Source organism: Pelodiscus sinensis, chromosome 8, assembly GCF_049634645.1.
Source record: "Pelodiscus sinensis isolate JC-2024 chromosome 8, ASM4963464v1, whole genome shotgun sequence".
Taxonomy (NCBI): Eukaryota; Metazoa; Chordata; order Testudines; family Trionychidae; genus Pelodiscus; species Pelodiscus sinensis.
In genome coordinates this window covers 39,475,282-39,547,370 of record NC_134718.1, presented here as the reverse complement: position 1 = coordinate 39,547,370, position 72,089 = coordinate 39,475,282, and the positions used below count along the sequence as shown (strand labels likewise).

At 47.2% G+C, this 72,089-nt stretch overlaps 1 long non-coding RNA gene across 1 annotated transcript; it reads left to right on the top strand.

Annotated features, from left to right (window-relative positions):
- Positions 1-23,954: 23,954 nt before the first annotated feature.
- LOC142830502 (uncharacterized) lies at positions 23,955-71,197 on the top strand. Its single transcript, XR_012905799.1, has 3 exons — positions 23,955-24,260; positions 69,853-70,030; positions 71,048-71,197. It is a non-coding gene; the product is annotated as an uncharacterized LOC142830502 (long non-coding RNA).
- The last annotated feature ends 892 nt before the right edge of the window (positions 71,198-72,089 follow it).

Here is a 72,089-nt window from a genome sequence, read left to right as displayed (position 1 = left end):
TAGGGGGGGGTGCCAGGCTGGGATGCAGGGGGGAGGAAGGGGAGGTGCAGATCTCAGACCTCAGTTTGGCTGAAGAAGGAGGGAGGTGCTGGGAACCAGGGCTAGACTCAAGGGGAGGGAGGGGCAGGAAATCAGAGCTGGCCTCAGCAGTTTTGCAGGGTTTGAGGGAAGGTGCAGGGAAATGGGGCTCAGCTGTGCTGTGGGGGAGGCATGCAGGGAACCAATGCGGGGCTCAGCTGGGCTGAGGTGAATGGAGGAAGGCATAGGGAACAGAAGGACAGCTCAGCTAGGCTGTGAGGGGCTGCCGGGAACTGGTGCTGCAGTCCCTTGGATTGTGGGGCATGGTTTTGGGGGAGGTGCAGGGAACCAGCGGGGTGGGCTGCTCAGCTGGGTTGCAGGGGAGGGAAGTGCAAAGATGCCTAATGGGGATGGGGAGAAACAGGAGCCCTGAAATGACCTCCACTGATCCAAAAAATCCCTCATCTGGGACCAGTCAGGTCTAGAGGGTGCTATTCAAGGAAGGTCCAACTCATTCTGAAGTCCCCTCCTTGCACCCTCCCTCCTAGCCAGATACCCTACCCACAATCTGCTCCTGCTCCCACTTCGCGGAATGCCCATGTGGCACCGGGTCGCCCAAGCTCTGGCCCGGGCTGGGCGGAGGATGCAGCCGGGTGAAACACTGAAAATGTATTCATTTTTCATTCTTTTTTTTATATGCATTTATATTTTTGGGCTGCAAAAACTGTACTAAAAAAAATTAGTTCCAAAGTAAAAAGTTTGGAAAACCCTGGTCTAGCCAGCTTTCTATCCATCTTACAGTCCATTATCCAATCCATATTCCCTTAACTTGCTGGCAAGAATATTGTGGGTGTCCATATCAAAAGCTTTTCTAAAGCTGGCACTGGGGGCTTTGGGAGGACCAGAAACAACTTATTTGCATATTCATAATTTGCTTAATGAATATGAAAATATGCAAATGAATGTACAGGTCTTCCAAAAGCTCATGAATGGATTTACTGGTCCCCGTGTCAAAAAGTTTGGGAACCCCTGCCAGAGATCATGGATACTTTTTAAAGACACCATAATAGAGGCCCAACTTAAATGTATACCCCAAATTAAAAAACATAGCACGAGACCTAAAAAAGAGTCACCGTGGCTTAACCACCATGTAAAAGAAGCAGTGAGGGACAAAAAGGCATCTTTTAAGAAGTGGAAGTCCAGTCCTAGTGAGATAAATAGAAAGAAACATAAACACTGTCAAATTAAGTGTAAAACTGTAATAGGAAAAGCAGAAAAAGATTTTGAGGAACAGCTAGCCAAACACTCAAAAAGAAATAACAAAATGTTTTTTAAGTACATTAGAAGCAGGCCGCCTGCTTAAAACCTGTGGGTCCCCTAGATGATCGAGATATAAAAGGAGCAATCAAGGATAAAGCCATTGCGGATAAACTAAATTACTTCTTTGCTTCAGTCTTCACGGCTGAGGACGTTGGGGAGATTCCCAAATCTGCACCGTCCTTTGTGGGTGATGAATCTGAGGAACTGTCCCGGATTGAAGGGTCATTAGAGGAGGTTTTGGAACCTTCATCCAAGGGTTCTAAAAGAACTCAAATGGGAAATTACTGAACTATTATCTGTGGTTTGTAACCTATCCTTTAAATCGGCTTCCGTACCTAATGACTGGAAGGTAGCCAACATGACACCAATATTTAAAAAGGTATCTAGAGGTGATCCTGGCAATTACAGACCGGTAAGTCTCACTTCAGAACCGGGCAAAGTAGTCGAAACAATAGTAAAGAATAAAATTGTGAGGCATGTAGAAGAACGTAATTTGTTGGACAAAAGTCAACATGGTTTCTGTAAAGGGAAATCATGTCTTATTAATCTATTAGAGTTCTTTGAAGGGGTTAACAAACATGCGGACAAGGGGGATCCAGTAGATATAGTATACTTAGATTTTCAGAAAGCCTTTGACGAGGTCCCTCACCAAAGGCTCTTGTGTAAATTACATTGCCATGGGATAAAAGAGAAGGACCTTTCTTGGATTGAGAACTGGTTAAAAGACAGGAAACAAAGGGTAGGAATAAATGGTAAATTTTCAGAATAGAGAGGGGTAACTAGTGGTGTCCCCCAATGGTCAGTCCTGGGACCAATCCTTTTCAACTTAATCATAAATGATCTGGAGAAAGGGGTTAGCAGTGACGTGGTAAAGTTTGCAGATGATACAAAACTGTTTAGGATAGACAAGACAGAAGCAGACTGTGAAGGACTCCAAGAAGATCTCACCAAACTGAGTGATTGGGCAACAAAATGGCAAATGAAATGTAATGTGGATAAGTGTAAAGTAATGCACATTGGGAAAAATAACCCCAACTATACGTACAGTATGATGGGGGCTAATTTGGCTATGACAAATCAGGAAAGAGATCTTGGAGTTATCGTGGACAGTTCTCTGAAAACTTCCACACAGTGTGCAGCGGCGATCAAAAAGGCAAATAGGATGCTAGGAATTATTAAGAAAGGGATAGAAAATAAGACACAGAATATTTTACTGCTCCTGTATAAAACTATGGTACGCCCACATCTTGAATACTGTGTACACATGTGGTCTCCTCACCTCAAAAAAGATATTTTGGCCTTGGAAAGGGTTCAGAAAAGGGCAACTAAAATGATTAGAGGTTTGGAGCGGGTCCCATATGAAGAGAGGTTAAAGCAAGTTTAGAAAAGAGGAAACTGAGGGGGGATATGATAGAGGTATATAAAATCATGAGTGATGTGGAGAGGGCAGATAAAGAAAAGTTATTTATTAGTTCCCATAATAGAAGAACTAGAGGACACCAAATGAAATTAATGAGTAGCAGGTTTAGAACTAATAAAAGAAAGTTCTTCTTCACATAGCGTGTAGTTAACCTATGGAACTCCTTGCCAGAGAAGGCTGTGAAGGCTAGGACTATAACAGAGTTTAAAGAGAAGCTAGATAATTTCATGGAGGTTAGGTCCATAAAAGGCTATTAGCCAGGGGATAGAAATGGTGTCCCTGGCCTCTGTTTGTCAGAGGCTGGAGAAGGATGGCAGGAGACAAATCGCTGATCATTGTCTTCAGTCTACCCTCTCTTGGCCACTGTCGGCAGACAGGCTACTGGGCTAGATGGACCTTTGATCTGACTCAGTATGGCCGTTCTTATGTTCTTATACTGTGGCAGACTGAGAGCAGGGGGCTGCCGAGGCCTGATGGAAGGCAGATACGTGGGGAGCTGGGTATGTGGTTTTATGTTCCCTGTGTAGGCTGCCAAAGACCTTAGCCCAGCCAGCCACACATGAAGTTCATCTGGCATCAGCCTGAAGAGAAGGCTAACTGGAACCCCTGCGGCCAGTTAAGGTGGATGAGCACACTATAAAAACCCTCCCTCATGCAAGGCTAGGGGGGAAGGAGAAAAGGGATGGACTAGAGGAGACGTGAAGGAGAAGAGAGCAGCCCAGTGCAAGGGAACAGACCCAAGACAGCTGATGTCAAGGCTTGCTTCGTGGCATCAGGGAGGAGGTACCACAGGAAGGGTTGGGGAAGTGGCCCAGGAAGTGGCTGCTGTTCCTCAGAGGGGCAAGGACCAAGCTTCACAGCCCACTCAAAGCTGCCCCCACCCACAGGGCCCTGGGCTGGAAGCTGGAGCAAGTGGGTGGGACCGGCCTCCCCACAACCCTCCCCCTGGCTGGAAGGGCTGGTAGGGAATGGAAAAGGGACCCTGGACTGGGCAATGATGAAAAGGGCTCTGGTATTGGGTACCCTCGCCTTCTTGGCAGCATTAGAGACACTGTGAGCCCCTGAGGTGCACAGAAAAGACCTGCCAGGAAGCACAGGACCTATGGGGCTTAGCCCAGACTTGCCATGATTCCATTTGCTGAGAAGGGATTTCCCTAGCTGTGGTGGGGTGACAGATGGAATGCACATCCCCCTCTTTGCAAGGACTACAGAAACCACAAGGAGTATGTCTCAATGGAGCTGCAGGTGCGAAACCACAAGGATCGTTTCACTGACATTAATGTGGGATGGTCAGGAAAAGTGCATGATGCATGCATGTGCAGGAACTCCTGTCTCTTCAGAAAGATGTACTGGAACTTGTTTCCCAGACTGGACAATTAGAACTGGAGGGGTGGAAATGCCACTAAGATCTCTGGTGGCCCAGTCTAACCCTTGCTCTCATGAAGCTAGACACATGCAGTCAGGGCTGGTCTGAGGCATTCTGGTGCCCTGGGCACAGGCACGCAGCGCCGCCCCCGGGGTGCATGGCACATGCGTGGGCCTGCCCCCCTAGGATGCGCAGGCCTGCCCCCGGGGTGCATGGTGCAAGTGTGGCCCAGTCTGGCCCGTCAGTTGCCGCTCGTGCGCGCACTGGGCCGTGTAGGGTGAAGGGCGTTGCTGGCCGGTGTCGCGGGGATGCAGGCGGGCCGGCACTGCAGGAACTGGGAGCGCGGCGCCTGATGGCAGCTATTAGGGACATTGCACACCCCTTACAGCTGCCATCAGGCGCCCCCCATCAGTTGGTGCCCTGGGCAGCTGCCCGGCTTGCCCATGCCAGTCTGGCCCTGCATGCAGTCTGGACCACAGTAAGGCTAAGAAAGTGCAGAGAGGTGGTGGAATGTGCTTTTGGGTGTTTAAAGGGAAGGTTTAGGAGTCTACTGACTAGGATAGACCTCTGCGAATGCAACATCCCCTTTGTAGTGGAGCCTGCTGTGTACCCCATAATATTTGTGAAAGCAAGTGAGAAAGTTATCTGACAATGTGGGAAACTGAGGCAGAGTGCCTAGCCTGAGATTTTGAGCAGCCAGTCATCAGGGCGATAAGGAGAGCCCAGCATGGGGCAGTGCAAATCAGAGAGGCTTTGAAAGGAAGTTTTATGAAGTTTTGAGTCATACATGTTGCTTTCTACAAGGTGCCCCTACATTCAATGTGTTTGCCTGTAATCCCCCATCCTACTCCTGTAATACAAGAAATATAGAGACTGTTGTTTAGAGATCATGCTGTTTTATTTATGGAAGACAGCAGGGACAGAAAAGAATCCAGGGTGGGGCCCAAAGGGGATGGGCTCAGAAACATGAAATGGACAACCTTTTGTCTCCCATGGCCCTGGAGGTGGAATGTGAGCTCCACCCTTCTTCCCTGCCCCATGTCCTGGGGTCCCTGGTGATGGAGGCTAGGGAACTGGTGAGGAGGGAAAGTTGTGCTGCACAGGATGGGAGGCAAGTATCAGAGGGGTAGCCGTGTTAGTCTGAATCTGCAAAAGCGACGAGGAGTCCTGTGGCACCTTATAGACTAACTGAAGTGTAGGAGCATAAGCTTTCGTGGGCAAAGACCCACTTCGTCAGATGCACAGGATGGGAGGGTTCTTGTCCGGGCTCACTTCCAGGTGCTCCATCACAACTGTCAAGGACGAAAAGACTTTCTCCTGTTGCTTCACTTGCAGTTTCCTACATGCTTTCTTGTGCAGCCTCTCTGCTATCCTCTCCTGCCTCTCCTCCCACATCTCCTCCAGGAACATATTCCATGACTCCATTCGCTCCTTAAACATATCTTCCCTAGTCTGTTTTCACCTGCAGATTTGTGTGAACCAGAGAGCTGCTCTAGCTGGGGGAGTACATAGCAAGCTCCCTGCTGTTCACAGGAGATACATTGTGAAGCCTACAAAATAATCTGTTAGGGTATGTCTACATAGCAAAGTTATTTTGAAATGACAGCCTTTATTTCGAAATAACTTTCCTAGGCCATGTCCAGACTCAGGGGTTTTTTCGGGAAAAGTAGCCTTTTCCCGAAAAAACTTCCCCTGCGTCCAGACTCAAGCCGCGTTCTTTCGATGGCGGTAAACCTCGTTTCACGAGGAAGAACGCCTTCCTTCGAAAGTTCCTCTTTCGAAGGAAGGCGTTCTTCAATGTAAAGAGGCCGTCTTCGAAAGAGAGCATCCAGACTCGTTGGGTTCTCTCTTTCGAAAAAGCGGATTTCCTCTATCGAAAGATCCGCCTGCTGTCTAGACGCGATCTTTCGAAAGAGGCTCTTTCGAAAGAAGCCTGCAGTCTAGACATAGCCCTAGTGTCTACACAGCCAAACCTCTATTTCGAAATTAAATTGAAATAGCGGAGAGCTTATTTCGAATTTGGTAAACCTCATTCCACGAGGAATAACGCCAAATTCAAAATGGCTAAATTGAAATAAGCACTGTATAGATGCTTATTTTGAAATAGGGGGCCTCCAGCCCTTCCTAGAGTGCCCTGGAAAACTCTTCTGCTCTTCCCCCCCCCCCCCGCACCTCTGGAGCCCTTAAAGGGGTAGACTCTGCCACAGTGCCCGTGCCAGCTGCAAGCCTGCCAGCCTAGAGCCAGCAGTCTGTGCACCTTGCCCAGCATGAGCCAGCAACTCTGTGGCACCCAGCTCTCCACCACTCCCCAGAAGCAGGCTGGCAGCTCCCAGGAGCCTGCCAGGGGCCGCAAAAGGCAGGCGCCTGCCTGGTCTAGTGTGGAGATCGTAGGCCTCATTGACGTTTGGGGGGAGGCCTCCAATGTCCACAATCTCCGCACTAGAAACAGGAACACGGACATCTATAGGCGGATGGCTGACAGCCTGGCCATCAAAGGCCACATATGCACCCAGGAGCAAGTGCGCATGAAAAGCACCGGGGCACACCTATGCCAGGCTTCAGGGGGCAGCTCCCAACCAGGGGCTGATCCAGACTCCTGCCCTTATTATGATGCCCTGGACCGCATCCTGGGGGGGCAGATGATCCGTGTGCCCCAGGTGGACATCGACCCTGGGCAGAGGGCCCTGTCCATGACACCGAGGAGGAGGAGGAGGGTCAGGAGCCGCAGGAGCCTGGAGGGAGTATGTCCCGCACCCAGGATCCCCGAGCCGTCCCAGCAAGCCTGTCGCTGGTGTCATCCAAGGCCGGGGAGGCCTTGACATGTGAGTGCCATAACTGTCCCCTTATGCAGGGCAGAGGGAGAGGGAACCCAGGGACTGCGCATGTGGGCCTTGATGACCACGGAGCATGCAGCAACCTGTGCATGTGCCATGCCACCCTGGGCATGTGGCCCTGGCTGGCTGCCACACAGGGGCCCTGGCCTGTTACCCACACACATGTATGTATGAAGGCACATGACATGCTCCGTACCCCAGGGTGGGACACTGCATGATGCCCTTCCTCCTCAAGCCCCCTCTACGCAGAGGCAGGGCACATCTCCCCTTTTCCTCCCCTTACTCCTCCACACACTATATACAGCACAGGGGCCAGCTCACAATCCGGGGATAGCAGGACATGATGGTGCGGAGACCTGCCGTCCTCGCCTTGAAGAGAAGGGCTGGACTTCACCCACTGTGTCCCCAGGGATAACTGACCATTTCTCTTGTTTCTCCACAGCCGCAGCAGCTGCGAGTGCAGGGAGCACCACCCCACCCAGGACATTCTCCCACACGTGGGCCAGCAGGCTCACTGGGACCAGGAGGGATGCCAGCAGCAGCACTTGGGGTTATTGCGAAGGCAGGTCCATAGCCAGGAGCACTGGGTGCATGAAGACCTGCAGCTGTGGTGGGAGAGCTTGCGGGAGCTGCTTGACCAGGGCCGTGCCATCCACGACCACCTGCAGACCCTGGTGCAGAGATTGCTGCCTGCTACCGCTCCAGTCCCTGCGGCTGCCCCAGCTGTCACTCCTCCTCTCACTCCTGCTCCTCCTCCCGCTTCTTCTCCCCACACCAAACTGATTTGCCATGGATTGGTAGCTATCTGGAGTGGAGAGCTTCCAGAGAGCAATGGCCACACGCTTCTAGAGGGGAATGGTGGGCCTCATGTGCGTGTCCCATCACTGCAGAGCAGGGGTGAGCCACTCACAGGGCTCCAGGAAGGTGTCCTTCTTCATCCTGAAGTTCTGGATACTTTGTTGGTCTCCCCAGCGCTCCAGGACTATGTGGTCCCACCAGTTGCTGCTGGTGTCCAGATGCCAGATGCAGAAGGGCACGCTGGCATCCGGACGCTGCTGCTGCTCTTCCCCAACCCCCCCAGGGGAGGTCTGGAAGAGGGCCTGGGTGTTGGGCTGCAGCAGATGCTGCCAGGCAGTCTCCAGCAATTGCAGCCAGACTTGCAGCAAGACATTCAAAATAAGCACCAGAGTGCCCAGGGGCAGCTCTGGCTCCATGATGCCGAGTGCTGTGGTATCCCGATTCAGGGAAACCAAAGCAAGCAGAGACAAAAATGCTTTGCTGTCCCTCAGCAAGGTAGGCAAGCAAGCAGGGAAAGCTGAGAACTGGCTGTCCAGGGGAGGTCTTTTAAGCACAAGCCTCAGATAACCTCAGGCAGCAGCCACACAAAGCAACTACTGACCTGATGCCTTTCTGGAACTGATTTCAGCTGGCCTTAAATGCGATTCAGTATCCAATCAGCGTGGACGCACTACTTCAAAACTGCAAAACATTATATCGAATGAATTTTGTGTGTAGACACGTTATTTTGAAATAACTTATTTTGAATTAACTATTTTGAAATAACGCTGTATTGTAGACATACCCTTACATACTGCAAAGATCTTTCTAAAGACAATGGAGATGTGTTCTGTGCAAGGCCAAAGCTATGCTTTAAAGCAGCCACAGTACAGCAGGTGCACAACACAGTTCAAGGGAGCATCTGACTCATGCTGTTTGGAGGCAAGCATAAGGGAACTTTCGGAAGGATAAGGGAACTTTCGGAAAAGGCTTTATTTTCTGCAAGATCAGTGTCTAGACTGGCACTTTTTTCTGGCAAAGCTCCGTGCCGAAAAAAGTGGCAGCCATTTTTATGCTAATGAAGCGGGGGAGATTTAAATCTCCGCTTCATTAGCAATTGCGATACGTCTAATTTACATCCCTTTTACGAAAAAGGGATGTAGTCTAGACGTTGCCCTTGTGGAGTGGGGTATTTTCATGAAAGTTTGGATCCTGCTGGTTCTGGTAAAACTGGCAGCTCTGCCACAGACAGAACATAGGGTGAGCATCTATAGTACTATAGAGGAAAGATAACAATAAATGTGGGCTCTTTTCATGTTATGATTTTGTATCATAGCCATTTGTTTCCGTCATGCTCTGTTGTCTCAAGTTGAATTTCTATTCTTTACATTCTAGAACATTTTTAATGCAAGATGTGCAGTTAACCCATCATTGTTCAAGTACAGGGCTGTAGCCTCTTCACTGTGACTTTGGAGATGTTTGTGGAGTCAATAATTTTGTATTCAACAGGTGTAATGCCATGGCAACTTTTCTCTCTGGTAATATTTTAAATTGATTTCTCTGCGTATGTGTCAAACACGAAGTGCACTTTGTCATACTATTTTCTTTGTAGCCTCATTGTGAAGTGTTCAGCCAGGCTTTAATGGTTTCTGTTTGAGAGCTTGGTATGGTTGTGTAAGCATGGTCTGAATCAATGCATCCAATGCAGCCAGCTGTAATGGGAAAGAAATCCTGGTGTGGTTATCCTCACTCAGTTATTTAGCCCTGTAAGGTATTCAACTGTTGTTATGTAAATACAGTTCATGCTGGAATGGAAAAGAAATCCTGGGTGTGGTTATGTAAATACAGTTCAGTCAGTGCTATAGGTCTGACAGATATTCAGTTGTTAGAATGGTATTTTGCCTATTGTAACCAATTTGACTGTTGTGGGGTCACAAATAATGTTAACCCTAAATGTAGGAATTGTAAAATGTGACCACAAGTGCTTGCAGGAGAGACCCTGTCATTGTAAAGAATCTCAGATTGATAAGGCTTCCTCTTCCAGACTTGGTGAAGTCAATTGGGGGGAAAGGAAGAGCTCTGAACCAGCAAACTACATGCCTTCCAGCATGAGCTGTAAAACTGGTTCAACCTGTTTCTCTCCCACCCGCCCCTTGTTCTAATAATACAGCGGGGCCACTCACGTGCCAGGCACCCAGGGGCGGGGCTGCGCACGTGCCCGGGGGCGGGCCACCCATACGCTGCATGCCCATGCCAGTGCCACCCATGCGCTGCACTCCTGAGGCCGGTGCCACTCCTGCGCTGCATGCTCAGGGGAGGGGCCGGCAAAGCCCATGCACCACGTGCCTGGAAGCGGGGCCGCCCATGTGCTGCATGCCTGGGGCTGGCACCACTCTTGTGCCATGTACCGGGGCCAGCGCCAGGCCTATGCTGCACGCCCAGGGGCCAGCACCACCGATATGCTGCGTGCCCACGTGCGGGGCTGTCCATGTGCTGTGCACCCGGGGATGGCACTGCCCTTGTGCCGCATACCCGGGGCTCAGGAGCTGGCACCGCCCATACGCCATGCGCCCGAGGCCGGCACAGCCCTTGTGCCGTGCACCCGGGGGGGCCACCCATATGCTGCGCACCCAGGGGCCGGCACCGCCCATGCACCACGTGCCCGGGGTGGGGCTGGCCCCGATCACTCGGCAGGCGCACAGAAATGGCCCGGCGGGTGCCATGGTGCCCGCTGGCACCATATTGGGGACTACTGTAATATAGAACTAAAACAGACTCCATAAGGAGTGTCTTTATTTTTTTAAATGTTATTCAAGCAGGTGCGGGAATCTTTTGGTGGGCCTGTGCTGTGGGCCAAGAGCAGAAATCCTTGAGAAGCTGAAATCACAGAGAGCTGAAATCACTAGATTTGGCCCAGAGCCAATCCATCACAAGGCCAGTGGCAGCAGCTGGCCAGCAGGAGTGGCTGGCAGAACCAGTGGCTGGTGGGAGCACTCAGCGGGCCGGCCAGCAAGAGCAAGAAGCCAGCTGGCAGGAGTGGCTGGTGGGAGTGGCCAGTGAGGCGGCTGGCAGGCTGTCGGTAGGAGCAACGGCAGGCGGTTAGGCCAGAGGGAGCGGTGGCGAGTGGCCAGCAGAGAGCCAGCAGAGCGGTGCCAAAGAGCAGCAAGCAGGTGGACGGCAAGTGACCAGTGGAGTGAGTGCAGTACTTCCTACCCTTCCCCCACTCAGGATGGGAAGTGAACTCTGCAGATCACCTCTGAACTCTGGTCTGCCTTGACCAAGGGGCGCAACTGTGAATAGAGTGCAGAGAAGGGTTGGGCATGTAAATGGGACACTTACATTGCTGGACTTAAGAGCCTGCGAGGAAAAGGCCATTCCCCAACCTGCTTGAGCTGGGATGTTTACTTGTGGTTTGGTTATGAACTCTGAGGTGTTTTCCCGAGTTAATGCCATGTTACGTCTCTTCCTCTTTCATTAAAAGTTCCTTTTCTACGTTCCTTTTCTACAAGACTCTGTGCTTTTGAGTGGGGAAGCATTGTCTCTCAGGGTATGTCTAGACTACAGGGTTAGTCTACTATACCTGCATCTACACTACTGCCGCGTTCTGTCGACAGTACCGGAAAGTCGACAGAACGTGGCAGTTTTGTCAATGGCAGTAAACCTCATTTTAGGAGGAATAACGCCTTTTTTGGACAGAGTTCTGTCGAAAAAAGGTGCTATTGCATGCAAATGGTGCTTTTTCAAAAGAGAGTGTCTACACACTTTCGAAAAAGTGGCTTGCTTTTTTGACAGAACTGGTTGTAGTCTAGATGCTCTTTTTCAACAGAGGCTTTGTCGACAGCCTCTGTCGACAAAGCCTCTGTCGAAAAAGGTGTGCAGTCTAGACGTAGCCTCAGAGGCACCCAGGGGTGTTGTGTGAATTTCCCAGGCTACTGAATGGAGGCTTGAGCCAGTGCTGTGTTGGATGGATGAAAGGGAACCCCTAGATATTGAACCCAGACCTTGCTGTTGCCTGCCCTACCTGGCAGAAGGTTTACAACTGCTATGCAGAAGGACTTTTAGTTCTGGCATAAGGTACCAGTCACGTTGTCAATAATTGCTGCTTAGGAAGTCCATGCATGATGGGTACTAGTTTGCTTTTCTGATGATACATATGCATTGTTCTGTCAACACCCCAACCTTGGGATTGTGGTCGTTTCACAAAGTCTGACAGAGATCAACATCATACTGAGATCTGGACATGACTAGGAGATGGCCTCTCTTTGGTTAATTCTGTAAAAGTCCCTGTCACTTTCACTCTAACTTTCTTTTTTGTATTTGACTCATCTTTAGTCTGTTCTTGATTAGAGCCAAGAAATGGAGCTTTAGATAATTCTTTCAGTTTTGAAGGCATCTTATAAATCATAAACCAAAGTATCCATTTGACTGATATCTTTTGCTGTTTCATCGCTTAAGACTCCTTTTTGTCATGAAATTTTATAGCACCATAATTTTACATGGTGGTTTACAGATGTAAAGAAGGACCTAATCCCTGCATTATCTGTTTAATGTGTTTACAAAGCTCTTGTGCTTGAAATGAATTCAGGTTGTAGTGAGCTTTCTGGCACAACGTATATGAAATGTCTGTTGCTTTTGAACTGTAAACTCCTATTTTTCATAGGTGTAAAACTCAGCCAAGAGACTGACTTGGGATTTATTTCTGAGATGCAAAGTCTTCTTCCCGGAGAGTTTGCAGAGGGAAATGTCACATTTTGGTACTGAGTTCTGCTGCCCGTCCAGGTAGCAAGATATGTCTTAAAGACAAAACAAAATGAGGCCTCCTGCAGCTCCATACAGCCGGTCTTTCAGTTGGACATAAACTTAGACCAAGTGGTTCATGCAGAAATGGTTCTCAAGGTGCATTTAACTGCAGTATTGCACATGGTTTCTTGTGCAAACAGTGTGTATACAATAACATCCCTGTGAAAGGACAAAGCTAAGTCCATTTCATGTACCATGAGAAGTCAATCTAAAGAGCTTTATTCTGCGGTTTTGATCATGTCCATATGGTGGGGCCAGGCACTGAAAAGCCAGATGTTAATTTCACTTGCAAGGGACAACGTCATCTACTTGTTTTGCAGCTGTTGGGCATGGCGGTTTCATGAGTGAATTTTGTTCCATTTCCTGGTAGCAAATGGCCTTAAACTCTCAAAATTCTACTGCCACTCGACTGCCTTGTTCTAATAAGCATGAGCATGCTGGCACTGCCAGACTGCCATGCTCAGCTGAATGACTGTATGCCTCAGTCATTAGATAGAACTTAGAGCCACATGGATGCTTCAGAGAGTCTAGTCATGTAGTTAGGGTAGGGGATTAGGAGATCTCTTCCAGGCTCTGTTTGACTTTTAGCACATTGTTTAACTTGTGGCTGTCTCTCCCGCCTCAGCACAGCATTGACCTGCCTTGCAGGGGCAGCACAGTAAGTCATTAATGTCTGTAAATCTTTGAGAATGTCAGATGAAGGTGCATGCATGGTGCTGTTATTGGTTCCTATATTTCAGTGTTGGCAAACCACTCATTTCTACTTGACTGCTAACATGTTCATTAGGGATGGAATAGTGTATCGGCTTTACTGATTAACTGACAAGATGATGCTGATCAGTTGATGCTACTGGTTACACGCATTTCTCCTCCTCCCACCATCCGGCCCCTGCACATCTCTGTGAGTAAATCTTTTAGCGGGCTGGCTGGCAGGCTGGCTCAGTCCCAGCTCATGCCAGGTCCTGGCGGCTGCCCTTGCTGTAGATCTGACCTAAAAGTAATTTAGGAGCTGGTGGGCAGCGATATTTTTGATGCAGAGCCACAGTGATATTTTTGGTGCAGTGCGATATTTTTGGTGCAGAGCCACTGTTATCCAAGAGGTGTAACAGTTAACTTGAACGAAGAACTTAGTTCAAGTTAACGTTTGACTGCCGCGTGTAGCCGTGGGAAGTTAGTTCGGACTAAGGGGATTTAAAAATGGCGCCCAGACAGGAAGATGCAAATAAAGCCCAGAATATTTAAATCCTGGGCTTCATTTGCAACTTCAAATGCCTACATTAGCCACCCTAGTTCAAACTAGGGGGCTAGTGTAGACATACCCTAAATGTTTTAGTTTAGAAACAAAAAGACTGAGAGGGGTCATGACAGATGTTTTCTAGTATCTAAAAGGGTGTTACAAGGAAGAGCCCACCTTGACGTGACACCAATGACATGATGATATTGCAGATTTTTATAAATCAAATGATACCTCCCTTTCATTTCTGTCACTATAATTCTACAGAATGAGATGTTACTCCATCATGCCATCAGGCTTTCTTCTCTCTTGCTAGAAATAGAAGTGCACTAACTGAAGTTTGGCTTGGAAGCTGTTATTTTGTAGCTTACATGTAATGTAGTAAGAATGTTTGATATGATTTATCTGAAGTCAACGTTCATATCCAGTTGGCTAATAGGGTTTTCACATCTAGCTCTAATAGGGGTTTTCTAATGAGTACTTTAGGTGGGGAGGGGAGATTTTCTGAGATTAAAAGTTTAGTGTGAGTGGATGAAAACAAGCTGTTTTAAGACTAATTTAAAAAAATCTCACATTTATTTATAGATTATAACTCCATTTAGCCATGTCATTTGTTCCCCTCTCTTAATCAGAATTCATTTGCCTTCTGATATTATTTGTCTGAGCTGTCAGCTCCCCTTGCCATTACAATTACATTACTTAATTTTCTTTTTCTACTTTTGATTTTAAGTTTTTTGGACAGGCTTTTTCTCTAATCTCTCTAAATTGCCTCACACATTTATGATGCTATATAAGTGACCATAATAATGTTTGGAAGCAGAGGGAAAGAAGCCAGATGGGAGGGAGTGGCTGAGCAGGGTGGGTATCGGGGGGAGGGGGGGGAGGGGAGGGCGGGGGAGAAGAGGGGAAAAGAGGGAGTGCATGATGTAAGGCAAAAGAAAGGTCAGATTAAGAGGGAATAGGAACATACGGAGTCACTGTCTGAGCCAAAGCAGTAAGGGAGAGAAGAAGCAGTTTCCTTTCAGATAGATTCAGCTTTCTCCTTAAGATAATCTCATTTCCCCATGAAAGAAGAGTAGCAGAGAGAAGGTCTGGAGCTGGAGACAAAACTGCAGAACAGTTTACGGGAATTGTAAGCATAGGAGTCTCAGACCCTAAGACCTGGTCTACACTACATATGAAGGTCCATATAAGGTATGCAACTCCAGCTATGTAAATTATGTAGCTGGAGTCCACATATCTTACATCATGTTTCCTTGCCATCCTCAGAGTGGGAGGCTGACTGGAGAAAACGCTTCCATCGATTTCCCTTCCTCCTCATGAGAAGCAGGAGTACAGGCACCGATGGGAACACGCTTTGAGTTTGATCTAGTGGATCTATACTAGACCCACTGAATTGAACCCCAGATCAACCACCGCAGCATTGATCTTCCATGTAGTGTAGACGTGTCCTAATTCAAGGCTTTAAACTAGATTGAAGTATGTTGACCACAAATAAAACCACTAAAATTCATTTTGTACATCACCAATGCAATTCAAACATCAGAACTGCTATTTGTTCATCTCGCTGAGATACCCCTATAAGAATAAAATAGTTGGAACCACATTTTATCAGAGTTAGCTCCTATCAAATCTTATTTCCATAGCTGAATATTAGCGCATTTTGTGGGAATAAAGTGGAATAAAGTTTTGACTCATCTCTCATGAAAACTGAGCCTAAAACTCCCTTTGCCAAGTAAGGGAGGAGAAAGCTGTCAACTGATATGACGTATTTCAGCTTTTTGTGGTGCTGTTAATCTGCACCAGTAACTATGTTTCCAGAGGCATTTAATTTGTATCCCACTTATTTAATCTGAAAATAAGTGGACCAAGTGGAATAATTGCTGAATGGGAATATTTGTCTTGTTCTTCTCCTACTAAAACAAAGTATTTCTTTGGTAACTATAAAGTCTTGCTCATAGAAGATTATTACTTTTCCATGAATAAACAGACTTCTGAACATCTGCATTACAGAAAGCATAGTGGGAGTTATCTGGAGGCTAACAGGAAATCTGTGCTTATAGGTGGATTAGAGTAAACAGGAAAATATCTCCCAGGGAAATCAGAAATTACACTCTGATGACACTCAGTTTTCACATAAAGGTATTTGTTATATTTAATACTTTCATTTCTAAAAATACCTACATGTTGTGTTTTAACAAGTGTTGCATCATTTTTAACCCACATCTAACACTCAGCAGAATTAAACCCAATACATTTAGCTTTAATCAGTCTAATTCAATGGTAGCTGATTATTAAAGTAGAAAACACTGTTTGTATATTACAAGCCAGATTTTCAAAAGTGCTCAGTACCAAGCAGTTCCACTGAGAACGCAAAAAGTTAAAACTGAAAAAAAAAAAAAAAAAAAAAGGCAGTTCAGGCACAGAGAAGCTAAAGCCAAGATTTAAAAAAAGGGAAACTGAGGCTACATCTAGACTGCAGGCTTCTTTTGGAAGAAGCTTTTTTAGGACTATCTTCTGAAAAAACTTCTTCCGAAAGAGAGCATCCACACACAAAAGTGCATCGGAAAAGCGATGCGCTTTTTCAAAAAAGAGCGTTCAGACTGATTGGACACTCTCTCGCATAAAAGGCCACCTGGAACCAGTTCAGCCAGAACTTTAGGTCAGCAGTTGCTTCCGAGTGCTGGTGCCGGAGCCTTGCAGAGACACATGCTTAAAGGGAGCCCCATGGATAGCCATTTCTCTGCTTCTTCTGAATGCTTGCCTACCTCATCAAGGGACAGCAAAGCTTTCGCAGTGTGGGCTGTGGTTACCCTGCTTTTTTGGGCACCACAGCTTTTCTCTTGGTGCCATGGAGCCGGAGCTACCCCTGGGCATGCGATGGCCCCACACAGCCATGCAGTGGGTTCTGCAGCACTTTGTGCCAGCTGCCTTCCTGGTCCTTCATGAGCTCAACACTGAGCTCATTTTTGGGATCCTCTCCCTTGGTGCGGGAGCTACACTCGGGCAGCCACACCCCACAGTGGTGAGGCATTTCTGGAGGCTGTTCAAAACTTCCGCAAGCACAAGGCCACCTTTTTGGATTTATGTGTCTGGCTCACCCCTGCACGCCGGAGACATGACACACACTTGCAGCCCACCATCCCCCTGGAGAAGCAAGTCGCAATAGCCCTCTGAAAGCTTGCCACCCCCGACCCCTGTGTCTGTGTGTGACAAACTGAGAGCGCTCAGCTGATTATCCCTCCCTAGCATCAGACGAGGCCTGGGAGTCGTCCTGGATGACAGGCATCAGCTCCAGGGACAGGGTGATGGTGTCCGTCTCCTCCTCCTCCTGCTGACCCTGGTCGTCCTCCTCCTCTGCCGTGACCTCTGGCCAGGCACCAACAGGGGTCTCGAGGCCGGAGTCCTCCACGACTGGTGGGGAAATGGATTCCCCACCGCCCAGGATCTGGTGAAGCTTCTGGCAATAGGGGCAGGTATGGAGTCCCTTCCCCAAGTGTGAACTGCGCTCTCTGGCCCTGACGTATCCCTGGTGGAGCTCCTTTACCTTCCAAGATCCAGGGTGGTTGTCCGCGCTCTGCCAGGAACTCAGCCATGTACTCAAATATATTGGTGTTCTGCCTCTTGGAATGGAGATCCTGCAATTTCTCCTCCTCATTCCACAGCTTGAGGAGGGACAGGATCTCCACTCCGGATCAGGAGAGTGACCATCTCTTGGTCCCCCTGGGTGGGTTCTGGGATCCCTGGGGCTGCTCCCTGTGAGGGGATTTAGGGGGGGCTTGTGGCTCCACCATGGGTAAGCAGGCCTGTGGCAGGGAGAGCCACGTGGTCAGGTGCTGCTTCCAGGACGGCTTCCTGACACAAGGTTTGTCCAGGGTGCCTGCAGCTTTAAGAGGTGCCAGGAGACAGGAACTATAGAGTTGTGATTACTGTGAACAGAGTGTCCATCTGTGCACCTGTGTAATTTACTGGAGGCCTCTTCTTTTGCAAGAAAACCCTCCTCCCTGTCCACATGCACCTTTTTTCCAAAAGAGCTCTTTTGGAAAAAGGCTTCTTCCTCATAGAATGCCGGAAAACCCCCTGTTCTTTTGATTTACTTTCGAAAGAATGCGATTGCAGTGTGGACATAACTTAGGTTTTGTCAGAAAAAAGGTTGTTTTTCCGACAAAACTCTGTAGGGTCGACATACCCTGAATTACCAGTGTTTAGACACACAAATAGGCAGGCAGATTTTCTAATGCTGTTCACAAAGCAGCTGCCACTCAAATCAATTGTGTCCGAGATGGTCTACCATGAAGTTGAACATAAAAACAAATGAACAGCTTAATAGGAAGCCATTAACTCCAAAATCATACTAGTATCTGAAAAGGGTTGTTTAACTTATTCCTGATACAAGCAACTGCTAAGGTTACTGTAAATGTACTTTTTCTATATTTATTTTGTACATTTGATGGCATTTTGTGTAGTATCAGTTTCACAGTTGCCCCCGTCTAGTTTCTCAGTTTCTCCTGTTTACTGTGTGGTTCTCTTGATCCGCAGAAAGAGAGAGTATTTTTGAAAGGAAAATATGATTGTAAAGGGCACACAAACTGGCAGGGACTTCAGCAAATATAGTAACTAAAATGACTTTCAACTCTCTTTTTCTCAAACGGAATAGATTTCAAATTGACAGTCCTTTTAATGTCTTATTTCCTGCCACAAATGGAGGTGCACAAGTTATAGGAAATTTAATTTTGTTTGAAATTTCCTAGTAAAACCAAATCCTGTTATAGAAATGTCATTTGAACATGTGGACTCAAAATTCAATATAAAACAATAAGAATAGGATCTTTTGAGAGCTGAATTCCAGGTAGAGTAAGTATATTTATGGGTAAATAGTATTCTATTCAGGTTCTTGAAACCAACACCTAACACTATTATTTCAAAGCATATTTCAGGCAAATAACATAGGAAATGACTTATATCAACCAATTAGATTTTACTTTTCTTCGTGTCCCCACACCATGGGGAGTAAATTAAGTATTTAAATTTGTTTTGCTTTCTGTAAATTGCAGTAAGTTCAGAGTTTGTGGGAAATCAAGGTCAAAGAGGTGAAGTTTGAATTTTGACTGCAAAGTGGCCAGGTCTGCAGTCATTCTTAGTCTGTGAGAGTAAATGTCCTGGTCTCGGGCAGGTTGACAAGAAAACCTTGCCTACCTCATGTGCTCATGCTTGAAGTAGACGGTACCAATGCTCCCAACAAGAAGAGCTGTGGAGTGTATTTGATATCTCAAGACTGAGGCAGTGAGTTCTTTAGGATCCTGGTTCCAGCTCACTAAACTTTTTGAAAATAAGGAGCTAGACCTGAAACTTGACTGTTTCTGTAGTGAGGACTCAACTTTTGGTTAGGTTGTCCCAAATTACCACCATCTTGTCTTGAGGTGACGAATCTGTCAAGGGGAGGCAGCAATTTATCCCAGGATAGCTACAGTTCATGGAATTAAACAGTAAACTCCAGATCCTTAACAAATGAATGGTAACCAAGAGGTCCAAACTGCCTTTCATTACTACCCACCTTCCACCCACTCCTCCTTCCAAGTGACATTTCCATCTTTGAGCAGGGGAGAACTTAGCAACAGGAAGACAAGGTGGAATTTTCTATTACTTCTCTAAACTAAACAGGAATGAGGGTAGGACTGGATCATTCATTGCAATGCTGTTGCTATATGGAGTAATGGCTGTGTATTTAATAGGAAATCTACAGAGCATATGGTATTCAGCAATGATGTGCACATGGCAATCTGAAGGGCTAAGTTGTTTGTTCCAGCACTTCGCACAGCAGGTGCTGTTTTTTTTCAAGATTTGTATTTTCAAGGCAGGATATAATATGTTGCAATAATCAATTGCGGAGAGAGGGGAACAGGCATTTCTGACAATAGATTACTATCAGGAAGTAAAGCACATAGTCTCTTAGCCAGATGTGTATAATTAATGTATTTTATGCTCTTCACATCATTGAAGAATCTAGTGTCACTAGAAGCCTAGAGGAGCTGCTTAGGTGTGGATTAGCTCGACTGTTTGGAGACAGCTATACTTGATTGAAGTATCTACACTGTGTGTTTTTTGTGGAAGAGGAAATGCAAATGAAGTGTTCATTTGCATATCTTGCACTCTCATTTGCATATATTCTTCCAATCTGTTTTGCGGAAGAGGTTTTTGCGATAAAAAGCTCTGTGTAGATGGGGCTATTTGTCGGAAAAAACCCCTTTTGCGCAAGAGCCTGTAAACCTCATTTTTTGAGGAATAAGGGCAAAAATTCATGGAGAAAAAAAAGAAGGCAGGAAAAAAAGGGGTCATGGAATAACCAGAGAAACCTGGGGGGAGGATTCGGGAGGTCGGGCCGACATGCAGTTGAGGCCCGCCCCTAAGACCGGCTCTGTCCATGAGAACCAGAGCCTATGATCTGGAAGCTTCTCTTAGTTGTCTGAAGAAAGCCTCGTCTACCTCATCCACCTGATCTGGTGGTCTATGGCAGACACTGACCACAACATCACCTGTGGCTCCCACCTCTAACCTTTAACTCAAAGACTCTGAACAGGCTTTCTCCCTCTATATACTGGAGCTCTGAGCAATCATACTGCTCTCTTAGGGTATGTCTACACTTGCACCCTAGTTCAAACTAGGGATGCAAGTGTAGTCAAACATACCCTTACATACAGTGCAACTCCTTCTCCTTTTCTCCCCGCGTCTGAGGAAGTGGGCTTTGCCCATTAAAGCTCATGGTACACTATATATATATATTTGTTAATTTCTAAAGTGCTTCAGGACTGCTTTTTTTCCCCTTCAGATGTCTGTTATTTCAGCAGTTATTACTCCTATTAGTCCAAAAGTTCCTTGTGTCACATGCAAATTTGATGTTCCCTCATTTTTATTATTGAGAATTATTTTCTTGAGAAACAAAGAACAACTACATTGAAGTTATAGAAAATGTTATTTGCTCTAAAGGAATGACTCCTATGGGATTTTAAGTATCTTTATGAATAATTTTGTATTTCTAATTTTTGTTTATTACATTGTATCTGCCCACATTTTGAATTTGGAAGGCTGTGAAGTTCAGACTGAAATAATTAAAATTTATGCCTGTGTAAAGAAAAGTCAGCTAGTCAAGTTATATGTTTTGAATACATACCTAAATATAGGTAATTTGCAAACTCAAAAAGGACTAAATTAGTCAGGTTTTGATTTCTGCCAGTTTCTTTTAGAGAATCATCTTATTTGTTCAAAGGCACAAATGGCAGTTAGGAATTCAGCTCTGGTAGCTTATTGTGGAGCTGGCTGAATATTATTATTCATCATTCAATCTTCATGTCATACGATTGGTCACTTAAATCACCACATGGTATTTTTTCTGTTTTCTGATTGGATGATATAAAGGCATGTTAAGAATGGTGCAGTATTCCACACCATCTGGGGTGTAAATTCTAATCTATGTCAGTCTATTATGTACCAACTGGCCCATGGGACCCTGCTAGTGCACACTAAAATCTTCTTCCATACGTTAGTATAGCCCCATTTCAAACCGTACTCCGTTAACACTCTCTAGGAAATTTTTAGCAAGAGCCAGCAAATGTCGGCATGGACCAGTTAGTGCACGATATGCTGGTATGCTTAATAATATACTGGTGTAAACTAAAGCACTACACAGACAAGCCTTACGATTTATAGAATGGAGGAGTTTCCTTCTGAAATCTTGCGTGATTTGCAAACAGGTCATGATTTTTGTAAATTTGTTTCCTATTTGTAATTTTTTTTACTCACATAAAAATGTAAATGTTTTCAGAATTGCCATGAGAACATATGTAATAGAAATTAACTTAAAGCAAGAGCTGGTTGAAAAGCACTGGGGTCCATGGTACTGGGGAAGTCTGCATGGTGGGGATGCCCTGGTAGACTCTGAGAATTTCAGCGGCCGTTGACTGAATTGACATTCTTATTGGTTGAAATGCTGCAATTAGCAGCCATAAAATTGATGTCAGTTTCAGTCAGCAGCAGCCCGCCTGGGAGGTTTATCTCATTAAGAAAATACCAGCTGTCAGTGTTTCCAAAACTTTTTTTTCGGTATTTGCAGTTTTTGAGAAATGTCAAGATTTCTCATAAATTAGAAATCCCAAATTTTGGCCAGATCTACTCATGAATATTTATTCACTCTGATTTTTGTGATTTGTGTGTGTGTATTCTTTGACCATTTGTTCCTCATAAAACTTTTGCAGGACTTGTGTACATGAACATTTAGTTTGTGGCAAGTTGGGAGGGTAAATCTATCCCACATTGACCTTCCAGACACTATCTAGCAATGTGGACCATGACAACGTGCATGGACAGTTCTGTATTGAACGTTGATCTACCCCACTTTGAAACCCAAGTGAATCAAAACACTCTAAAGAATTTAGCGCAGCTTGCAGTGAACTAAATATTGGTGTTGACCAGGCCTTGCTTTCATTGTCATACATTTTTACAAAGGCTAGGATTTCCAGCACCACTTCTCAAGAATATTTATGAATATTTTGGCTATTTTATTTCATTTTCTGCTGCTGCCGCCAAGCTTAGGAATCAGCCTGCTAGTTTCTGTGATTCCTCACACAGTGCACAGTCAACCCGTGGAACTCCTTGCCGGAGGAGGTTGTGAAGGCTAGGACTATAACAGGGTTTAAAAGAGAACTAGATACATTCATGGAGGTTAATTCCATTAATGGCTATTAGCCAGGATTGGTAAGGAATGGTGTCCATAGCCTGTGTTTGTCAGTGGGTGGAGATGGATGGCGGGAGAGAGATCGCTTGGTCATTACCTGTTCAGTTCACTCCATCTGGGACACCTGGCATTGGCCACTGTCAGGAGACAGGATACTGGGCTGGATGGATCTTTGGTCTGACCTAGTATGGCCATTCTTATGTTCTTCCCCCAGCTAGGCAGGACAGACCATCAGGCAGCCTAGCTGACTCTTTAGGCCAGTTGCAGGGCCTTAGTCCTGACAGTTGGTCTCTACATGAACAACCAGAAGAGGTGTTGGCCATTACTAATGTGGGGTCCATGGCTGTAGTAGATTAAGTAATTGGGGTAAGTGTGTCCACATGCTTTATTTGCCCACACCCACCGTGTGCATATAGCTACATTATTGTGACCTCTTCTCAATAGCAACTACTCCTGGGGAAGAGTTTGCTAGGAGAGGAATTTTATTTCACCTCTGATTGAAGGGCATTTTGACATTGCAATGTCTTTCCCAGGAATTTTCATTCAGTTGTGGGACCTTCAGGAATAATTCAAACCTTCTGAGAAGGGCTGTTCTTATTCATATACAGAATATACAGCTGTGCGGGCACCAGAAAAAATGTGGGGCACCACTGGGTCTTAATGTCCACCTAGCCACCTCTTCCGAACTCTGTTCTGTGGCTCTGCTTCCTGTGGAGAAGATCTAGTTAACTTAAAAGTGAAAAAGCCTGTCAGACCTATTAGCAAAACATCAAACCTGTGAAAGAGTCATTCATGTGGTAATGAAGCTATTTAATAGGCATTTCCAACCCCAGTCTCCCTGTCAGTTCACAAATGTTCTGTGTTGGCTACAGATCCTTAGTTTAAGATTTGCTTAAAAATGTTTAATTAGTATGTCACTGAAGATTATAAAATCACATCTCTAAAAAAATCTCTCTCCCCCCCCCCCCCACACAGCTGACAGGCATAGGAGCACCAATTTAATAGTACTGTATAGGGCTATAAATCTTAAGGATGGCCCTGATGCTGAGAACCTGTTTGGTTAGATGTCAGATGGCACAGTGAATCTATTTTTCCAGATTCATTCAGTTCATGTGTCATTTGTTTGATTATTTCTGAAATTAAATAAAAAATCATTATGCAAAAGTGCTAGAATTACTATAGTAAATGTAACCCTCACATTCAAAGTGTATAGTTACATACTGCACGGAGGAGAGAATAGCCTAGTTCTGTCAATATAATTATTTTTAACAGAGAGTTTGATTCAATTCCTAAAGAAGCCAGTGGGCATTCATAGCTATAGTCTGTCCCCTTAAGGATCAATGGCCTAGAGATGTCCAGCCTGCCCAATTAGCTCTGCATTGCACATCTAGGAAGGGTGGGATTTAATTAGCTGGGTGATTAAAGACAGGCATGGAGATAGGGAGTTCCCGGTGAGATTTTGCATTAGCAAGAGAGAAACTGCAAAGCTTTCCAGGCACGGGAGAAGCCTGGGCCTTTCTAGTTAATGGAGATGCAGCTAGAGGAAGGGGAGCTACTATCTTGTTAGTCTTTAAGGTGCTGCATAGATCTGTCTTTTGTCTGAGCTACTAAGATAGTGTGGGTAGACTGGAAAGAAGTTGCTTAGAGTGTCTGCATAGCAGCCAAAGGAAGACTGATCCTGACTCAGTTCCTTGAAGACTGGAATCAATAGCCTTTTGTTCTGGGACTTTGAAGTTCTGATTAGTCCTAACTCGGGCTCTGAGGTAAGGGCCTTTAAACTATTATTTGGATGCTCTTTTTTTTGGGGGGGGGGGAGGAAGAGAGAGACTGACTGACTGACTATTGTTAGTTAGCCAGCCTGCAAAGATAAGCCAAACACACTATCAGAGTGAACTCGTTGAAGGGGAACCTGAGAGAGGCAGAACTGAGTGATACAAAACAGGCATGTTCATTTACAGTCTTTCTAATGACTTTAGCAGGAGTTGGGTTGGATCTTAATTGAACAGCTTTGCACTGGAATGCTGAAAGCATAAGATCCAATAGAAAACTGAATGGCTGTCCCCGCTGTCTTACATGTGATTCATTTCAGGTCTCTGACAAGACTATAAGTAATAGTAATATGTAACTCAGAAAACAGCAGAGTCCTGATGACTACTACACGTTGAACCTCTCTAGTGCAGCATGCTCTGGTCTGGCAAAATCCGTTGTCTGGCATGATTTTACTTAGGATTGACAGGTGTCCTCTTTTCTTTTTTTGCTGAACAACTTTGTTTCTTGTGGGTTTTTTTCCTTTCCTCCACCATGTTCTGGTGTGTGGTTTTTTTTGGTTTTTTTTTTTTTTTTTGTGAAACTGGCAACCCTATTTTTACTTAGCCGCTTCTCAAGTTTCCCATGATCTCATAAAGTTTATTTACAGCCAATAGTCTTGTCTCTGTTTGATGCTGTTATTTAGCTCTAATTTATCCCAAATGTCTTTTAAGAGCCCAGTAAACAGTGGAAGAACTGGCAATGTTGCTAGATAATATGGACCTCCCATTGCTTGGCAAATTCTTTGGACTGGTACTGGTCAGGTCCAAAGGGTGCTGAACTAGAGAGGTTCAACCAGTACAATATTGATCCAACCAAGCTGGCATTTGAACAGGCTCTTACTTCTATCATTGCATAATACTATAAAGAATTATGTTTTCACAGCAGATGTTCCCTAATCACAATTCCTGATATTTTTACCTTCTGGGGGGGGGGGGGGGGGCAGGGAGAAATAGGCATAGACAACATTTTGCTTCTGAAAAGTAAAATGTGTTCATTAGACCTTCACACGTTGATAGTTCTTGGTGTAGTAATTCAGGATTCACTAGTGTGTCATCCTGACAAGTTTCCTGCTCCATCAGTGGTGATAAAACAGCCGAATGTTTCATATGTTCCCTCTGTATAACATACCAGCTCTGCGCACATAGCTAGCATAATAGACTTCAAGAGAGCCCCCAAAAACCACAGACTCAGATAAGATATGAAGGCACCTGAGTCGGGTTTATTGTCAAATGAAGCAGAAGGTGAACCTCCTAAATCCAGGACTCTCTGGTCCAGCAGGACCATGGATGTTGCTGGACCAGAGAGCCCTGGCACCTAGGAGTGTGAACCAGCTGGGAGTTCCATCCCCAGGGAGCCCCGGCTGGGTGGGGCAGCAGCGAGACAGCCAGGGATCTCCATCCTGGGGAGCAGCAAAAGCAGGGTAGCTGGCAAGCCCTGTCTGCGGAGAGCACCTGGTGGGTGGGGGAGAAGCAGGGCTGCAGTGTCTGGGGAGCTCTGTCCCCAGGGAGCTCCAGCCAACTGGAGGCAGTGGGCTGGAGTCCAAGCCCTACAGGCTGGAGCCCACTGGCAGTGCACTGGGGTAGAGCTAGCCGCAGGGAGTGGGAGCATCCTGGAAGAGCAGTGGGAAGGACCTCCCCTGATCTGCCATATTCCCTCTTTTGGGATGTCAGGTCCCGAGGGTGCCAGACCAGGGAGGTCTGACCAGGGAGGTCCAACCTGTATGGTAATAGTTGTCAGTAGCCAGACATGCCACTGAACCACTATGCATATGTACCCTCTTACAAGAGACATGGCTCAGTCAATAGTCAATAGAATTTCACTATTGTCCCCTAAGCAGGCCAAAGGTGGAGACAAACAATCTGATACACACTTTGTGTATCATCTTATGCATTAATGATGCGGTTGGTACCTTGCCTTGTATCTTCCTTCTGACACTTCAGACAAGTGTTCCTATTCCTCATCTGATGTTGTGCTTTCACTTCTGATGTTTCAGACAAAATATCACTATGCATCCCTTTTTGACAAACCACTTTATCATATGCTAAGTTGGGGTGTCCTTGCATTGCCCGGGTAGAATGTATTAACATGTTCCATGTGTATTAGCACTGCTACTGCCGAGTTCATGTCCCGGACGCTGCCTTGTCCAAAGTAGATGTTTGCCTCCAAGGCTTGCCTGTTGCTCATAGAATAACTCTTGTTTCCTTTGGTTCAGATCTCAGGCCTTACACTAGGCCTGTGCTTCAGACTGTTTCTTTCTCCTACACTTGGCTAGTGATTGCACCATTAGTCTTTTCCATTTAATTTGTACACACATAGAGTTAGTAAATCTTAAGGTGTGATAATTCAGTGTCCTATAGTTCATATTCAGATTACATATGTTTTGGACTGGGCAATCATCCATTTGACCTTACAAGGTGATTCTTAAGCAATGGCCCCTGGAAAAAACGACATCATATTGTGGTGGTTGATTCCATAAATTCCCTCTTTTCCTTTGTTACTTTAATTTCACAGAACTGAAACTGTGTGGCAACTTCCTATGCGTATGAAATGATATACTATGACATTTAACTGTACTTGCTAAGAATATCTGTGGAAGACTTTTGTAAGGTAGATGGAGTTTACATAACATCTTTCCACCAACCAACTTCTCCCTGAAGTGCACTGTCTTCATTTTATTTATAGGCAAGATGAGGCACAGATGTTCACAAATATCCTATCACCTGTGAGCGAACCCTTCCCCTCCCCTCACAAAACAAACCCTATCAGTCCTCATAGACAAATGAAACTTTCCTACCCCTTTCAAAAGATGAGGCTCCATCCACTACTCTGTTGGATGCTAAAAACCCTGGCCTGAATAGAGACACTGGTTTTATGGCTTCTTATAATAATCTGTAATTGACTAGCCCCCTCTTTTGTCCTATGATTGCAGTGCTATGGGCAAGTTACAGCACAGGCAGGCAACCTGCAGCCTACCAGGGTTCTCTGTGCAGCCCCATGAGACATTTTGTTTACTGTTGCCCCCGTACACGGTTGCCAGATTTTGCTGGTTTCTGTCCATGTAGATTTTTTTGCTACTGATATTATAAAGTGACACAAATGTAAAGCAAGGGCATGTGAAGTGAGATTGCACAGGGAGCACACAACTCTCAGTCATACAACCAAAGCACTGCTAGTTGCTACAATTAAATTGGCACATCCCACAAACTCTAGGTACACAAGTGCAGCTTGCAAAACGACATATACTAGGAAACTGTCTTGGTTACAACAATCTTGCAACCCATTCACCCGTGGCTTGGACACGGTATTAACAGGTTCTACCTTCACAGGTCCCTTAGTGCCAGTTGCTTATACTAAAGAACCTGTCCCCCTTGCATTTTGCTGTGGTGCTGGGAGTACCTTTCCCAACCTTGAAAAAGAGTGGTGTTTGACTCAAAAGCTTCCCTCTCTTAGCCACAGAGGTTGGTTCAATAAGAGAGATTACCCCCCACACTTTGTCTCTCTAATATCCTGGGCCCAACATGACTACCATTGTACTGTATGCTTTGATTCAGCTATCAGCTCCAAATGGGATCTAGCCTTCTGTTGCATATCAAATCAAATGATGCATTCCATGCACTCATTGAAAGATGGGGGATGACACTAAGAGATCCCTTTTGTGTGGGTGGAGAAGCCAGAACAACCCTCTGTAGTTGCATATTTTCTGACTAGGAAAATGTCTAATGTAGTCACATGCCTATTTCACAGAAATAAGCAGAGCAAGCACAAAAGTACTCTTAGTGAAACATAGAGATATAAGTGTATTGCCATATTAAAAACTGAGTCAGTAGCAGTGGGCTGAATGTTGTCACTTCCCCCAAAAGAGGACATAACATGATTGTGGTTTTGTTTTGGTCTTTTTTTGTCTTTTTTGTTTCTGGGAGAGCTGATTGTACGTCATGCACAATAACTAGCAGATAACTTTAGATCTGTAGGTTGAGAAATGCTTCTTCACCTGCAAAGAGCAATTTTGGGGGCATGTTTTAGAAGTCAAGCAGGCTCTCTTGGCACATGTAGGAAATGGATGCTCTTATAACAAATCTCTCTTCTCCTAAATCTGTTCTTAGGTTGTGAATCTAACAGTTCATGAGATGTAAGCAAGGCACTTACGAGACCTGGCTCCAGCCCTTGGAGGGCTTTAGGCTTTTTGAAACTGAGACCAGGTCTGTAGAATTTATTCACCAGAGTGTACTGCCTGACAATATTTCAGAGATGCTTTTAAATTTCATAAAGATAGCTCAGCAGAAACCAATGATATGTCTGAACCTCAGTCTGAGGGCAGAAACCCTTGTGGGGGACAATCCTGTTTATCAGATACATTAACAGACAATTTTGGCTTGCAACAAACCATCTAGACAAGGAAATATCACTCTAATACACACAAGTCTGAGCTGCCACCCAGCTACTCTCTGGCTACAGTTGAGCTGGGAAGTGTGATCTGCAGTTACTCTAGGGCTGTGTCTAGACTGGCCAGTTTTTCTGGAAAATCAGCCGCTTTTCTGGAAAAACTTGCCAGTTGTCTACACTGGCCGCTTGAATTTCCGCAAAAGCACTGAGGGTTTGTCTACACTATAGCACTAATTTGAACTAACTTAATACGAATTAGTTAATTCGAACTAAGCTAATTCGAACTAGTGCATCTAGACCTAAAAACTAGTTCGAATTAGCATTTTGCTAATTCGAACTAGCATGTCCACACAGAGTGGACCCTGAACCGAGGTTAAGGATGGCCGGAAGCAGTGCCGGCAGGGCATCAGATTAGGACTTAGAGCGTGGAGCTGCTGTCTCAGGCTAGCCGAGGGCTGTGCTTAAAGGGACCCGACCCCCACCCCGGACAGACAGTTCTCAGGGGTTCCCCGCTCGCTTGTCTAACTCGATGAGGGACAGCAAAGCAGTGCTGGCTTGGAGTGCCCTGAATACCCACACTCGGCACATCATAGCACTCGGCCATCAGCCCGGCTGCACTTGCCTCAGGCTGTCAATTGGGGGGCTGCAGGAGAGCTTCCACCCCGAGGAGCCCGCAGAGCCACCCCAGTCCTCCCCATCGGGGGCTCGTACCCCATTCCTCCCTCACCTCCTTCCACTTACCCCTCCCTAGCCCTTCTTCCTGAATTACAAAATAAAGGACAAGTGTGTTCAAAAATAGAAACTCTCTTTATTGAACAAAACCCTGGGAGACTGGGAAAAGGGGGTGGGAGAGGAGAGGGCAACTAAAATGATCAGGGGTTTGGAACAGGTCCCATATGAAGAGAGGCTAAAGAGACTGGGACTTCTCAGCTTAGAAAAGAGGAGACTGAGGGGGGATATGATAGAGGTCTATAAAAGCATGAGTGGTGTGGAGAGGGTGCATAAAGAAAAGTTCATTAGTTCCCATAATAGAAGGACTAGAGGACACCAAATGAAATGAATGGGTAGCAGGCTTCAAACTAATAACAGAAAGTTCTTCTTCACAAAGCAAATAGTCGACCTGTGGAACTCCTTGCTGCAGGAGGCTGTGAAGGCTAGAACTAGAACAGAGTTTAAAGATAAGTGAGATCAAATCATGGAGGTTGGGTCCATGCAGTGGTATTAGCCAGGGGGTAGAAATGGTGTCCCTGGCCTCTGTTTGTGGAAGGCTGGAGATAGATGGCACGAGACAAATGGCTTGGTCATTGTCTTCGGTCTATCCCCTCCAGGGTACCTATTGTTGGCCGCTGTCGGCAGACAGGCTACTGGGCTAGATGGACCTTTGGTCTGACCCAGTATGGCCATTCTTATGTTTTTATGTTCTAAGCTCAGGGTCGGGGTCTCACTGGACCACCTTGATTTTCATGCAAACCTGCTCCTGGGTGGCCAGCCTGGCAGCTCTCCTGCGCTAGACGGCCACTTTCCTGTGCCTAGTGCAGAGGTCGTGGACGTTGGAGGCTTCCCCCCCAAACCTCGATGAGGTCCACGATGTCCGCACTAGACCAGGCGGGTGCCCGCCTCTTGCGGCCCTGGGCAGGCTCCCGGGAGTCACCAGCCTGGTCCCGGGAAGAGGCGGAGGGCTGGGTGGCAGCGGGTAGCTGGTTCGTGCTGTGCCAGGTGCAGGGTCTGCTGGCTGGGTGCTGGCAGGCTTGCACCTGGTATGGGCACCAGGGCCGGGAGGGGGGTAGATTAGTTTCCCTGGTGGTGCCCAGAGTGGCCACCAGGGCAAGCTGGGGAGGGCTAGCCTCCCACTAGTTCGAATTAAGTGGCTACACAGCCCTTAATTACAACTACTTAATTCGAACTAGGCGTTAGTCTTCGTAGAATGAGGTTTACCTAGTTCAAATTAAGCGCTCCGCTAGTTCGAATTAAGTTCGAACTAGCAGTTTGTATGTGTAGCACCTATTAAAGTTCATTCGAACGAACGGCTGTTCGAATTAACTTTGTAGTGTAGACATACCCTGACTTCCGACCGTAAAAAATCAGTGCTTTTTGCAGAAATACTATGTTGCTCCCGTTCGGGCAAAAGTCCTTTTGCGCAAAACCTTTGCGCAAAATGGCCAGTGTAGACAGCTGAGATTTGTTTTCCGCAAAAAAGCCCCGATTGTGAAAATGGCGATCAGGATTTTTTTTGCAGAAAAGCGCATCTAGATTGGCCACAGACGCTTTTCCGCAATAAGTGCTTTTGCGGAAAAGCGTCCGTACCAATCTAGATGCTCTTTTCCGAAAATGCTTTCAACGGAAAACTTTTCCGTTAATAGCATTTCCGGAAAATCATGCCAGTCTAGACGTAGCCTAGATGTAACTGTGCTAGGTACACTCATCTTATTGGCTAAGAGTGCATCCATGCCAGCTGGGAGTAACTTGTCCTAGTAGGTAGCGAAGATACTAGCTGGGATTGTTCTCAGGGGAGACTAACCTAAATAGCTACCCATGGTGCTATGCCTTGATGACAAGTTATATGGGCCTGTGGTGCCCTGGCACCAGGAATATTCCTGACCCAGAGCTAGGCTCCACCAAAAATCACTACCTGCTAGTGCTGCCCCCTGTGTTCCTTGCCCCCTGTGTCCTCTGGCTCTGCCTGCTGCCTCTAGGTGACTATAAAATGCCCTGGAATTCCCTGCCACCATCACTGGCAGTGTAGCAGGGTTGGAGCGGTTTTCGGCCACTTGCCCTTGAGGCTGCTGCCAGCATGTGTATTCCTGTGGCCGGGGGGGGGGGGGGAGGAGGTGTCTCCATGCAATGCACTGATCCAGCAGCTGGAGCAGTGCATAGACATGCACGCCCCTCCCGCAGCTGCACAGATACACATACTGGCAGCAGACATGTGGCCGGAAGCTGCCTCAACCCTGCAGCTTTGCAGGTTATGGTGGTGAGGCCCCTGGAATGTTTGATGTCCCCTAGTCCTTAGGTGATATGCCAAGGGAGGGTGTGGTGGTAGCAGGTAGGCAGAGACACCCCACCTCCTCGAGCACGGCAGTTTTTTCTACCATGAAAAACCTCGTTTTACGAGGAATAACGCCTTTTAAAAGTGCTCTTTCGAAAAAAGGCGCTACGTAATGCAAACTGTGCTTTTTCAAAAGAGAGCATCCACGCTGCCTGGGTGCTCTTTTGAAAAAGCAGCTTGCTTTTTCGAAAGTACTGGTTGTAGTCTAGATGCTCTTTTTCGAAAGAGGCTTGCAGACTAGATGTAGCCGTGGTGGGTGGTTGGAAAGGGGATAGCAATATCTGATAACAAATGGGCCAAGAAGGAGTGAACCCTGGTACTTCCGTGAAGTCAAGTACAAAACAAAGGTGAGCTATTCCCTCATCCCCCTGAATGTAAGGCTTTAATGGTGGAAGGGAGAAGCCATCTCAAACTGCACACTTTTCTGTTCCGTGTGAAATTCCATAGGGTATAATCTGCACTTATAATCTGTGTTCCCTGAATTCAACATGCTTTGCTGTGAAAGTAACCACTCCTGGTCTGATCACATGCAGCTCTGTCATACTGGTCACTCCCAGCACTAGGGCGTAAGTGCTGTATCTAACCACTCAGGAATTACTAAGCAGAATAACACCAGCAGACTCCCAATCCCAGACTTTCTCCCTGAAATTCTCATCTCCTACTGCTCCCCACCCTTCTGGACCAGACTAGCCCATATAAAGTCTGTCATGAACAGAAAATGTTATGCCCAGTCTTATCTCAAACAACACAGGCTTGTTATCCACAGAAAGATAAATGTAGTGATTACAAGTAATGAGGAGTAAGTCAAAATTGCATTTTTCTTTTTAACTGTTCAGAAACAAACTGACACTTAACTTACCAAGCTAAGTGAATGCAGCAGGTCTCTCACCATCTTTTTCCTGGTTTGTGCCTGGTTTTGTAGAGCGCCTGCTGGAGCATCTCTCAGCAATGTCAGTAAAATTTTATAACTTTACATATGGTCTTGAACATATTTTTACTAGGACAATAATGATTAACAAAATGAGTTTCCAAGTGCTACCTCACAGGGCATACTTCTGTACAAAATATTTAGCATAGACTTGTAAGAAGGATGGACGTAAGGGTACACTGTCTCACACTGCTATTAGGAAAAAAAATGACCCCAGAAGAGAACACAGCCAGCAAATAAAAACGGCCTGCCCTGGTTGTACTGGTGTTACTCTATTTCTCTAAATGTAACAGAATCTTTTTCAGTGGGGAAGGGCAATATGCCATGTTTACTGTGAATGCAGAATTCATTTACTGTCTCTAGCTAAAATTATCCACCACACATTCTTTCACACAGTTCTACGGATGAGAGATAATCACCAGCCTCAGTTGTTCATGCAAGTCCACTGGCCAGGTGGTCTAGACATAAGGAGGGGATCCAGGTCATGTCAGTGCACACTGACGTTCTTAGAGGAGGATCATTGAACCAAAAGCCCCAACCCTATGGCTTTGTGCCCGTCTTTGTATATATTTTAGTCCAAGGAACCTGTCCTGTCCCACTGTCCCAGGGCACGGTATCATCATGAGTTAATGGCAGATGCAACTTTAGCCTTCTTCTTGATAGGGCTTTTGTCTTTTCTTTGGGTTGGTTCTTTTGTAAGACATGCCCGCACTGTTCTTCAGCCATCATAATGGTGCTGGTCAGCAAGATTGGCTGGCGTCAGGGACTGATCCCCTTACACATGCACATCCACATCCACATTCACACTTTTAGACATTACAATCCCACAACCTTAGTTCTATTTAAGGCAGGACAAACTTTAAAATGGGGTTTCAGCAACAGTGTGGAGTGTCTTCAGCTACAATGTTTTAACAGTTTAAAATGGGACTACAATAACAAGAATTGCCTGTGAAGAATTTAACAAGCTGCTAACACAATTTATCCAAAGGTGATTAACACTATTTCATTTATGAAATCCCATTAATAAAAATTGGTTTGCCATTCATGAGGTTACATTGGTAGACAATTTCATTATGAAAGGTGGCTTCATTACAGCAGTTTCACTGCAGGTGTACAGAGTCAATTGGTAGATATAATTCATTAAATGGGCAACTTCATTCTTCAACCCTACAGGGCCATCCTGATCTTTTTGTATAATGTAACAAAAGACAGGACTATGCAGCACTTTAAAGACAAACAAGAGGGTTTATTAGGTGATGAACTTTCATGGGCCCATGAAAGCTCATCACCTAATAAACCATCTTGTTAGTCTTTAAAGTGCTGCATAGTCCTGTCTTTTGTTTCAGACGAACACGGCTGCATCTCTATGACTATTTTTGTATGATGTCCCAATGCTGCACAGTAAAGCCCCCAAAAGGGAGCCTAAGAAAGATTACTTACAATCAGAACATGGCTCAAAGTGATCTATTTCCAGTAGAATTCACACAGCAGAACTCCCTTTGACTTTAATGGGAGTTAGTCTTTTAACTAGTTCCCTGAAAACACTTGCTCAAAGTTCAGTGGTGGCTAACATTAATTGTTAGGAGCTATGAAGTAAGGAATAGATAAAACAGAATATATCATAATGCTACTATATAAATCTATGGCAGGGGTCAGCAACCTATGGTATGCATGCCAAGCCGATTTTTCAGCAGCACACAGAAAGGAGCTCAGCCCTGCCTCTTCTTTCACATAGCCACTGTAGAGCACTCGCTCCTTCCTGCAGCAGGTTAGGCTGAGGGGGGGTGGGGGGGAGCAGGGAGGCAGCTCTGGGGCTGAAGCTCCTCAATGGCTCCTTGGCTAGGACTGGAGGTGCTTCAGCCATGGCCACGCAGTCCAGGACTGGCCCCAGACCATGTGGCCACGGCAGTGAGGTCTCTGGGGCTGGCACCAGATCATGTGGGCCCTGGAAATGGCAGTGGGACCTCCTCTGGGGTGGCCAGGACAGTGTGGCCATGACTATTGCTGAAAGGAGGGGACAAAGCCAGATAAGGTCCCCCCTCATGCCCAGACCCCACACATCCCAATCCCCTCACTCTCTCCCCCACCAAGAGTGTCTCAGGGCTTTGGCAGTTAGACTGCTATGCTGTTTTTAAACACTTAAAACTGCATTTATATGAAGGCATTATTAAGAAATAAGCATTAATATTCATGTTTGATACATTACTTGATACTTATGGCTACAGCCCTACCAAATTCACAGTCCTGCAAAGCATGTCACGGGCCATAAAATCTGGTGTCCTTCCATGAAATCTGGCCCTTTGTGCTCTCTTACCCCAGCCAATACAGATTTCACAAGGGACACCAGCATTTCTCAAATTGGGGGTCCCTGACCCAAAAGGGAATTGCAGGGGGATTGCAAGGAAGGTCATGGTATTGCCACCCTGCTGGGCAACTGGAGAGTGGTGGTTGTAATGTTGGTTGTGTGGCCAGCTCTGAAAGCAGTACCCTGCCAGTACTAGTGCAGAAGTAAGGGTGGTAATACTATGTGGTAATACGTGCTTTTGAACTGCTGCTTTTAGAGCTGGGTGGCCAGAGAGTAGCAGTTGCTGACTAAAGGCCCCGCTCTGCAGGCAGCAGCACAGATGTAAAGGATGGCATGGTATGGAATTGCCACCCTACTTCTGTGCTGCTGCAGCTGGTGGTGGCTCTGCCTTCAGAGCTGGACTATTATCCAGCAGCTACCAGTCTCCAGCTGCCCAGCTTTGAAGGCAGCACTGCTACCAGCAGCCATGTAGAAGTAAGGGTAGCAATACCAGTCCCACATATAATAACCTTGCAACTATGCACAACTCCTTTTTGGGTCAGGACCTCTACAATTACAACACGATGAAATTTCATATTTAAATAGCTGAAATCATGACATGCGTCACTTTTAAAATCCTATGACCATAAAATTGAACAAAATGGGCTGTGAATTTGGTAGGGCCCTACTTATGGACAGCCCAAAAGCCACATATGAATAGGGGTAGCTATTGATGTTATTGTAATGAGGGCACAGAATTAAATATACTATCTATCTGTATTATTGCCATTAAGGGTATGCCTGGACTACATTTCACGAGGCATACCGGAGCAGTCAACAAAGGCTTCTCTTGTCGACCGCGAAGCATCCAGACTGCCCCGCTGTGCCGCCAAACAGCTGATCGGCACAGTGTGGCAGCCATTTTGATGAAAATGAAGCGGTGATTATTTAAATCGCTGCTTCACTTTCCTATGTCTAGTAAACTCATCTACATGGCTCCGTTGACGGAGCCATGTAGTCTAGACATACCCTAAGAGTGGTATGAAATACCACAGCCAGTTCCTTTTTCTTCTGGTTCATCAGGTTCCTGAAACAGTGTAAACTGAATCAATATCTTAATTCACTTACTTTTCCTTCCTTGTTACCAGTAGTCTCCACAGAGTTGCAAGTATGCACAAAGCTAGACTGTAAACATGAAAAGTAATTTACTGTACTTAAAATAAGTCCTATGTATAGTGTATTGATTTCTATTGTACTCGTCTGTAGAAAATAAAGCTTTTCTATATGTTTCACCAGACTCCATCTCTTCAGCTAACTTGAAGTAGCTGCCTAGAAAAAGAACCTGTTTTCTTTAACCAGTGCTGTATCCCAATATATAATTGTAATTGTTCAGGAAACATTCATTAGCATATTTGCACTACTGCCAGTGCTCCTTTATATACAGGAAGTTTTCCTCTTGATTAATTCCAGGGAGTTCGAAGGCAAGCTGCCTAGGCTCTTACGTAATTCATGCTGCTGTCGCAAAACTGTTTGCGTATTTCCATGAGATTCTGTCGAGTATGATAAAGATTTTGTTTTCTTTTTAGTGGGCTTGAGATTGACATCTTTAGTGTTGAAACTGTGTTTATGTCTTCTGGTAAGAGACTATCATTTAATCTTTTCATATTCAGGCAATCCCCATTCACTACAACAATGCTAAGCAGACTATTTTTTATACATGGAAAAGACTGAGCTTTAAGTATGCTTTGAAAAGATGGGGGGTTGACTACAGATTGGCCTATTGAAATGTATTGTGATAAAAATGGTTTCTAATTAAAAAGAGCCAACGTCCATGTGGATGTGTGAAATATGACTGGTAGGCGAGGCTAGTCTCATATATTGAATGACTATTAGTTTTGACTTTTTGGAGAAAAAGGAAAGAACTGTAAGGTTTCTAAGGTTTCTAAAAGGCCAGACCACACCAATGGTTGGAGAAGTGGTAACAAACCCTGCTGCTAAAGTTCATTGTGGGGGTGTATGTGAGGGGGTGTTAAATTTGCTCTTTTAGAAAACTGACTTACTAAGAAAATTAAGTCAGTATCCCCCCCTTTATTCATGCCAGTGACTTCCTCTTCCATCTTTCTCTGACTCATTTGTATTTATCACCACTATATTTTATGTCCAGTTTTATGTTTGGGAGCCTCCTGAGCTGTTAAGCTGCCTCAGAGTAAGTTACAGAACACTTGGAAAACATGAGAGGCGTGAGGATTTTCTGAGCTTGTTCTGTTCTGGGAGAGCAGTTGGCTCAACTTAAGTTGGTAAAAATCTGCGACACGCCTGAATTTTTGAACATTCCAGTGTTAAGAGGTAATCTAGTGGGCAACAGATTAGAGACGGGAACAGGTCTGTGTGGTGATTCTTCTACTCATGTCCCACTGGCTCTGCTCAGGTTCCTCTGCCTCCTTACATGAACTTGAACCTGCACGAAGACATGGCATGGAGTTGCCAGGTATCTAATTTTTGACCGAGATGCCTAGTCGTAAAAGGATTCTGGCAGTTTGAGTTGGCACTCCTGACTGGGTTGTGTTAACTCCTGCCCAGTCAACTCCCTGTCTGCCCTGACTCCACGTGACTCCCAGAAGTAGTAGGCTGTCCGCCTTGTGCAGCAAGGGAGCTCTGCATGCTGTCCCTGGCCCCAAGCACTGCCTCTGCAGATCCTATTGGCCAGTAACTGTGGCCGGTGGGAGCTCTGGGCATGGCACCTGCAGATGGGGCACTGCGCAAAGCCACCTGGCCACACCTACGCTTAGGAGCCAGAGGGGGGACGTGCTACAGCTTCCAGGAGCTGCTTGAGATAAGCATTGTCTGGAACTGGCACCCTTGAGCCCACCTTCACCCAACCCCCCTGTTCCAGCCCCTCCCGCCTTCCAAACCCCAGGGCCATCCATACCAATTCTGGTGCCATACACAGCCTGAGCACCGAGCAAGGCAGGGAGGCTGTCCTGACTGGGGCACCAGCAGGAGGTGTGGTTGCCAGGCAGGGAGCTCTGTGTGCTGTTGGCCAGATGAGGAGCAGGTGTTGGCCATGCAGCCAGCAGGAGACAAGTGGCAGTTTCCCCTTCTGCAGGGTAATGTAGTATAGTTTGAAAGGTGTTAAGGTGCACTAGGGAACATCAAGTGTCTGTCAGCAGGGTCTGCACAAGCCAGTTAATGCACAACTCTGGTGCATAGAAAGGCACAGTGTAAACAAGCCCTCAGTAAGTATGGGCACAAAGGCAGAAAGAACAGCCTAGTATTAATGACCAACCTCTATCCACCAGCAAGGCTTCTGCTTTCCTGTGGAGGAAGGCAGTGAAGCAATGAAATAAGAAAAAAGATTAAATGTACACAGAGGAATGGCATGAGGTACCTTAGTAAGGTGGATAATGAGAATGCTGGGATCCCTTTAGGGTAACATGAGCAGAAAGGAAAGAATATCTACCAGGAGTCAGCTGAAGAATTGTGGAAAGAGAAGTTGAACTATGTAGTGCAATGAGCTTCTAGAGCAGGACTGGGAAAGATGTGGGCTGGGCCCAGGCTACAACACTTTGATCTGTCCCGTAGACTGTGTCTAGCTGCTTTCTATTTATATCTTGCTGCCTGTGCAGCCGTATTTCCAAATGGTGGCTCAGGCTACAGGTTGTGGTGCTACCATGACAATGGCCAGAGCCACAAGCTTTTTAATTAGCTACAGCAATCCCAGATGGCTGCCAGGCAACACGGTAGCAGAAGTTCTGGGAGCCATGAGCTCTTTTTTCTGTATTGTGTTTTGTTTTGTTTTTTTGTTTTAAATTCAAAGCCCACACAACTCTAGGGGCAGGCTAGTCCCCAGTCCCTCCCTTTCTGCCCTAGGCCCTGCCCCTTCTGGGGGTACAGCTGCACCTTGACCACGTACCAAAATTTATTAAGTGGCCCCTCTGTGAAAATTATTGCCAACCCCTGCTCTAGAGGGATTTGGAACAGACTCTCTGTCTCTCTATTCAGTGCATCTTCTCCCAGTCTTGAGTGTGACTTCTGTGTGCAATCGTAACATATGTACTGTCCCTAATAGCAGTACAGTTGTGTTTGGTGGAATGTTGGGGGTGTGTGTGTGTGTGTGTGTGTGTGTGTGTGTGTGTGTGTGAGAGAGATATCAGGGGAATAGGAATAGAATATGACTGGATGAGGATGGAGCCATAGAGGAGTTTGTGGTATTTAACTGGAGAAATGATAGTACTTGGTCAATGCCTTTAGTGGGCACTAAATTACCTAGAAACAATGATCTTTCATTCCATATGAAGGAAAATTAAAGCTAGACCGCAAACAATGAACAATTTTTCTGTTCTTATAGATAAGATATTGCCATATTCAGCAAAAATGAAATGTTCCTCTGAAGCGCTGTTTTATTTTTTAATCCCCGTTGTATGTAAAAACCAAATTTCCACAAATAAGACCATCTTAGGCCACAGTTTTCCTCCTAGCCACAGTTCAGAATTTTGTTGGCAGCAATAGTTCTGACTCACTTTTTGTAGAATAAACATTCAATTGAACGTAAACCTTGACCTTAGAAACAGCACAGTTTCTCATTTCAGTGTTTTCTATTATTTGATTTCAGCTCAATTTCAGTAAAAAACAATTATTCATATGCTTATAGACTGCACAGCCAGAAGATACCATCATTTTTATCTAATCTGACCTCTTATAAATCATGAGCCACAGAACATCCCAATAATTTCTAGAACATATTTGTTAGAAAAACATCCAATCTTGAAATAAAAATCCTCAGTGAGGGAGAATCCGCTATGACCAATTCTCCTTGTTAAAAATTAAACTTATTTCCATTCTAAATTTGCCTGGCTTCAATTTCCAGCACTTGGATCATGTTGTACCTTTCTCTGCTAGATTGAAGGGCCCATTAAGTATTGGGTTCCCCCGTTGATACTTTAGATCAGTGGTTCCCAACCATTCAAAGCTGCTGGGTGCCAGGGGGCATGCCTGATCGCCTGCTGGGCACCAGAAGGTGGGGACACTCGTGCACCCGGGGGCGGGGCTGCATATACGCCACACCCCCATGAGCCACGTGCCCGGGGCCAGCAACCCTATGCGCCACAGGGCCGCCCATTTGCAGCAAGCCTGGGGCCAGCGTCCTGCAGAGCCGCGCGCCCAGGGCCAGCACCCCCCCCATAGCCACGCGCCCAAAGCCGCCCCCCCATAGCTGCATGCCTGGGGGCGGGGATGCCAATTTGGTGTGCTCCTGGAGCCGATGCCCCCCATAGATGCACGCCCGGGGGCCGGGGCAGCCAATTTGCCGTGCGCCCGGGGCCGGCGCTTCCCATAGCCGTGCGTCCGGGGTGGCCACTTCGCCACGCTCCCTGGGCTGGCGCCCCCTATAGCCGTGCACCCAGGGCACGAGCAGCCAATTCGCCATGCTCCCGGGGCTGGCGCTTCCCGTGTGCCATGTGCCCAGGGCCGGCACTGTGCATGTGCCACGCACCCTGGGCGGGGTCAGCCCCGAGCACTTGGCAGGCTCACACAAATGCCCCCATGGGCGCCATGGTGCCCATGAGCACCATGGTGGGGACCACTGCTTTAGATTGTAATCAAAGCACCTCTCAACCTTCTCTTTTAGCTGAATATATTGAACTTTTGGAGTCTATTGCTGTGTCATGTTTTCTGATTCTCTAATGTTGAGCTGGAGGACTACTTATTGTGACTCCTGTAACCCTCATTTTATGTGGCGTAAGGGAAGTCAGAGGAAGAGTGCTCTTCCTCGGACTTCCTGCTGTGTACACAATGCCAAAAGCCAAAATAAGCTATTTCGACTTAAGCTACGCAATTGACAAAGCGGAAGTTGCGTAGGTTACTTTGGCTTTAGTCCTGCTGCTGCGTAGACATGCCCTGGTAGTTCTTGTGGCTCTTTGCTGAGCCTTCTCCTATTTATTAACTTCCTTCTTGATAGGGTTGCCAGATGTTTTCAACAAAAATACCAGACACACTTGACATTACATCACAATCTACATTACATCTTATTTAGAAAATACCGGCCATTTATATTTTCTCAATTTGTTTCCTGAACAGAAAGCCCCAATACTGGACCGTTCGGTTCAAAACCGGACACCTGGCAACTCTATTCTTGAATGGTTTGGCACCAGAACTGACAGAATATTCCAGCAGTGGTTCCATCAGAGCCAAATAAAGAGAGAACAATTTCTACATTTCTTACTCAAGATTTTTCTGGGATTGCATTTTGCCTTTTTGGTCACAGTGTTGCACTAAGAGCTCAAGTTGAGCTGGTTATCTACTATGACTCTTCTCCCCACAAATCTTTTTCAAAATCATTGCTTCTCAGGGCAGGGTCCGGTCCTCCATTATGTAAGAATGGTCTGTTCTTTGTTCCAAGACACACACATTAGCTGAACAGCATATTGTTTGATTGCACTCAGCCTACCAAGTGATCCATATTGCTTGTTCAGTGACCTGTCCTCTTCATTATTTAATACTCCCCCAATTTTTGTCATTTGCAAATTTAATGATTTTTGTTTTCTGCCAGGTCATTTAATAAAAATGTTCAATATTACAGGGCCTTGAAAACCTGTTCCCCTATTTATAATTACATGTTGAGATCTGTCAGTTAACATACATTAACATAGCCATCTTAATCCATTTAATTTTATAGTAGTAGAGATGTAGCCGTGTTAGTCTGGTCTTGCTGAAACAAAAGACAGGACTATGCAGCGCTTTAAAGACTAACAAGGTGGTTTATTAGGTGTTGAGCTTTCATGGGCCAGACCCACTTCCTCAAATAAAATTGTGGAAGAAAATTGGCATGACCATATATACCAAAGGGATACAATCAAAAAAAGGGAACACACATAAAATTGGCAAATTGGATTTTAGAACAGAGGGGAGATGGGGGGGGGGGCAGGGCTACTGTTTATGAGCTAATGATATTAGAGGTGATAATTGAGGAAGCTATCTTTGTAATGGGAAAGATAATTAGCATCTTTGTTAAGGCTCATTCATAAAATGTCAAACTTTTCAGCTTTTTTTAATCAAAATGTAGTATGGTACCCAGTCAGCTTCCTTTCAGAATTCTCAGTATAGTACACTAACAGTGTTACCTTTTATCAGCCAAACTTGTAATTGCATTAAAAAAATCAAGTTAGTGTGATAGGATCTGTTTTCCATAAAGCCATACTGAATTGTAGTAGTTACATTATTCTCCTTTAATTCTGTATTGGTAGTCTGACATCGATCCCAGGGAAGATAATGAAGTGGTTGATTATAAGACTGATACCTTTGTAAAATATTGCAGAACATTAGTTTTCTGAATTTCTGTGTTCCAAGACTCATGGCTTCATGATTCACTAAGTTACCTTTAGAAAATGTGCAACTGTCATTTGACTGCCAGCTGGAAAATTCTTTGAGGCACTCCCAATTGATTTTGCCTGAAGCTAGGGTGCATAAATAGCTTGAGATTCTGAGCATGGTTCCCTGTTATTCCCAGATATAAGGAAAAGGTACAGGCAGTCCCCGAGTTACGCGGATCTGTACTTACGAACGGAGCTTTTCTCGCCCCGGAGAACGCGTCCTCCGGGGCGAGAAAAGCGGCTCCGCGTCTCCCTGGTCTGCTGGGGGGGCCCAGCAGACCAGAGAGACGCGGAGCAAAGCCGCGGAGGATGCGGGCGGCGGGACCGCGGCGTGTCTGGGCGGTCCCGCCGCCCGCGTCTCCCTGATCTGCTGGGGGGGGGGGAGGGGAGCGCAGCTAGTGCGCCCCCCCCCACCCCCCCCCCAGCAAACCAGGCTTTTCTCGCGGACGCCTGTGGTAGAGCAGCTGGGGAGCTGCCGGGTTGGTCCCGCAGCGCTGCTCCTTGGCGCTACTGGACCAACCTGGCAGCACCCCAGCTGCTCTGCCCCAGGAGTCCTGATTCAGCCGCTGCTGGTCAGTTTCAGGAGCAGCGCTGAGGAGCAGCGCTACTGGACCAACCCAGCAGCACCCCAGCTGCTCTGCCCCAGGGGTCCCCAAGTCAGCTGCTGCTGAAACTGACCAGTGGCTGACTACAGGAAGCCGGAGGCAGAGTTGCTCTGCCCTGGGCTTCCTGGAATCAGCCGCTGATCAGTTTCAGCAGCAGCTGACTTGGGGACACCTGGGGTAGAGCAGTTGGGGTGCTGCCGGGTTGGTCCCCGCAGCGCCGAGGTGCGGCGCTGCAGGGACCTACCCGGCAGCGCCCCAGCTGCTCTGTCCCAGGCATCCAGATTCAGCCGCTGTTGAAACTGATCAGCGGCTGATTCCAGGAAGCCCGGGGCAGAGAAACTCTGCCTCGGGCTTCCTGTAGTCAGCTGCTGGTCAGTTTCAGCAGCGGCTGAATCTGGACGCCAGTTCCAACTTAAGTACAAATTCAACTTAAGAACAAACCTACAGTCCCTATCTTGTACGTAACCCGGGGACTGCCTGTATTTCAGCAGTCACTGCTGCATACTTCACTCTCTGTCCTACCTACAGAATCCGAGGGCTAGTATTTCAGTAGGCCGCTTCTTGCTATTCAGATAAATGAAGTCAAAATCTCTACATCCCTGTGATCTCAGAGGAAGGAGCTAGGTCTTAGACACTGCAATCAGTTTGGTCATGCTGGAAGAATGTAAAAGCCTTGTTTCCAAAGGCTGATGGGGCAGTTAGCAGAGCGGTGGATTTACAGGCCTAGAGTTACGTTAGTAAGGATTTTAAAATAATACCAAGGAAAAGGTTTAGAAAATTTTAATGGGCTAGGAAGAAATTGTACCTGTGGGCGGATCAGCGGAGCTGACAGCCTCCACAGGTCACTGAGCAACGGGTGTGTGCGTGTGTGGCAGGCAGGGAGGTGGAGCAGCTCTGCTCCTAGAAGAAGTGGGGCTAAAGGTGGAAGGGGTGAGACCGAGAGTGAAAGGGGCCGGGCTGAGGGATGCTAGCTCTCTGTGCGGTCCGGAGCGCACTGCACCGCACTCTGGCAGTGATTTAAAGGGCCTGGGGCTTTGACTACCACAGCTGCTTCTGCAGCAGCAACGGCGGCCAGAGCCTTGGGACCCTTCAAATCACCAGGCCCCAGAGCAACTGTCCCCTTTGTATTTTTTTTTCCTTTCCCCCTGACCGCTCCTCCCCCCCACCATCCATGGGCCTGGGGCAGGTTGTTGGAGAGCTGCCTGCTACAGTTTCTTGCCTCGAAAGCATTGGGTCAAAGTGAGATGAGGTGCTAATATTGAAAGTCATGGAGCAGTCAGTGATTGTCTTCTGTACCACCCGGGCCTCTGCTAGGATGGCTTCAGCTGGGGAGAATCCAAAGACCATTATAAACAGCAGGTAAGCTTCAGCACTATGGAAACCTGCTGTGTTGACCTGGATGTTAACTTGGCAGGTGGTGGCAATGAGAGTGCAAAGACCACCAACAGATCTTCTTTTTTCTGTGTGGCAGAATAAGACCTAACCTGGCTCACCAACTCAAGCCCTGAGGAAATCCAGTAGTGAGTGGAACAGGATGGCTGCCCCATTAGTGGACAAGCTATAGAGAGAATAAATGCTAGGACAGCCAGTGGCTATCCTAGGGGAAGAGGAATGGGGGTTGGGTTCGTTCATCTATCTTTCTGGGCTTGAGCTGGGGACAAGGTAGAGGGAAAGGGGTTGGATCTGAGGGAGGGTTGGCTTGTTTTATTATTTTTTTGATAGATCTTGTTGAGGCTGGCTGGAGTATTGTATTGCATTATGTAACTTTGTGATTTAAGTCACGATGGTTCTAGGTAGGAGGTAAGCTTTCATGCCTGATTTAAAAAAATCAAAGTATGTGGGTGGGAATGATCTAGCTGAACAGGCTTCAACTCATGACTTTTTCCAAGGACCACATACTTCAGAACTATACATTCTTCTCCCCTATCAGGTTACCCAGCAACAATCAATGAAAAATATGTACAAGTATAAAGGCCAAAACAAGGCTGGGATTATTTTTAAAGAGCCTAAATGGAATAGTTTCAATGTTATAGAACATTAAGATCGCTTGTGAGAATTATGTTCCTGTAGGGAGTTAGCTTGGCCTCCCGCTGACCTGGAAGAGGAAACTCCCCCTAAAACTCCTTGGTGGGTAGTGCCAGAGCAATCCGGTCCCACCCGCAGGAAGGCTGGGACGGAGGTATAAAAGCAGTAGCTCCAAGCTCAGTTGGGGCCATCTGCTGAACAGGTTGGAGACTTGGCTCAAGCTCCCTAGGAGGACAGCCCTGCCGTACTGCCCTCGGCAGGAGGACGGGGTTGGGCTACCAGGGCCACTGCCAGGCCCCGAGGGCTGGCCCAGGCTGCCATAGCTGCTGCCATGCCCAACAACTGGGCAGGGCTCCTGAGACTGCTGCCTTGGCCTCCAGGACCCTTGCCAGGCTCTGAAAATGGGCTGAACCACCTGGGCCTTTGCCTGAGCTAGACACAGAACCCATGGATGTGATACCAGCACCTTTGTCCCTGGCAGACCCTGAAGAGCCATGGTAGCACCAGGTGGGACCCCAAGGAAAATCAGAAAGCAGCATGGGGTAGCTATCCTAAGGCCAGCAGAGGAGGCGGAGGTGTGGTTGGTGTGTTGTGGCAAGATCCCCGCCAACCCAGTAGCAGCTCGCATTGCGCTGTTAAGGCCCTGGGCTGGGATGCAGTGGAATGGGAGGGCCTGTGTCCTCCCTGCCTCTCCTCACCTTGGGTGGCAGGTTCCCCCTACAGGGAGAAAACCCCTGCATTTGTCTGCTCTCCTCCAACCAGGAGACCTGACCCTTGGCTCAGCCTGCAGACAGGCCTGAGCTTTGAACTGTTTGGAGAATTGTTTAACTGTTGATGGACTGTTTGTTTATGGGTTGCTGGCCTGCCCTTACTCCGGGCCTGGCCTTCTAAACTGTGACTCAGTCTGCAGGCAGACATGGGCTTTAAACAGTTTTGAAATGTTGGTGGTTGTCCCACACTGCCTCAGAGCATGGCCCTTACAAACTTCCACCTAGCCTGCAGCCTCTTCTGGGTCAACAGGAGGCAAACCTAACTTCCTACAGGAACATAATTCTCACAACTGATTTTAATGTTCTAGAACACTGAAACAATTCCATTTAGGCTCTTTTGAAAATAATCCCAACCTTGTTTCGACCTTTATACTTGTTCATATTTTTCATTGACTGATGTGTTGCTGGGTAACCTGATGGGGAGAAGAAAGTTTGTTTGCCCCACTCTGCATTGGGCCTGTGGTTGCCTGAAATAGGGGACAATTGTTTGTGGGATTGCCCTGCCCGTACTCTAGGTCCGAACTTAAAGCGGAGCCTCTATATTAGGTTATTTATGGGCCTGAGCACAGGGTTGGGGTCCAGAACTAAGCTAGTTCATTTTACAGTTCCCCTTACAGGTTTCTGAAGTGGAGGGCAGGCCGGAAAAAGAACTTTAAAACAATACAAATCAAGTAGACCTGAGAAGCTGCTTGTTTCTTATTATGGGATGGAGGGAGGGAAGAAATGCGGATTTGTCTTTTGTTGCTGCCGCTGGGGGAGGAGAGAGGCAACTGAATCATGAAGCCACCTCTTCCCACCAGCTGCTAAGAATATGATTGGACAGTTGATATAGCTCTGAGTCTGGCCAGCTCTTGTGATGTGGGATGTAGGATGGTTAAAAATGAAGTGGTGTGGCACACTTAAGGTTGCCAGGTGTCCAGTATTGTACCGGACAGTCCAGTATTTGCGCTCTCTGTCCAGTAAAAAAAATCAGAAAATACTGGACATGTGCAATGTCAGGTATCTTCTGATTTTTCTGGCTGCGCACTGGACGGAAGCCTGGCATGGGCGGGGGAGCAGCTGGGAGTCCCAGCTGGGAGGCAGGTCTGCAATTGCTGCCGGGAGTCCTCAATTGGTTGAGTGTGAGGAGGAGGGGAAGCCTCCTCCTCACTCATGTGTCCCCGGGAGCCTGCATGGGACAGGCAGCAAGTGCCCAGGTCAGTCCCGCTCCCCGCCGGCCAATTTGCTCATCTCCCCTCCCCCCCCTTCCCGGCCAGCTGGTTCTTCCCACTTCCCCTCCTGATCTTCCTCAGCCAGCCCTGCTCCACTGCCCCCCAGCTCTGCTTCCCGCCAGCCCATTCCTCTTCCTTGTCTCCCCTTGCTAGTGCCGCTGCACTTCTCCCCGCCCCTGCCAGCTCTGCTTCCCACTCCCCCTTCCTCCCGGCCCTCCTTCCTCCCAGCCAGTGCCGCTGCCCCCCCACACCAGCTCTGCTTCCTGTTCCCCCTTCCTCCCAGCCGTGCTTCCCACTCCCCCTTACTCCCGGCTAGCCCCGCCCCCTTCCGGCTAGTCCCCTTTCCCCCGATATCCTATGGCCAGCCCCGTTCCACCTGACCCCCCCCCACGACCAGCCCTGCTTCCCACTGCCCCCCCATCTCCCCATGCCAGTTCCACTGTCACCCACCCCCCTGTTAGCTGTTTCCAGGCCCCCCCTTCCCGGCAAGCACTGTTCACTTCCTGGCTGCCCCCCCCAATTAAGTGTTTTCGGGGTGTTTTGTTTTTAAATGATTACCTGGTAACCGCTAGCAGGTTCTCGGGGTTTTTTTTGTTTTGTTTTGTTTTTTTTCTCAACAACTTTGGTCCCTCCCCCCCCTTTTTTTTTTCCTTGAACAAATTTTTTTCTGTTTTTTTTGGGGGGGCGAGGGGATTTCAGTATTTTTCTTTCAGCCATCTGGCAACCCTCTGCACACTTGAGTTGTGTCCCAGGAGGTGGCAAAGCATGTAACTTTCCAACCATTACTGTGGCAGGTTGCAGGAGAATGTTTACATAACCAAGTCTGGATGCTGTTGTAATCCAGCCTGTCTGCTTGGGAGGACCAGAGTCTGTATTCCAGTGCCACCTCCATGCTGTTCTAAGCGATAGCAACTGAGTGGCCTGGCAAACAGCTGGACCAAGGTCAGGGATCGTTTTGTGCCTCCTGGTTTAAGCTGTGGATCTAGCCCTTGGCCTGTGCAGTCAGTTTCCAGTCTGTAGGTGGTGGTCTGAAAATCAACAGGAACTCTACATAGTGTCATGCAAGAGACTGGCAATCTGAAAAAAAATGTGTATAAGTCATTTCCCTAGCTTGGAAACAGGCCCAAAGATTTACTAAATGATATGCTTCCAGTCAGATGCCATTTAGATGACACACAGGAAAAATGATGCGATAAATGTCAGGTGACTGGGGCAGATCCTGTAAATTTCCTTAGCTACATTGAAGTCCTGCCAGAAATCCATTTTGAAGTCCGTAGAACTGTGAACAGGGATACCAGCTCAGGAGCTGCCCCTCTGTACTCAGTGGTCTCTCTAACATTTGCATAGCACACTGAGATTATTCTTGGTCATCTCATTTCAAGAATCATTTTTGAAAAGTTCACTAATCGCTGTATTTTCTTAGTCTCAGAGGGGTAGCCGTGTTAGTCTGTAACTGAAAACACTTCAACAATGAATGGTCCTGCAGCACCTTAGAAACTAACAAAACACGTAGATGGTATCATGAGCTTTTTTGGGCACGACCCTCTGTATTTTCCTAGTATCTCAATGTGTACACAAAGGTATTCTTTTACCTGATTTATTCCATTTTATTAGACTTTGTTGGTTGAGGAGGGGATCATATATTTTCATAGCCATTGTTAGTATAAATACGGTTGTTCTTGGCAACCCAGTTTATTCAATTATAAGCGCCCAAGGAGTTATGTGGGCACTTGAGAGACCCTGAAAATTCCTGCAGTCTTCAAACAGTCTACCGCTATAATAACCCAAAGATATCTTTCCACTCAAGAATTGTACATGCATTCCCTTTCTCCTTGGGCTGCGGGAATACAGTCTATGATGATTAAATGACTTGGAAATGCAGTTTAATTTTTCTTTCCAGTAAGTGGTGTAGCTAAAGTTAGGTTACTGGACATTACAGGATGTCCTGCAATTGTTCCTTATTTCTATGACTGTACTGTAATGGGATAGTCTCTCTCACCTCTGATATTTCCTTTTGATTTCCAGATTTTGCATTGTACGTGGGTTTGGATTTTTTAAGTTATTTTTGACTGTCTTCTGTCAAACTGATTCTGCCTCCCCTAACTGATGGCTTTGGTTGGCTTGATTTAATTGTCTAAATCAATTCTGTCTCCTTCAGTTCACTGCTTTGTTCAGTGTTAACCTGGATTCAGTAAATAACCCACAATGAATGCTCACTTGCCAAAAATCCATTTCTGGTGACATGAACCCGAACCCTGGCCTTCCTTATATTTCCCCCCACAACCACCCATATCTGCTCCTCCTACATCATCTCACTGGCCCTTCCTTAGCCTATTTTATCTAGATAGCCCCAAACCTCCCTTCTATAACCCAGATAATCTAGCCATCATCAGTGGTTTCTGGGACAGTATCACTGCCACATTTTTGGTCAGAGAGGTGGACAAGTTCTTTTTCTCCTACTAGTAAAATAAGGAAATTCCATGAAGGGACCATTCTAGACTCTTCCTTATGTTAAACCTTCCTGCATCCTTAGAGGTGACGGGGTGCCTCTTGGTTTAAGCTGAACTAGAGGTGCATGCCTAGTAGGTGGCTGGATTTGAGGTGCAATGGCAGCATGCACCGTATATTTCTGCCTTCCACGTGGCTCCTTTCACTACTTTATTTATCTTTATGAATACTGAAAAACTGACAGGATCTTATGTCATGAACACTCCTTTATGGAATTAAAATAAACTGAATTCAATCAAGTTAAATGAGGGTTAACATCTTTGGGACACACTGTATTAAATGCAATTGTATGTGTGTTACTGTGGCATTGCATATACCTTTTCTAGTAGGCCAGGTACTTCCGGAATTATCAGCCTTCCAAAGCTGCCACCCTTCAACAGGTACATGTGCTACTTCAAACTGCATTCTCCAGGGACCAACAAAAAGAGGCAATTTATCTTATAATCCTGGATTTAAATGGGTGCAAGCCTTCTTCCTGATCCAGCAAACAAACAGAACCCCTGGTCCATAGAAGGTTCCAGTCCTTTGAGAGGGGATTAGATGGACTGGGCCTATGGAGGCCTTATTAAGACTGAGCTTATTCTGAGCTGCAATAAACTCATAACCACAAGGAAACCTCTCGGGCATGTTGTTAAGGGGCCACTCCACTAGAGCCCATGTTAGAGCTGAAGTGAATTCTGGTAAGCTTATTAGCATGTGTGCCAGTTCTTTTATTGTTTGTTTTAAAAGTTTTCTCTGGAATACTTTTTACTTTAAGCATAAAATTTGTATGGTACTTTACTGTTGACAATCATTATATTATTTATCTCTTAAGCAAAAGGGCTGCTTGTCTCTGCTGGGAATAATACAATGAAGGCAGGGAACTGTGCAACCTGGAAATACCCTGTTCCAAAGATGTGGCTTTTCTCCCCAAAATGGCAACAGCTGGGAAGCTAAATGCCTGAGAGTGGGTGCTGTTGCTGGACTAATGATGGAAACTACCAATGCATTTGCCCTGAACTGGGACATTGTACGTTCGTTCACAATTTCTATTCATCTCCCCCCTTCTCTCCCCCCCCACTCAAACACACACACACACACACACACACACACACACACACACACACCCCCCCCCCCATTTGGACACTTGGGTTTTTCTTTTAACATATGGAGAAAACCATGGAATAAGTTACACACAAACTATAGAAATCAATCTTAAACTTGAGTTTAAAGAAAATTAGTAGGGTACATTTGTAACTGGGAATGTGCTAGATTCACTTAAGATAAAGTGAAACAAACTAGCTGTATTAAGTGTTGAGATGAAGGTCAAGCTAGGCTAGCTGCATTTGAATACATTGCATAATTGATGTGAAAGTGTAACTGTACAGTTAACAAATATGCCTGAGCTCCTGGTATGTTCGGGGAGCCTGCTTAAAAGCTAGCTCCCCATGCCCACCGGCTCCCGGGGAGCTACCTACTGCCCTGTGCTGAGAGGGCAGATGGGAGTGGGTATGTGCTGCCTCTTCACCCCGCCCGTGCTGCTGTACAGAGATAGCAGCACAGGGCGATAGGTGGGACCTGCTATGAATGGGGAACCAGCTTAAAAGCTGGCTCCCCCTGCTCACCAGTTCCAGGGAGCCACCTGCCCCCCATATGTAACCACTGAAATGTTCAGAGGTTACATGATTACTTAAACACATTTTAACATCCCTAATATAAAACAGCTACCTCTGGCTGTATTACCAACAATACTTTCTGCCCATGTGGGTTTTCCAGGCCTGCCAAGCTGCTTCATGTTTGCTAAGCTCTTACTGAATGATTATTACAGTGCAGGCCAGCAGCATTAGCTGCTGCTTTTCCATTGATAAATATTTATTTAATCTTGAATGTCTGTGAAAAGCTATTACAGGAGATGGACCAATAACACATCTGTTAATGCTTTTGGGGAAATCCGTAGTCTCCCTTTCTATAGAAACTCATGCAAATTAGCTGGAATCCTATATAATCATCACTTACAAAAAATGTTTTCTGTCTGCTTATCTGTTCCTGGGAGGGTCACACGGTCTCCTTGACCTCCTTTATTTAATGCCGTAAAGCAGGGGTGGGGATTTTTTTTGTGGTGGAGGGGCATCTTAGAAAAATCAGTTGGGGGCTGTCCGTAAGTGAGAAGCAAAAAACACCTCACTGACATGGCCCCCAACTGAGAAGCAGAAAGACACTATCCATATTCCCCTCACAAACCAGAGTCTAGGGGGGACTAGGCCTAGTGGATTTTTGTGGGGTCCCTTAGGCTTTGGGGTGGAACCCAAAAATGGGGAGTCAGTGTGTGGGAGGGAGCTGCTGGGAAGAGGGCTTGGAGTGTGGGGTCTTGGAGGGAGGGTGCAGGAATGGGCTCGGGGTGGGCGTGTAGGTAGGAGGTAGGGTGCAGGAGTAGATTGAGGGTGGGGGTCTGGGTGGGAGGGAGTAAGGATTGGGATGGGTTCTGGGCAGGAGGAGGTGCAGGATTGGACTGGGCATCTGGGCAAGAAGTAGGGTGCAGGAGTGGTCTGGGAAGGAGGGAGGCAGGAAGGAGCTTATCTGGTATAGCTTCCCAGGATGCAAATCGTTCTGAGTCCCCATGTACTACTCCCTGCTGCTCCTATTGGCTCCGATTATGGCCAATCAGAGCCATGTGGGGGAAAGCCTCCAGGCAGCACTTTGCTGTGCTGCCATTTCCCGATTACGGGAAAGAAGGAGAGGGTGTGTCAGCATGCAGAGCTGCCGCCTCCTCCACCAGGCAGAGCCCGTGAGTTTAATCCAACCCTGGGCTTGTCTGGCTCTGGCCTGTGAGGTTCAGGGCTCTCACTGCAGCAGAGAGCCATCGCTGTTGCTCCAGCTCCCTGCTCCGAGGGGGGAGGTTTGGGAGCTGGATCCAGGCAAGTTGGGGGCTGAAACTAGACCCTGGGCCTTAGATTCTCCATTGCATAAAGTGACTCTGCTGAAGGCTGGGGATATCTTTAGACTCCAGTTTAAGGATGATGTTTGGGGCTCTATATTTTAGTATGTCAAGTCAGCAGTATGCTTGTCTGTTTTTGTTTTTGTTTTTTGCTGTTATTTAGTCATTCAATAAACTAATCTCCTTCACAGCCTACTAAGTCCAAGGAGTAACTTCAGGAGTAACTACCTAGGCTTTGTACAACATGAGCACTACATAGTCTAGGACAGTGATTCCCAATCGTCGGCCTGCTCGCTGGTGCTGGGCCGTGAACCGCTGGCTGCCAGGCCACTGTGGCTCTGGAGGCTGGGGCTGGGACCCAGAGTCTCCCCTCCTGCCACAGCTGTTAACATAGGCGTGTCCTGCCCTGCCTCTCAGCCAACCAGTGCTGGGCATGGGAGGGGTCTCCTCTGAGACGCAGAAGAACAGTTCACTGTGCAGTGGGAGGGCCACATGGAGCCCAGCACAGCAACCTTAGAGCAGCCACGACCCGGGAAGCCGTTGTCAGCTGGGAGGCAGCACAGGGCTGGATAACGGGGGCTGGGGCGGGCACTGGTGGCTCCAGGGAAGGGGCTAGTGCCATGGGGGCTCTGGGAAGTCCAGGGTGGGGAACTGTCACTGGGAGGCTCTGGGGACAGGGCTAGTAGTGGGGGAGGAGGGGACTATGGGGACAGGGCTAGCATGGGGCTAATATTGGGGGCTTGCACTGGAGGGGTCTGGTGGTGGTGGGGCTCTAAGGGGCTGGCACTGAGGCGTTTGGGATGGAGGCTGGCACTGGGGAGCTCTGAGGGTGGGAGGTTGGCCTGGGAGGTGCAGAGACTGGGGTCAGTGGAGGCAGTGGAGGAATGGGGGGCTTTAGGGGTTAGGGCTGGCACTAGAGGGCTCGGGCCAGGGTGTGCTCTATCCCATCCCCATCCCCCAGAGCCACCGCAAACAGCCTGCTTCAGCTGCAGCACCCGCCTGCCATATGGCAACTGCCAGAGCTGAAGCTGGCTGTTCACAGTGGCTCTGGGTGCCAGGGCTTTTGGCAGATGGGCAACATTTTATTTGCATATTATTTTCATAATTAACATGCAAATTAAATGTTGTTGGTCCACCAAAAGTTTGTGAATGGGTTTGTCGGTCCACAGTATGAAAAAGATTGGGAACCACTGGCCTAGGGTATGGTTACAAAAATCCATGCTTGGGGCATCCCATGCACTGGACCATTAACAAAGGAAGTTACAGGACCGGTCATAAGATTCCAGCACCTCTCGTATGCAAGTCTTTATGTAGGAGACAAGATATTTTGCCAAGTTGTAGTGGTGGAGACTCTGGTTTAATGTAAACTTAAAATCCTGGGCCAGGCTAAAGTGCACAGCCCAGAATCTGCCCCAGTCACTTCACTGTAAGGAATTTTTGTACAGTAAACTTCCGATAATCTGGCACCTTTAGGACCCAGGGGGTGCCGGATTATCAGATATGCTGGACTATCAGAAGGGGGGAGCTGAGCTGAGTGGGGTGGGGTGGGGGGGATGCCACCCCAGACCCCTCATAGCCCCCACTTCCGATAGTCCGGTTCTGCCCCAGGCGTCCCCGATTCAGCCGCTGCTGGTTAGTTTCAGCAGGGGCTGAATCGGGGACACCTGCGGCAGAGCAGCTGGGGTGCTGCCGGGTTGGTCCCGCAGCCCCGAGGGGCAGCGCTATGGAACCAACCTGGCAGCACCCCAGATGCTCTGCCCCTGGCTTTCCTGATTCAGCTGCTGGTCAGTTTCAGCAGCGGCTGAATCAAGGAAGCCGGGGGCAGAGCAGATACAATTGTCTGGCTGCCTTGAGCACTTCCAGGTTCCTGATGGTGATGGACCATCGGGAGTGCCGGAGCATTGGATGCCGGACCAGTGGAGTTTTACTGTATCTGTTCTCAGTTTTAACAATCAGCAAGCTAGGCTCATCATATCCCTGTTTTGGGGGGGGAGAGGGCACAAGTGAAAGTAGTAGCTGAGGATGAGGCTAGGGAAAACATCTTCATTTTTCAATGTGAAAAAATTGTGACTTTTTTCTTTGTGAATGTCTAGTGTTCCCATGCTTTGTAACAGGGGTGTGTGTTTTTGCTGCATGTGTGAAAATCCACCCAAATTTGGCCAAGTTATAACCATTTTCATTGTGTAATGCTCAACTAAGGAGTGAGCTGCTTAAAATCTGCAAAGTTTCTGTCCTCATTGTGCGTGCTCTATCTATCCACTCGGTTCTTATGTGTGACAAGGTTACTCGTGCACCATCCTAAGGACCAAACAGTAACAAATCCTTGACCTTTGTTTCCTATATATTAGAATAGTTACATTTTATATTCCACCTCTCTGCACAATAGAGATGTGCCCTCCTCTTTCTGTCTCAGGGAGGTGCCCTGCTTTAGTGGTTCTAAGCTTTGGTAGAGCACTATGACTGTCATAGCTCAAGAGCAAATGGCTAAGGGAGTCTGATCAATGGAATTGTTTTTAACAAGCTCTGCTTCTCACTTTCATTCCATCACTGGTGTAAGCAGGGGGCTTCTGGTGCTTCTAGTAACATATCTGGAGACATGCTCCATATCCTAGAAAAGAATTTGGAAAGATATGAAAAGGTTTTTATAAGTAATTGATTAATAGGCTGCTCTTTACACTAGCAAAAGGTTCTAGAAAAATTGACCAATTCTTCACTGAAGCATTAGGGCTTACAGAATTCCCTCTCAAATGTGTTCAAGACAATAAGACACAACATCAGAAACTCATAGAACTGCACATCCTCTAATGTGATATATGCCAGCGACGCCCCTCTGCCATGTATATTGGCCAAACTGGACAGTCTCTACAACTGGACAGTCTCTACAAAGGGGTGAGGAACCTTTTTTGGGTCGGGGGCCACTGACCCACAGAAAAATCTGTTGGGGGGGGGGGCACCCACCCAGATGTGATCCCTGACTGAGAAGGAGAAAGACATTCTCCATATTCCCCTTGCACACCAGCGCTGGGAGGCTGGGGGGTTAGGAAGGGGAGCAGCTTAGTCGATTTTGGGTGCACCAGCCCCACAGTGGGGCAGTAGGAGGCTGGAGTGCCACCGCAGGCTCTGAAATGCTGGGGTGGGGGACCATGAGCATCAGGGGCTGGATCTAGGCAAGTGGAGGGTGACATCTGGCCCCTGAGCCTTAGGTTCCCCAGCCCTGCTCTATGACAAAGGATTAATGGACACAAATCAGCCATCAGAAATGGTAACACACAGTAACCTGTAGGGGGACATTTTAACCTACCTGGGTATTGAATCATGGATTTAAAAGTAGCTATTCTTCCACAAAGGAATTTCACTAACCAATTAGAGTCTGCAGAACTTGAATTCATCTACAGATTTGGTGTCGTTACCAAAATATTTCTAAATAACGCTGTAGGGTAGACATATCCTTAGGTGACACAGGGCTACTAATTGTTTTTGAGGTAGAGGGAGCATCTCTCATTGCTTGACCCGTAGAAGTCCTCCAACAGGAACATCCTCAAGGCAGTACTTCTGTTGGCCTACTATTGTCTGCACAGGACTTGGGCCACCTTAATTGTGCTGCTCAAGGATGTAGGTTTTTCACAGTTAAACTAACCTAATGTTGCGGTATATACCAGGCCCAGTGTCAGTAGATTTGGGAGCAAGTCTCAGAAGGGTAGCTGTGTTAGTCTGTATTTGCAAAAATAGAGGGGTCCTGTAATACCTTAAAGACTGGCCAACTAATTTGGGCATAAGCTTTTGTGAGTAAAAACCACTTTGTCAGATGCAGATTTGTGGAGGATGTGTTTCTGAGTTAGCATTAAATCTGAGGCCTGCTCTGCAGCAGTCTCCCTGGGAGTGGGAATCAGTCAGTGGGTGGCTGACTATTGCCAAGAGAGAGGGGAAAGCACCTGGTGAATAATATAGAAGGGCCAGTCAGTCTGCCATGAGACACTTTGGACCATGGGGCTATCCATGACTCAGGGGACAAAGGGACAGTTGGCTGTGCCTACTGCCTACTTCCACTGAATCTTCTACATAACTTGTTCCCCTACCAAAGTGTGTGGTGGTTTTTTTTTTTTTTTTTTTTTTTTTTTTTTTTTTTTTTTGCCAAAGAGGATTGAGATGGCCCTATACCTGCCACGGTTAGTTATTCTGTTAGACCTTATCTACACTTACCGCTGCAGGGATCGATCCCCTGGGGGTTGATTTAGTGAGTCTGCTAAAGACCTGCTAAATAGACTGCTGATAGCATTCCCATCGACTCTGGTACTTCACCTGATCAAGAAGAGTAAGGGGAGTCAACTGGAGAATTCACTTGCCTTAGTTATGGAGTGCTGTCAGCATACTTGTAACAGTACAAGAGGAAGACACAGGCTCTCACAAATTCACACCGCTTTTAATTCCACTGTTTTTAGAATAAATTCAATGTGTGATGTTCGTAATTAAAATTTGGATAACACTTTCCCAGCTCAGGAAATGTTTAGTTTCAGATTCTGATTAAGAACTCTCTCTCAGCAGACATGGTTGTGAGTAAAGGCTTCCAGTACTTTATGCCTCAGTCCTTTAGTGTTCACAGTTGTATTTATCTTGGCATTCTTTGTATAAACAAATTCAAGGGGGCTTTAGGCTTACGACATTTAGTGCAACAGCTGAATAAATACTTTCATCTGACTTTGTCCCCACTCTTACATTCTGTCCCCACTCACAGCCTGACTTTTTTCCCCTAATTAAATTGATATGAGGATCAAATTCTCCTTGACACTGCATCTCAGAAGAACTAAAACGTTGCAGAACAATTAGGCTACGTCTACACTACGAGTTTTCTCGGCAAAAATATGCTAATGAGGGGCTCATTTGCATGAGTCCTGATCTCATTTGCATATTTTATGACCATCCATTTTTTTGCTAGGGTTTTTGTTCAAAAACAAGCAGCGTGGATATTTTCTTTTTGAGCAAAACCCCCTTTTCCTGAAAGATCCTTTTACCGATCTTGTGGGAAAAGGAGTTTTTGTACAAAAAGAAAACATCCCTACTACATCGTCGTGTAGGTGTAGCCTTAAGGCTTTTCTGTCCGGAGGGAGGAGAAAAAGAGAAATTGTATGATAGTAGGGGGGAGAGAGAGATACATATACTGGTGCTTAACTGCGTGTTAGCTCTCCAAAAACACCAGTCTGCTAACCATCCACACAATCTCTTCTGAGCTCTACCAACTCTTACTTTGCTTTGAATAGTCACAGTAGGTGCATCCCCATCCCTGAGCCCCTGTGAAAAATATCCTTCTGTAGTGTCTAGTCCAGTGGTCCCCAATCTTTTTGGGTGGCGGGCGCCACATGGGGCTGCTGGGTCACCTGGGGGCAGCGGCCGTGCATGTGCTGCGCACCTGAGGCCAGCACCATGCAGGTGCTGCGTCCCCGGGGTGGGGGTGGGGCCAGGGCCGACTCTAGGTTTTTTGCTGCCCCAAGCAAAACATTTTTTGGCCACTCCCCCCCCCGCCCCCCCCATGGCCTGCTGCTGCAGGACAAGCACTGAGGAGGAAAGCGCCCCTTTCACCTTGCGGCTCTTGGACTCCCACCACGCTCTCCGGCCAAACCCAGCTTACATCCTGTCTCCCTTCCATACACATCCCCGTTCACACACATCCTGACCCTCCCTCCCCATGCACTCATGAAACCCAGTTTCCACCTTCTCTTCCCTCCCAGCTAAACCCAGTCCCCTGTTCCTGACCAGACCCAGTCCGCTCCCCTATTCCATCTCCCCCCACAGACCGAACTCCATCTCCTTTCCCTCTCCCCACCAAATCCTTGTGTCCCCTCCCCACAGTACACGCGGAAACGTCGGAGCGCCCTGGGGAGGGGTTGAAAGTGGCACGGGTACCCTTACTTCCCCTTCTCTGCAGCTGTAAACACCTTTCCGTGGTGTGAAGTGGGGCGCCGCAGGCTCCCCTCCCCTGCAAGAAGAGAGAGAGGAGCCGCTAGGCCAGGACTCGCCTGCAGCCACCACGAGGGACTCTGCAGGCAGCGGCTCCCAGGGGTGCTACGGAAGTGCTGAGGGGCCGGCGCGGTAGCGCAGCTGGCTGGCAGCCCCAGGCAAACATATGGGAGCAGGAGCGAGGCAGAGTGCCGGGTGGGGCGCTGCCTGCGCCAGGGTCCAAGCACCGCACGGAGCAGGCGGCGGGTCTCCCAAGGTCTCCTGGCACTGATTAGACAAGAGGCCAGAGGGAAGGGGATAGGTGGGGGGAGGGGGTGAAATCAACAACAAGAAGCGGTGCGGTGGCAGGCAACTCAGACCATGGAGCGCAGCTGCCTGCCCCTGCCTGCTGCTGAGCTTGCTGGCATTCACCATCGGGGGAGGGGGGAGGTGCGGGGCACACCTGCTCCTCCCATGGGCTCAGCTCACACGTGGCGGGGCTCAGCGCTCCCCCACCTCCCAGCTGGGCTGCCCACCAGGCACCCCCTAGGACCCTGTCAGTGGCTAGCGGAGCGCGCTGCGCCTGCCTACATGCCAGCCCTGGCCCAATCGCCTCTCCCTGCCGGCTGCCGCTCCACAGATGCTCAGCTGGGCTGGGTGTGTGTGGAGTGTGGCAGCAGCACCCCCGTGCTGGCTTGTGGCCCCCCGCCCATGCTGCCTCCCCCGCCCGTTCCTGGGACCCTGCTGCCCAGGACGGCGGCAGCTGCATTGGGTGCCCCGCGAACTTCAATCGTCTCCTGGCGCAGCCACTGTCTGAGAGTGTTTGGAAAATGTATGGAACATTGCACTCTGGTTTTCTATTTGACTTTCCAAAGTTTTTAGTTTGAGAGTGTGTAGCTCAGTAGCTTTTGGAAATTCCTGATTGATGTTAGCATGGTGTATTGTGAAATGGCTCTGGAGATTTGAACACTTGAAATGTGCTAACAAAGTCTGGCATATCAGACAGAGTGGTTTGCCATTGCATTCGATGAAAAAATAAGAACTTTCCCAATCTGTTAAGAATGTTCAGTGTTCATCTTCATATTTACGCTTATTTTTACATTTTCCTTCCATATTGAAAGAGGACTACCATATGCTGCAAATTAAAAAGAAAATATCGGGCACTGCTACACGTCACTAACAAACTGTGTTCCCCTCTGTTCCCTTCCTCTCCATCCTTTGCTGTGCTTACTCACTCTTGGGCTCTTGGGTGGGAATGAAGTATTTGGGTGTGGAAAGGGGTGAGAGGAGGAAGAAGAGAAGGGGCTGCTGGCTCAGGAAGAGGGGTCTAGGTTGGAGAGTGTTGGTCAGGTGAAGGGTTGGGGTGCTGAGCAAGATGCAGGCTTGTGGATGTGGGGATGCAGGAGTTTGGGTTGGGGGGTGTGAGGGGCTCAGGACAGGAAGGTTTGGAGTATGATGGGCTCATGACACAGATTTATGGTGTGTGGAGGGTGTAGGAGTGTTGTGGCACAAGACTGGGGATGTGGGGGTGCAGGAGTTTAGTCAAGTGAGAGGCTCAGTGTATGATAGGCTCAGATTTGGGTTTGGGGTGGGGGGGCAGGAGTGTTATGATGCTGCAGCCAGATGAGGGCTTGGCCTCAATTGGGGGCTTATTGGCCAGAGTTCATTTTTAAATAAAATATTATATCAAACACAAAATGTTTTAGCATTGTCTTTATTTATGAGAGGGTCAGGGAACTTGTTTTGAGTCCGGGGTCACTGACCCACAGAGAAGTTACAAACAAGATACAAAAAAACTCCTCCAAAACCTCTCTCCGAGCCTCAGAACTGTAGGCCCCAACCGAAACACCTCACTCCCCTGGCACTCCAGCCCCAGGTCAGATTAACTCTTCTGTGATTCCAGGGTTTGTGGAATTTGTGGGCCCACAGGTTGGTAACCACAGCTCTAACCCAGTCCCTCCACCCCTGAGCCAGGCACCAAAACACAAGCCACCAAACCAGGAACCAAAACACAAGCCCCCGCCTTCCCCTGAGCCAGGCACCAAAACTAGGGTAACAAGATGGTTTGAAAAAAATACCAGACACGCTTGATCTCAGATCAGGGGTGGAGAGGACTGGCCGCGAGGGGAGCAGGGCTGGCCAGAAGAGGGTTGGGGGAGTGGTGGACCAGCCGGCAGGAAGCAGGGCTGGCTGGGAGAGGGGAGTGGGGCTGTCCGGCGGGGAGCAGGGTGGCCCGGGCGCACACAGATCTCGGGGCGCTGCCCATTCTGTGCACGGTCCCGGCGAAGCGTATGGGCAAGTCTGGCCCCGGGGAGTCCATCCTGCCCCCGTCTCCGCCCCCTCCCTTTCCCTTTCCCGCTCCCTCTACCCCTCCTCTCTGCTGCATAGTTGCGGACTGCCTGGCTGCAACGTGAGCATGTCTATTAGCCAGGCAATATGCAACTACATATTGATACTCATAATAATAATAAAACTTATTTAATTAGAAAATATCAGACATTTATATGTCTGGTATCTTCTCAGTTTGTTTCCCGGACAGAAAGCTCAAATACCAGACTGTCCAGTTCAAAACCGGACACCTGGCAACCCTAAGCAAAACACAAGCATCCCCCTTCCCCCGAGCCAAGCACCAAAATCCAAGCACCCTCCCATCCCCTTTCCCTGAGTCAAGCACCAAAACCCAAGCCCTTCCCAAAGCCAGCAACCAACCAGACTTACCTAAGGCCGCCAGACCAGGAGCCCTCGCCGCTGCTGCCGCCACCGCAAGATCCCTCGCTATCGCGGGAGTCCTCCTCACCACCGCCTCTGCTGCCACCACCGCAAAATTTGCCACTGCCACACAAGTGCTTGGTGCTGCAAAAGACGTCACCGCCAAATGTGCAGGATGTGATGTCCTGCACGTACAGGACGTGATGCAGGGCGCTGGGGGCCATGAGCACGCACTGAAATGCGGCTCACAGCAGCCTGGCCATTTCAGAGAGGCTGACTTGAGCAGTTCCAGGTTCTGTCCCGGTTCCATCAGGTTGGCCACTGCTGCTCTACAGCTTGAGCTAAAAGCTAGCTGGATCTTAACTTACACTGTAGAGCTCACTCATTCTTATCTCTTGCTGTAAATGGTCTGAGTGCCACTACATGGGACAGTGAACCACACCTACTAGGTGTGTGGGTTACACAAGCACCATTTATTATCCTGACAGATGTTTGTCAAGCCTGCTCTTAAATATCTCCAGTGATGGAGATTCCACAACCTCTTCAGGCAATTTATTCCAGTGCTTAACCACCCTCACTGTTAGGAAGTTTTTTCTACTTTTCAACCTAAACCTCCCTTGCTGCAATTTAAGCCTGTGCTTCTCATCCTATCATCAGAGGTCAAAGAGAATAATTTTTCTCCCTCTTCCTTGTATAATCTTGAAAGCTGCTATCATGTCCCTTTCAGGCTTCTCTTTTCCAGACTAAACATACCCAATTATTTCAGTCTTCCCTCATAGATCATGTTTACCAGACCTTTAATCATTTTTGTTGCCCTTTTCTGGACCTTCTCCAATGCAAAGTACTTCACAATACTCCAGTTAAGGCCTAACCAGCACAGAGAAGACGGGAAGAATGACAGCGGGGGTAGAGGATCTTGTGGCGGCAGCAGCGGATCCTGCAGCAGCGACAGAGGCAACAAAGAAGGCTCCTGTGACAGTGAGGGATCTTGTGGCGGAGGCAGCAGTGGTGGTGAGGAGGGCTCCTGCAATGGCAAGGGATCTTGCGGTGGCAGCAGCAGCAGTGAGGGCTCCTGGTTCGATGGCCTTAGGTAAGATGGGTTGGTTGCTGGCTTTGTAGCGGGGCTTGTGTTTTGGTGCCTGGCTCGGGGAAGGAGTGGGGGCTTGTGATTTGGTGCCTGGCTCAGAGGCTTGTGTTTTGGTGCCTGGCTCGGGGAAGGAGTAGGGGCTTGTGATTTGGTGCCTGGCTCGGGGAAGGAGTGGGGGCTTGTGATTTGGTGCCTGGCTCAGAGGCTTGTGTTTTGGTGCCTGGCTCGGGGAAGGAGTGGGGGCTTGTGATTTGGTGCCTGGCTCAGAGGCTTGTGTTTTGGTGCCTGGCTCGGGAAGGGGGAGGGGGAACTTGAGTGAGAGCTGGTGGAGTGCCTGGCTCGGGGGTGGGGAGACTGGGTTAGAGCTGTGGTCACCAACCTGTGGGCCCACAAATTCCAGGGTTAGTGGAAACACAGAAGAGTTAATCTGACCTGGGGTTGAAGTGCCAGAGTTAATCTGACCTGGGGTTGAAGTGCCAGGGAAGTGAGGTGTTTCAGTTAGGGCCACAGTACTGAGGCTTGGGGAGAGGAGTTGGAGGGGTTGTTATTTTGGGGTGGCCAACCTATGGCTTTGTGGCTGGGTTGGTGGGTTTTTTCCCTTCTTTCTCTATAACTTTGCCCTGGCTGGTTGCGCTGTCTCCACTGCTATTTTGGCTCTTTGTCTGGAATGGGTTGACCATCCCTGCTGTACAGGCTCCTACACTAAGTTCCAGAGGTTCCAGGTTCCGTTCCTCCTGCAGGCAGTTATACTTGGTCCTGCCATGAGGGCAGGGGACTGGATTGGATAACCTGTCAAGGTCCCTTCCAGTTCTAGTGGTCTGTGATTCAGGGCAAGGCATAGGTGGTGTGTGGGTGGGTGGGTGGGTGGGGGGGGGGTGTATGTGCAGGACTAAGGGCAGGTGCCTGGGAATGTGTGTGGGTCGGTGGGGAGGGGACGGATCAGGAGGTATGGGGTTTTGCAGAAGTCAAGGTGGAGGCTGAAAAGGAGCTCAGGGAAGGGTGGTACGAGAGTGAGGGTTGGATGAGAAGGGGCTCAGGGTGGGTGGTCCCATCCAATGTGGCTTTTTCTGCTCTCCCACTATGGCCAGCAATGGTCTTCTGTCTCTCTCACAGTCCCCCTCCCAGCCATCTGGGGCCTTCTGCCCCCAGTGCTGTAGCCAAGGGCAGAGGGGCTACTTACCCAGTCTGGTGGCAGGCAAGACGGAGAAGCTCCAGCCTGCTGGCCATTCTCTTGGTGGTTTGGCTGCCCCCAGTGGAAGTCTAGCTCTGCCCTATGCTCACTGGGCCCGTGTGGCCACTTTCAGTATCACGTCTCTCCTCTCTGTTTCCCCTCCTTGTTATGAAACAGTCCCATTCCCATGGACGTCGGGTATTATAGGCGAGGGAACGCACAGCCTTCCCAAACCTCCAGCCTGGCCCTGCCCACACTTCTCCCACAGAATGTTTACTGTAGGTGTTATGGGGGCAAAGATTGCTGCCCCCAGTCAGGGCTGGCCTTACCATGAGGCGAACTGAGGCGGCCCTCAGGTGCCAGACTGGGGAGGGGGAAAGGGGTGTCACTAGAACCCAGAGAATTGAAACCTTTCAAAGTTTTGGCCCAAGTGAGGGGGCATAGGGGCATCATTTGAACTCCCCACCTCAGGTGCCAAAATGTTGTGGGCCAGCCCTGCCTCCAGTGCCCACTGTCCCTGTGTTCTGGGGCTGGGAAGGCTGGGGCCACATGCCTACCTGCCTCCCCTGCTTTGGGGCCAGGGAGGCTGAAGCTGCCCATGTGCCCTCCGCCCCTTCTCTTCCTGTGGTGATGGGAGGTGCGCATGGCATGCTGGGAGGCAACTTGGCTCCCGTGGGGTAGGGCTGGGGTGGAGTTGGGGGCTTTGCCTCTCTCAAGCCTATCTTCACCGACCATCCATACGTATTCCTGACACTTTGCATTTTCTTAACACAACCAAACCTTGACCTTGCTTTAAGTTAGGAGAAGAGGAAGCTAAATTCCAAATTTGGTGTCCTAGGGTGTGTCTAGACTACAAGATTTTGTCAACAAAAGTGCGGGGCTCCGGGGGGAGGGCCGTGTTCGCGCTGCCGGCGCAGACGCGGTGGCAGCGCGCCGGTCCTCCGCCCCTCCGGCCTGCGCCGGGGGAGTGTTGGGGCGTTCGGGCCTGGCTGCCGGCCCCCTGCTGGCAGGGGCTCTGACTGTCTCGACCCGGGGCCAGTGACGGCTCGTCACAATAAGCCAGGGCATAAGGGGATAGGCTGCATCGGCCACAATGCACGTAGGCATCTGCACATCCCCGACAGCCAGGTTCCTCTCTGGGAAGAATGCCCCAGTCTGAAGCCTGCGGTACAGGTAGGAGTTCCTTAACACACGGGCATCGTGTGCACGGCCTGATCACCCGACACAAACATCCGTGAACTGTCCTCTGTGGTCGACCAGAGCCTGCAGCACCATAGAGAAGTAGCCCTTCCTATTGATGTACTGTGCCGCTCGATGGGGCGGGGCACGGATAGGGATGTGGGTCGCGTCCAGTGCTCCACCGTAGTTTGGGAACCCCAGCCCCACAAATCCAGCCAGGATGTTCTGCAGGTCTCCGAGGCGAACGGTTCTGTGGAGCAGCTCCACATTGATGGCCGTCACCACCTGCAGAATGGGAGAAATAGAAACACACAGCACAGGACTTTAGAGGGATTGGCTCACCTGATGAGAAGTACTCCCCTCTTTGTCCCCCAGACAATCCCTTCCCTGGCCCTGCACCATGGCAGGGGGAGGCTGAGAGGGCTTCTGCCTGTGCCACCCTATCCCCAATTCCCTGTGCCTGGTCCTGACTGCCCCCTGGACTGTCCCCCAAGAGTGACTTACCTCCATCAAGACGGCCCCAACGGTAGACTTCCCCACACCAAACTGATGCCCCACAGAGCGGTAGCTGTCGGGGGTGGCCAGCTTCCAGAGCGCAATGGCAACGCGCTTCTCCGGGGGGATAGCAGGCCGCAAGTGGGTGTCCTGGTGTTGCAGGGCAGGGGCGAGCCAGGTACAGAGCTCCCGGAAGGTGGCCTTCCGCATCTGGAAGTTTCTGAGCCACTGATCATCATCCCACTGCTGCAGCACTAGCCGGTCCCACCAGTCCGAACTGGTGTCCAGCCTCCAAACCCGCCTCTCCAGGAAAAAGTTGGGGGGCAAGGGCAGCAGGGCTGCAGCTGGATCCTGAGCGAGGGGCTCAAAGCTGGCCTCAGGATCCAGCTCTTCTGCAAAGGTCAGCATGCTCTCCTGAGCATGAAGCAGAGCTTCCAGCAGCACGGTGTGGGGCCATCGCCTGCCCAGGGGCAGCTCAGGCTCCATGCCCAAAAAAGCCAAAATAACACACAAACAAAAGACCAAAACAAACAAATGCACACAAGAACAAAAATACAAACAAACAAAAAAACCAAAAAAGTCTAAACCCAAGCAAACAAACCAGCAAACACACACACACAAACAAACAGACAGACAATCCAGATAATACACAGCTGTGGTGTCCGACAAAGCAAGGCAACCAGAGCCAGGAAAACTGCAGCAGCTTTGCTTTCCCTGTAAAGGTTGGCAAGCTAGAAGCAGGAGCAGAGGAACGGCTGTCCAGGAGTATCCCTTTAAGCATGCGTCTCTGCAGAGAGCATGCAGCAGTGCCAGGGCTTTATGGCTGCCCTTGTGGCCTTTCAGAAGCACTTCCGGGTGCCTCCTTCTGTCGACAGAGCATCCTGCAGTCTGGACGCTCTTATGTCGACAAAGCGATGTAGTCTGGACGCTCTATGTCGACGTAAGTTTTGTCGACAGATTCTGTCGACAAAACCCTGTAGTCTAGACGTACCCCTAGTTCTTACTGTATAAGAGGAATTCTTGAACAAATAGACTCATAGTAGACAGATGCACATTTCTAAAATATATAAATAGATTTTCTATTTTTGATTACTTGATTATTATTCAGACCTTATATAGTGCTCATATTTATGGTTAGCTAGATGGTCACAAAATCATGAAGCCCCATAAGCAGCCCTGTATCCTGACCTTTGACCAAATATACTTCTGGTGCTGTCCTTAGAGCGGAGGTCGAACCTCAGATGAATGTAATTTGCTATGCAAATGACTGTCATTTCTCCCATGACCTCACCGTCTATATATGGAGTAGCACCATGGAAGTTTCTGCACAATAGATTAATAACCATTGATATATTTAGCTATGTCCTTTCCAGTAATGTACTGACAGAAATCACTTTGAAATAAATATTTTAGCAAAGGTGAATTGGTTGAGATGCTAGTAAGTCCTGTGCTCAGGGATCTTTCTATTTGAGTAGAAACAATGTGAGAAACTAAATGTGAGGAGATAAATTTATTTTAGATGTTACTGGCAAATAATTTACTTTATGATTTCTCAGATTTCTTATTCTGCTCTTTTGCCATCATGCCAGATTTTCAGCTGGTGTCAGCCATGTCCATTCTAATCTACATTGTGGTTTCTTGGTTTTATGCTCTTGAGTTTCTAGCTGATGCCGCATGTCAGCTAAGTCTGATTTTCATTGTTCCATCAGCAAAGGAAGAGGGACCTAGGCACAGGTCCTAATGGATGGCTAAGAACCATTACCACTGAAACATCATCTCTGCAATTTGTTCAGGACAAGGCTTTGTAGAAAATAATTACTGAACTGATGGTTGATATGATTATTCCTTCCTTGCCAGACTTAAAATTTGGTTGTTTAGGCCACATCAGCAAATTTTGATACTAGATTTCTTGACTGGTCTGAAAGATACACATCCCATCAGAATCAACTGCCCATTTAACAAATCTTTCATTTGTTCTTCATCAGCATCTGGGTTGTCCTTGTTGATGATACAAGCTGTAACATGCTCTTCACCTCTCTTCACTAGAGGGGCAAATGCTTGATTATGGACTTTGTCTTCACTACTTCTTATTAAGCCTCTTCTTTCCCTCATAGCTTTTCCATAAAAGCTGTGAACTGTTATCTTCAACACTAATGCTGACCTCTGGAGAAGCATCACTGACTTTTCAGATGACTAGTTCCTAGAATCTTTCAAAGATTAATACATCTTGCATAGCCAGTTGCACATCAAAACCTTTTACCAAGCAGACTAGATGCTGCGTTGTATGCACAAAAGCTTACCCAGGGAAAAGCAGTAGGTTATGTAGTCACATACATTTATTTCTAACCACTATGCAATACAAACTATGGGCAGGACCCTGCTGCTACCGGTGCTCAACCGTTAGCTTGAGATTGATGTAGCTAACATATTTCAACTGGAAACTGAAAACGATCACTTGTGAGATACTTTGACAACTAAGAATATACAATGAGAAACATTTCATTTTAGAATCTTGTAAAACATTGAAATTCACCTGTTTTGTCACATGCTTAACAACTTAATCATTTTGGGGGGAAATATTCATCATTCAAAACCAATAAAAACCTTTTAATACATTGAATTAGGTTCTATGTTTGTCATTTGGCAACTTTGGCCAATAAACACCATATTAAGGTATCAAAATTAACTTAAATAGTAAAAGATGATGTCATGATCATGTTGCAGCATTTATGGAATTGTGCAATAATAACACTTTTCCGTTTTGGGTACCAGTATTTCACCTCCCCTATAGGCTTACACAATTGCTTCAGAGCTTCAATCTAAATGTATCTAAACTAAGCTTTCAAGTGGTGTGTGTGTGTGTGTGTGTGTGTGTGTGTGTGTGTGTGTATCTGTGTATGGTAGGTACATTAAACTCCAGAAATGTAGCCAATGTGAAGTGTTGAGCCTACCTTAGAGTGGTCTCTTCCAGGTGGCTCTAGGCCAGTGCCTGTGGAGCCATGTTTCTGACCCCTCTTCCACCAGTCCAGCTGGACTCCCGCAGCAGAACAGCTGGCTCTGCTGCTCTGCTGGAGCCCACTGCCACACTTCTCCATGCCCCTGCCACAAGCCCGGCTGGGCTCCTGACCCCTGCAGGCATCTTGGAAGCTGGCTGTCCACTGGGACTCTTTGGTTCAGGAGCATCCATGGTCCTGCTGGAGCATGGATGTTGCTAGACCAGAGAGCCCCAGTTTAGAGTGGTTCAACCTGTATTGCTATAATCACTGCTTACTTATAATATTATTACTACTAGCCTCTGGATCCCAAGGAATCCTCCTTTAACCTATACTAGATCCAAAGGAGTCCTCTGATTTACCTTACCTTGGTGTCCTATCACCCGCTGTATTTCCTATTTTCCACGCATGCCATGTCCAATTTTTTATTGTATGTTGTATTTTGATTCTTTTTTTTACATCTCTGGAAACCAAGGTACCAGTCCTAAAAACCCTGACAAGTGCCATTTGAAGTCAACAGACATTATGGACCTGATCCAAATCTGGTGGAAAGACAACCAGGTTTGTGATAAGAAGGGTACTAACAGGTTTATCAAGGTTCTCCTCTCATTGTGGTGTAAATCAGAAGTAATTCCATAAATCAATGGAGATACACGGGTATCTAAGTGAAAGGGTGTTTAGGCCCACTGATTTCCATGGGAGTTCTCAGATTGGTAAGCATTATGTGTCTGATCCAGCACCTGTTGAAAACAAGAGGAGGTCCTATCCTCAGCAGTACATGCCTGACAAATTTGAACTAACTTTGGTGATGACGGACATGTCTTCCGTATTGTCTAATGTGACAGTTGTTTGGTTGTTTATCAAATTATGTACCTGTGAACAAATGTTGTCTGTTTTTCCATATCTGTTCCACCTCCACCTTTGCCACTGCTGAGGCACACACCCATTTTCTTTAGTTAGAATTAACTGTGTTTTGGAATTAGTTATATTTTTTACTGAATTTTTTCTCCTCCTCTCCAGCTTCCCTTTAAAACAGTGCTGATGAATGAGGCTATGTCTACACTACGGGGAAGATTCTAAAGAGGCTATACAAATTCCTTGTGAATTTGCATATCTTCTTCCGATCTCCGAAAGTAGGCTATACGCATTTTTTGGCACCCACTCCCTTTGTCGAAAAGCCGCTTTTCCTCAAAAAATGAGGTTTACGCAGCTTTTCGTAAAAGGGGAGAGGGTTGTCAAAAAAAACATGTCTAGACAACTTTTAGTTTTGAAAGTTCTGCTTTTGAAAGTGAGATCGGAAGAAGATATGCAAATTCCCCAGGAATTTGGATATCCTCTTTCAAATCTTCTCCATAGTCTAGACATAGCCTTTATGAAGCAATGTCAAAGGAACTGCAGCTCAAAGTTACTCACAAAACTTTCGTCATTGTTGGTCAACCACTTAGAACGTAGAAATCAAATTATCTAAGTGAGGAACTTTCCATAGTTGACTAGGTCCATCCTTGTGGCCAGCAAGGAAGGGTGAATAAAGTACTATGGCAGAACCCAAGGATTTAGCAGAAAGAAAGTGGTCATTAAGAACATGTGAAAGCTTTTGCTAGTTCTTCTCACTTTAACTTTCTGGGAGAGTGATTGAAAATTCACAAACAAATTAAGTATTTTAGCTCTGAACTAATTAGCCATTGGAATGGACAAAAAATGTCTGTTAGTATTGCTAACATTATTAATGCATTTTTCTACATTATCTACAGTGTGATAGAATGCAAATTAGTTACTTCAGATTATGTGTCTCAAAGCCTGAAAGCAAACTATAGATTCCTAAAACTAGACAGGCACAATGTATTAACTTCTTAAGTGGTGCTTAGTGTGCTTGGTATACGGTGCAATGCATGTCAGTTACTGCCTGGTGAACTTAGGCAGATACTTTTATGTTCTAGCAGAATGTGCAAACTGCAGAGAAGCATTGCTGCAACCCCCTTCGGTGCAGAAGCTACAGCACACACAGATGTAAAGGACCATGGTGAAAAAGAAGCACATGTTCAGGAATGATTTCAGGAAAAATGTGCAGTTTTTATCAGAGGATTCCAGACAGGACACTCAACTTGAATAACGTCTCTGGTAATATGCTCTAAATAGATTTCATAACTAAATGCCATGAAACTAATTGAGGAAGCTGAATCTTTCAGTGTTGGGACCAGAAGGAAATTGTTGCCAATTTAAAGAAAAATGCTGTCTGAGATTCTTGTAATTACGCAATTACAAAACTTTGCAGAAGCAGAATGAGAAAAGCCAAGAAAGTAACTCTGTTCAGCAGAAAAATGAGGGTTTCCCCCCCCAAAAAGACACCTAAAATGTTAGTAGCACACTACGGACTAACTCTCTGTAAGGATAAAAGGACCTCTCAAACAAATCATTAAGTAGCATTAGGCTGAAAATTAAACAGAAAAATGACAAACAATTGTTTAATATCACAACTCCATAGTACACAAATGTAGCTCCCACCACAGAGATTTACTTATTTTCCAAGGACTGTATTGCTTTTTAGTAAGAAGGAACCTATGATGTATCTGTGCAGTCCAAAATCAGATTAAGGAAGTTAGCCTTTGCATGTACCTGAGTAGAATTCAGTACAATAGGTTTATCATTAGAAAAAAATGAAGGTGTAGAAGTGAAATGTAGAAAAAGATGCCTGAATTGGAAAGGATGTGAAAAAGAACGTCACATATCCTTAAATGCCCTTATCTCTTGGTATGTTATTGAACATGACTTGGACTAAGTTTTGGAAATAAACAACCAGAGGACAAAATAGAATTTACTGGAAAGATAGCTGAATTAGCATATTACAGTTAACTGATAACTTTGGAGGAAGTGACTGTCTGGCTGTGCTATAAAGACTTTCTAACTCTTTCCTCGTATCTGGATGCTACGTTAAGCTTTCTTTGTTCCTAGCCTTTCTGATCTTTGTTGTTATATAGAGACCTTAGATTTCCCTTTCATCACAAGACCTTATTTCCTATTTGTTGCATTGAAAAAGAAAGGACAGTTAGTTCAACGGGAATAAAGCAGAGTTTGATGAGCTAAGGAACTCAAAATCCCTATGGTGTAATAATTACAATAAGTACTTTGTTTTTGCAGCCCTCCACAACTTCACCAAAGTCAAGCAAGCTCCGATCATTTGATGGAAATTGGCACCCAAATACCTTTGAGTATCTGGGCCTTACTCTTTCTGTGATGAATGGGTGATGATTAAAAGGCAAGTCCTAAATTCAGTGTTTTGGCTCTACCAAAATCAACCTGTATAGTCTTAGATGAGTCGCTAATTTTGTCTGCACATTTCCTCTTGTGTTAAGAATTGTAGAAATGGAAAGGACCTCAAGAGGTCATCATGTCCAGTCCCTTGCTTTCATGGCAGCATCTAGCACTGTCTAGACAGTCTAGCACTGTCTGACAGTTAGGAAGTATTACCTGATGTCCAACCTAAACCTGCCTTGCTGCAATTTAAACCCATTGCTTCTTGTCCTATCACCAGATGTTAAGGAGAATAATTTTTCTCCCTCTTCCTTGTACAGATTGAGCCTCTCGGGGTTGGGACTTTCTGGTCCAGCAACACCTGTGGTCTTGCCAGAGATCCAAACTGCAGAGGTTGTCTGTAGCTGGGCAGAGTTGGTCTGGCAGGCCAGCAGTCCACAGGGAGTCTGGCCAGTGACTGGGGCAGAGTCCTGATGGGGGCAGGGAGCCCTGCTGTCGATCAGGATTGGAGCCCTGCTGGGGGCTGTCAGCCCACCATGCCGGTGGGTGGGGTTGTAGCCCCACCAGTTCATTTGGGGCAAAAGAGCTTGGCAAGCATGCTGGGTATGGGGGTAGTTCTCTGGAGGCCTGGTCCGGCAAACTCCCTTTTTTGGGACCACTCAGGTCCCAAGGTTGCCAGATCAGAGAAGTCCAACCTACAACAAATGTGTAGGTACTAGAAAACTATTATCATGTCTCCTATCAGTCTTCTCCTTTCCAGACTAACCAAGCGCTATTCTTTCAATCTTCCCTTATAAGCCACGTTTTCTAGATTTTCAATAATTGTTGTTGTCTTCTCTGTACTTTTTCCAGTTCATTCATACCTTTCCTGAAATGTGGCTCCCAGAACTGGATAAGATATTCCAACTGAGGCCTAATCACTACTGAG